General features: G+C 50.5%; 2 protein-coding genes across 2 annotated transcripts; one reads left to right on the forward strand and one right to left on the reverse strand.

Moving 5' to 3' along the window:
* The first annotated feature begins 15,496 nt into the window (after positions 1-15,496).
* On the forward strand, positions 15,497-21,705 carry LOC119091901 (myotrophin-like). Its single transcript, XM_037214815.1, is given in 6 exon segments — positions 15,497-15,601; positions 16,736-16,816; positions 18,937-18,953; positions 18,955-19,045; positions 20,613-20,696; positions 21,130-21,705. Coding segments are annotated over 5 exon segments (348 nt in total). The 5' UTR covers positions 15,497-15,601; positions 16,736-16,747; the 3' UTR covers positions 21,217-21,705.
* Positions 21,706-22,762: 1,057 nt separating this feature from the next.
* LOC119092609 (uncharacterized) lies at positions 22,763-26,741 on the reverse strand. The gene is made up of 4 exons (XM_037215565.1): positions 26,521-26,741; positions 25,649-25,828; positions 24,149-24,259; positions 22,763-22,985 (listed from the first exon to the last, which is right to left on the reverse strand). Exons 1-4 carry the CDS (start codon positions 26,714-26,716, stop codon positions 22,771-22,773), a joined length of 702 nt encoding a protein of 233 aa, XP_037071460.1. The 5' UTR covers positions 26,717-26,741; the 3' UTR covers positions 22,763-22,770.
* Between the last annotated feature and the right edge of the window lie 30,900 nt (positions 26,742-57,641).

Raw genomic sequence — 57,641 nt, forward strand, 5'->3', positions numbered from 1 at the left:
TATCTGGCTCACGAACTCCTGATATGAACGACCCGACACCTGCATTTTTTCTTGACTTGATGGTCACGCCACTGATGAATGGTAGTATTTAAGTGACGTGGTTATGGCGTTATGGATACCCGGGTGACTGTGGCCGCTGTTGTGGGGCGACATCTGTTCAGTAGTAGATAACACACAACATAGTGGGCGCTGTTCGTAGCGCGAGATGGTGGTGAGAGATGGCGCTTGTGATGGCGCCCGTGGTGACGCGGGGCGCGTGACGAAGGGCGGCATTTGTGACGCCGCGCAGAGTATGATAAGACCGGCAGGTGTCAGGGATGCGTCTGCAAAGAGCAACTGTATGGATTTAAAAATTATGATTTTTTTTCCTTTCAGGTTCTATATATATATATATATATATATATATATATATATATATATACGCGTACATATATATTGGCCACTCGAGAAGACGGAAAAAGAGAAAAGCTGCGAGGGAAGCTGTCAGAAATTTTGCGGAAGTGAACTAATTGAAAGGGAAGATGGAAGCCCACTTGTTTTCTGCCGGCATGCTTGAACCCACTCGTGCTAGATATGAAGCCAGTGGCTCACATTCAAGCCGGATGTCACGTTGTAGCAGCGAAATCAAGTGACAGGTTGTGCTGATCAGACTCAAGATGCAGCAAGAAAGAACTGAGCTGGAGATGGGAGCTGCAATGAACAAGAAAAGGCTGCTTTTGAAGCGAAGGTAAGAGCAACTGGTGCTGAAACAAGAAAATAGAGATTGGACCTGAAAGAAAGATCAATGAGGTAAAACTGAAGACGGTTACCAGTTAGATCCAGATGGACAAGAAGAACCAAGCTTTAAGCCAGGCGTGCAAAATGCTGAAACTGATACAGGTGCTGTAACAAATAGAGCAAACGATCGCAGACTTGCCCATGCCGATCCCACATTTGTTGAAGCTGTCCATGTTGAGACAGCCAATCCTCAAGCTGAAGATGAAAGATACAACACTGGAAACATGCTGCACAGGCTCACAGAACGGCTCACCGAGCGACACAATGGCCGTAAACTCTCAACCTTGGAACCAGACATTTTCAGGGGCAACGTGGAAAAGTTTCGAATTTGGCTCAGGTCATTTGAGACTCGCATTGAACATCAAGCGAGCTCTCCCATTTGAAGACTTTACTTCGTGTTGGGGTATACTGAGGCTGAGACTGCCATCCTGGGTCTGCTACACTTGAGAACAGATGACACGTACTTTTAGGCCAAAGACTGACAGGTTCGGAAATGACTTTGTTGTGTCAAATGTCTATCATGAAGATAGGAGAGTGACCCGTGATCAGAAGTGGAGATGAGCGTGCTCTCAGGGAATTCGCTGATTTCTTGCAGCACTGCCGAGCTGCAGCAGCAAGTTCTCTTCAGCATCTGGGAATTCTGGATTATTATCTGGAGATCCAGATCGTGGTGAAGAAGTTGTCAAAGTACATGGCGGACAGATAGAAGTGAGAAGTGGACAAGTGGTTCTACAATTAAAAAAAGAAATGCAGGGAGGCATCCACCTTTCTCAGAGCCTTTTCGCTCTGTCAGTGTCGAAGCAGGGATAGCCTGAGGACTAGTGGATGCACCTACACATGAAAACAAGCGAACTGCTCCACAGATGCTGACACAAGGCAAGGTCAGAACTTCCATGTCCTCAACTGAATTAAGAACACAAGGAGAGACCTGACTTGTGTATTGTGTCAAAACAACATGGAATCAAGGACTGTGACACATTCAAGAGGATGACTTCAGTGAACGCAGCGACGTACTGAACCAGTTGGGCCTGCGTAAAGGTTGCCTGAGGAGAGGACACAGGTGAAAAGAATGCCATTCAAAGAGCAAGCGTGATCAATGTGTCAGATGACATCTCACAGCGCTGCATGATGAATCATTTCTGAGAAAGCTGGGACGCACACAGATGGCAGACAGAAGAGGATCGACGGTGTGCTGCGGGCTACATCCTTCCGCTCGGGTTCCGTGGCGGGCACTGAAGGAGAGAGTTGCGCTCACTCCCTGGTTCTGCCTGTACTGTACTGCTGAGTCCCGCCAACAACCCTGATCATCAACCGCTGGTGTATGCTCTACTTGATGCTCAGCCAGATGCATGCTTTTCATCCGAGTGAGCCTGTGAAACTCTCAATGTGGAGGGTGGAGCAACGAAGCTGGAACTGAGCACGACGGCAGGCAAGTCCGCCATTGACAGTGCAGCAATTGAAGGTGTGGCGATTCAGCTACTGACGACGTCATCCAGCTGCCATCAGCGCACGCTCGTTCTGATACCCTGTGCTCCAAGACAGTATCCCTTAAAGAGAATCAGCCCTGAAGTAGAAGCACTTGGTAAGGGATGGTTGACAAAATCGCCACGTTTCCATGAGCGGACACGACTACTAGTGACGCGCGGCCGACCCTGGTGGCGGGATATTGAACTAGTGTGTTTACCGCAGTGTTGTCTCAGGAATAAAATTTTGCGTTTGCACGTACGCCGTGCGCCATGGAGTCATAAGTCCTCATTTGCTAGTCCAGATTTTAGTGCAAAATTTGATTCTTTACATGACGGTATAAATATAGTTGTTAAATTTTGAGCATGTCGTCGCCAAAGTAATTAATTCAGAGCAATGCCGGGAGGGTTGCCACGTGCAAGCTCAATTGCTGCGGCCCGGTGCCCGCGCGGAACATTCAAATGATGCAGCACCAGGTCGTTAAAATATCATATCACTTCATTGGTAGGGCGCCATAATGATAGGGAATTTAATTCCCCGTTTCGTGGTGCTACGCATTTCCTGGTGTGATTTAGCATGTCGTCGCGAATTTCAGTTAAACTAATGAATGTCCACGGGTGTCACGTGCGCGCGGGACGTCCGTGATACGACATGCGCGTATTCTGGCGGTGTCAGTGACAGGACAATCGCGCGCAGGTCGACACTTGTCCACAAGTTTTAACACTCATGCAAAAATGTAGAAACGTACATGCGTAAATGGTTTTACACATAAACCTAAAAAACGCTCAAGTGCAAATGTGTTGGTGCATAAACGTATCTAAGACTACTTGGAAGACCACTGGCAGTGTCAGTGGTCTTCCAAGATGCCCCAGCGTCCCTGCTCCTGGGCACGAACTGCTCGCGTGCCATTAAACCCGTGGAGGTTGTTTGCGGTGAAGATGACGTACCCTGAGTTGACAGGACACACTTCGTGTGGGGGCATCGTTAGATGTCTTATTGGCAGCTGCGGAGCCAAATGAATGTATCATCTGGTGAACACAGGTGAGGGGCACCAAGGACGTTGCCACTTCGCCTTCAAGTCTCAGGCTCGTGAGTTAGCCCAATAGGAGTGATGCAACTGCTTGAATCATATTTTTAGGAGGCTAGACGCGAGAACAAGACGGGCTTGTCGATCCAGGACCAGCAGTTCGTGGAGAAGATGACGGAGAGTATCTGGCAGCGGGAACATAGGCATTTTGAGTTTCCTCGTTTCCAATGAGGAGCGACAAGATATCCCAACCAAACAACAAGACTGTGGCAATGCAACGATTGATGGGACTGAAGTCAAAGCTCGTGAGACATGAGTTCTGTCGCCGTGACCATGCTTGATTCATGGAAACAGCTGTGTAGAGGGGTACGCAGAGAATGATCTCCAGTGATCAAATAAGCTCAACTCTGGCAGGATGTGGTATATCCCTCACCACGGATTCTATCACCGCAGAAGGCCTACAAGATCTGTGTTGTTTTCGACTGCAGCGCCGAGTTCAAAGGCCACGTGTTGAACAGATACCTTTGCCGGGCCCCAACATGACAAACAGCCGGGATCCTGTGTCGTTTCCGTAACCGCCTGTGGCGCTGTCCTGTCACTACTTGGGGACTGTGTTCAACTAGGTGTTCGTGGGCGCCAGGAATTGTAACCTTCTCCGCTTCCCGTGGTGGAAGGATGGCGACGTGAGGAAGGGCCCAGGTAAGTAAAGGACGAAGACTCGCCTTCTTGCCACATCTTCACCCGCGAGCGCAATGTTTGCCCTGAGATCTGCAGCTGACGGCTATCGTGATGGTAGCGAAAAGGAAGCCGCCGACTTCGTGAAAAACTACTTTTAAATCGACGACGACCTCGCATCTGTTCGAGACGTAGATACAACGGTAAGCTTGATTGGTGTAAGCAGGAGCCTGTGTAAACCTGGATGGTTCAAAGTTCACAAGATTATCTCAAACGACATTGGTGTTGTTAAGTCTGCCGGCAGATAGTCGGTGTGCAGGACTGCAGAGTCTGGACATTGGTTTTCAACAGCCTCCCCGTTCAACGGACGCTGGGATTGGAGTGGAACACATCAGCTGACAGGTGATGTGACAGGTGATCTCCACCCAGCTGAAGCCGATTGCTGTGCATCCATCAGGGCTGCTTTGGGCGGTCGGGTTTGAAAAATGCCGCCAAGCCCGACTAGACGGTGAGCCCCTGCGAATTCTTCTGAGTGAATTTGAGGCGATTGTTAACAGCAGGCCGCTCACCTCCTTCAATATGACTCCTAATGCCCCTCACCCAATCTCGCCCATGAGCCTTCTTGTACAGAAATGCAGTGAAGTTTGTCTCCGCCTAGTGCCTTTCACAGGCGCGACATCTACTGCCGTCGTCTCTGGCGATGATTCCAGCACCTCACAGACTAGTTTTTGCGGCATTGCCGCTCGGACTTTCTCTCGGGCCTCCAGGAGAGGAGGAAATGGACGACGGAGCTCGAGAACATAAAACCGGACAACGTCGCGCCCGCCCCCGAGAGCCCTCTCCCCGCTGCCTGTGGCCTCTGGGGCTCGTCATTTCATCTAGACATTTCCGCCGGCGGACTCGTCCTGAAGGTCACTGTTCGCACCAAGGACGGGACGTATGACCGTCCCATGCAGAAGACGGTACGACTCCTCCCGTAAAAGGACTTGATTCATCGTCAGAGTGCCCAGCATGGGCGGGGCGACCTTGCTGCAGCAAGTGGGCGCCTCGCGGGCGTGCTGGGCGGCTGTGGCGCTTAACGGGCGGCTACCGTCTTTATGGTGCCTGAGTGTGCGTCGTATGGTGCTCGTCGGCCGGCTGTGTGGCGCCTGGCTAAGCGGCAGTGGAGTTACGCGACGTGGTGCTTGCCGGTCGGTTTCTCGTGGCACCGGACACTGCGCGGTGGATATGCTGGCGTTTCAATGCCGCGTGTTGTACATTGAATTGCTTTATACTTTGTGTTATGCAAATATGTACCACTTTAGAGCGGGTGGGGGAGTGTGGCCAGCTGTTGTGGGGCGGCATCTGCTCAGATAGTGGATGGTGTACGGCACAGAGGGCGCTATTTGTGGCGCGAGATGGTGGTGAGAGATGGCACTCGTGATGACGCTCGTGGTGGCGCGGAACGCGTGACGGTGGGCGGTGTTTGAGGCGCCGCTCAGAATATGATCAGACCACCATATGCCAGTGATGCGTTCGCAAAGCGTAAGCGTTGGTTTAGAAATGTTATTAATTGTTTCAGGTTATTACATATTGGTCTTTATATCGGGTGATATATATATATATATATATATATATATATATATATATATACAGATATAGATATAGATTAGATTATATATATATATATATATATATGTATATATACATGTATCTCTCTCTCTCCTCTCCTCTCTCTCTCCTCTCTCTCTCTCATCCCACTCTTTCTCTCTCTCTCCTCTCTCTCGCTCTCCTCTCTCTCTCTCTTCTCGTCTCTCCTCTCCTCTCTCTCTCTATATATATATATATCTATATATATTAGATATATATAATATATAGATATATATATATATATATAATATGTGGTGTGTGTGTGTGTGTGTGTGTGGTGTGTGTGTGTGTGTGTGTGTGTGTGTGTGTGTGTGTGTGTGTTGTGTGTGTGTGTTTGTGTGTGTGTTGTGTGGTGGGGTGTGTGTGTGTGTGTGTGTGTGTGTGTGGTGTGTGTGTGGTGTGTGTGTGTGTGTGTGTGTGTGTGTGTGTGTGTGTGTGTGTGTGTGGTGTGTGTGTGTATAGGCCAAGGCTTTATTGGCGTTGCACATTCTTTTCAGTTTTATGTGCCATAAGCAGCAGCATCGAAAAGGCCGTTTCCAAGCAGCTGGATTTTGATGTATGGTTTAACAGTAACCCTCAAATAGCTTGCATGTAATAGTCTGCGTATCCTCGCGTGCGTGTAGCTCATAAACCAGAGTGGTTTAGGTCTTAAGAATGGCAGTACTGTGAACTGCACCGAGTGATCTTCAAGATGGCTATTTTAATTCAATCCCCATACAAATGTGGAGCATTCTCTTCAAGAATAGCGCAATAACCGAGCATGTGAATGCTAGTTGACATCTTAACACCGTGAATAATGTGCAAGAGCACCACAAAAAAAGGTCAAAATACGAGCACATAACGATGATTAGCTTAGCAGACACACAGACACCAACGGTGCTGCCATCTCTCGAGAGGTTGCAGAAACATGGAAGTTGCCGTTCAAACGTTCCAGGACGCAAAGAAGCAGTGACGCAATTGAGAAGGATAGTTGCTCGATAGACAAATTCGTTGTCTAAAGCGGTATTTTCCGCTTCCCTCTTCTACATATGGCAGTATACCGATAGCTTTAGGAGTACCTTATTCATCATGTCTGATGTTTGCTTCAAGATATTCGAATGTAGAACATTTTCCTTTGAGTTATTCTATTCCCAGTCTTACTTCCGTCATAACTCGTACCACCTTACAACATCCTAGGTATGTGATCACGTTTGAAACTTCCCCTGAATGCATGGCATTGGTTGAGATCCAACTGAAGTCCGTTGTTGCCATAAATCGTCCTGACATACGCCAGACAAGAATAACTTGAATGATTATATTTGTCCGGGCCTTAAGCACCGCATGGCCACTGGGGACGCTCCAGCAACGTACTGCCACCTCTTGGCAGGCTGCAGTACTACGAGTGAGTCAGCCCGTTCGCTACAAGGGCAATTCTGACACGAAGTCTGGCCGCGACTGACGCCATAAAGAACGTCCCAGGGCGCAGTCAAAACGATGACGTATTGAGAAGAATATTTACGAATTGTGAAAATTGTGGTGGCCTAGAGCAGTCCTCTACATTACCCAAGCCAAAACTACAAGTGAGTTTATTTCATTGCATCCGATGTTTGCGTCATTATCTTTAATATGGATCATTCCCTTTATATTGCATACAGGTATGGGCTTAGACCATCATTTTTCTAAACTTCTAAATCTAGCATTTATGCTCTAAGTGTACTTACCGTGGTGCTTGTTCTCGGTTTATTTGTGGGTGTCTTTAGTGATAAAAAGTTACTTAGCATCCAGCAGAAAAATACGCAGAGTTTGCACCAGTTTTTTCGCTGAGCTTTCTCCTGTTAATAACTAGTGAAAATAAAAAGCATCCTATATATACAGACCAATGTAGCCTTCATTTTCATTGGAAGCGGTAAGGATTTGGGAACACGTCTTCGGTTTTTTGGGAAATGACTTCCAAATGACTTCTTTCCAAATGAGACAGCTTGCCTCACCATGGGCAACCTGCATCACATGGTGGGGGAAGTTGTGCTTATGTCCCTTGTTTGACATCAGGTAGATTGCATCGCGAACAACTGAATGCGTCAAAAGATGTAAAATGCGTAAAATGCGTAAAATAAAAAAGAATGCGCTCGTCTGTGCTCTTTTCTGCTATTCGTCATGAGTGCCACATTACAAACTTTTGCCCTGTTTGTCAATCAGTGTTTGTCTTACGATAACTGTCTCCTTGGTTTCGGTCCTCAGGCAGAAAACCATGAGTTCTAAATAGGCGATGTAAATATCGGCTTTTCTGGATGGTAATAAGTAGTGATAATGGTGTCATTCAGTCACTGAGAGTAAGCCTGTCAAGGAAGTATTGTCGATATATTGTACCTACTTCATATAACACGGCCCATGCACAGCTGATACGACACGCACCTCCCGACATCTTGGAAGAAAGTTCGCGCCACCTCGAAATTCTTGGCCAGCAGTCACCGAATGTTTGCAATATACGCGACACATGTACTTCTCCATCATTTAGCATAACAGATTGGTCTATTTATGCGATAACCCCTTAAACACGCATGTACACGGATCGTTTCAGCTTTCAACGATATGCAAAAAACAACATGTTCGTTTCTCTCATTCAAGGACGCGTGAACGCGTACGGACGGGGGTACACCGAAAGGTAGGTAAAGGAGGTGTTTTGTCATGCTGCGTATAACTTTCCGGGTTCTTCTACGGCTTAGATAGATATTTTGGATTTTTCTGGATGCGTGTCTGATTTTGATGTTCATACTATTGCATGATCGAGACTAAGGAAAGGGTAGGTGTTATCTGGACCGATTGTGGGCCCTACCTGACCGGTCGCTCGCTCCGCCCTCAAAACCGTAATTACCGTGCCGGATGCTCTGTTGTATTCGTTCGGTTTCTTCAAACAAAGCTCACTCCAATCACAGCATTGCTTGTTAACACACCGTCTTTGTGGCCCATGCGTTTTGGACATGAAATACCTGAAGATACATATTATGTGAATGCAGCCGCGCAACACATTGTCAGGACAAAAGATTATCCATTCTCCTTTCAGCCATTTGCCATCTCGAACAAATATTGACAGGCTCTTTGATTACTTCACGTTTCCAAAACATTGTTGAGGCTCTGGCCCATGTTGAAGAAAGGTAGAAAATGCACTGGGTACCGGAGCACTGCATTCTCCATGTTTGTAATCACTGCCCATTTTTCGTAACTTTACATCAATTTTGCGTACAGAAACTTTATTTATTGATTTTTTGGACTTAACCACACATATGGTAAGAATAAACTCTTCATGTGCCTCTACAGCGTGTCACACACGTCATCGTCAAACTAAGAACATTCCTCAGTGCATGCATTTCATACGCTGTGGTCAGCTGTTGGAATCATGGAAGCCTGGTGCAATCAAAACCATCATGAGGAGATCTCTAAAGGTGGCACAAACTCCGGGAACAGCTCCATCACCTGCGCCAGCCCCATCACCAGTCCCAGCCTGACGGCACCAGTCGACCTGCACCAGCCGGCCAGCACGGCAGGGAGGAAGCAGCGGCAGTGCTTCCATCTCTGAAGTGCCTGGCTGCCTCGTCACGACTCGACAACGAAATATCAACAAATTTGTCAAGCATGTCGTCTTCGTCTGTGCCAGCCCCTTCTGTGTTGTGGCATCATATAATGGCCCTGAAACCATCTTCACATGATCTGCGTCGTTAGCTGCGGCCTTGGTTGCCGTCCACGCCACGCGTGTGACTCATGCCGTACAACCAAGTGGATTTCACGGGCTGCTTCACGTGCTGGGTGATGCCGGTAAGGCGTCTGGCCCCACTTGGATTTCATGTGGGGCGAGTCATTTTCATCTGAGACAGCAGCCGCGCAGAGACTGGTAGCAGCCTCGACCATCTCGTTTGACAGGACAGGATCGCGTTTGGTTGTGCCGCACACAGCGCCCTGCCAGCGGGACTCCTCCTGCGTACTGCACGTGTGCTGGCACGCGGGAGGCGGTGGCGGTCGGCTTCACTCGACACTTCCATCGCAACCTGCAGTGCCGCGCCATGCCCTGCTGTGCCGTGCCGTGCTGCCGTGCCGCGCTGAAGTGTACCACTGCATCTGGAGTGCACGATATTCTTTTCTCGGAAAGGTTGTTTTTACTATATTGGTATTTATGTGCATGTTTGGCAAATTTACAGAAAGGTGCACGCTGTCAACGGTCTGACTGCGCCACTTCTTTTGTTCGCACCTGACAAGAGGTAATGCGATTAATTGCTAATCAAGCTGACCGATATTGTTTGTCACTTTCACCTGAAAATTTTTCCCACAATGTCTTCAAAGTCCCTTAGTTAATCATAAGTGACTGATACTAGTTGTAAACGTTACGTTGATGAAGGTTTAATTTTGTTTGTTCATAAAATATCCAGCTAACCTTTTTTACTGATACTGGTTCTCACCAACCTCACCAAACAGACGCCTTTGCGTTTTGGGGGCATTTAAAGGCGTTTAAGTGATGAACATCTGCTTCCAGTCGTTTTGCTGGACATTGGATAGCAGCTCAACAGCATCGCCACCTCTCGCTGAGCCACCAGCACTCCCAAAAGTCGATGATGCCGGGAGGACGTCACAGTGCTTTTTGAAGCTCATGCACGAACGGCATGACTAGCTTGTAAGTACTGTGCCCTGGACATTGCTTCTGTTTTCATTTTTAGCTAGAATATAATTGATAGCAAACGTCGGGATTGATTCATGCACGGCGCTGAGAACGGCAGCGCCGCGCGTTTGTTTCCGACTGGTGTTGACGCTCTTGAAATGAGAAGCTTGCCATTTTCCATGTAAAAATGTTGCCATGAGCCACCGAAGAATACCCTGATGTAGCTGTGTACTAGTTGACCTAGCATCCTGACCTCATATAAAGATTAAATGAAATCCATTTTAAAGAATTAATCCGAGCCCTTTTCCAAGGATAATTTCTGGAATCAGAGCTCACGCTAAGCAGTGTTTGTTGGGCGAGTCCTGACGCCTGCCATCCGATCGCGCAATTCCAGGGCAACGGCAGAAGTTGGTGGCAAAAGTTGACTGTGCCGCAATGCTCAGCATGGTTTCATATGCCTATATATAATATATAAAGAGAGAGAGAGATATAGATATATGCATATATATATATATATATATCTATCTATCTATCTATCTATCTATCTATATCTATATCTAAATATATCTATATATATATATATAATATATATATAATATTATATATATATATGTATGTATATCTATCTATCATCTATCTATCCATATCTATATCTAAATATATATATATATTTATCACACCATATATATGTACATATATCACATGTATACATATACATATATTTTATTATATATATATATTATATATATATATATATATATATATATATATCTATATATATAGAAAACGCATAATTTGAGGCGGCGTGCTGTAGACGATGCGAAAGTGACTTATTTTGATCTCAGCTGATGGACGCCCAAATTAACTTCGGCTGTCGGTGCGCGCTTATGCCGTAATCATCATCGTCGGGCTCAGGCTGCCTCAAAATCGCCATCGTCGTCGAGCTGCCTCAAAATATGCGTTTGGGGACTGCGTTTTCACTGCATCGACTGCCTTCGGTCTGTGTGCTTTCACTGCATCTGACTCTTGATCCCCGGTTGGTTCTGCCTTTCGCGGCGGGCCACTCGGGCTCGGTGGCGCAGCCGGTGACGCGTTGGAGCTATTGTTCGGAAGAAGCGCGTCTAAGTCCAGACTGCATTGGACCTGTCTGCCGGCTCCCCTATGGAATATGATGAATTCGTTGCAAGCGGCAGATACATCCTGTCTGCACAACGCAGCACTTATTTCCACGACATCCGCTTCGTGACAATGCTGGTTATAACGCCTAGCTGAGCTCGACGGTGGTGATTGCGGTATAAGCGCGCACCGAAGGCCGGGGTCATTTTGCGTCCATCACCAGAGTTAAAAATCAGTCACTTTCGCATCGTCTACAGCGCACTGCCTCAAATTATTGGCCGCAAATGTGCAGTGCTAACGGAAAGTACGGCGCGTGATTGCATATTTAGTACGCTTATGGTTCTGTGCTAAGATCTGAGTGGTCCGACTCTGTCGCGCCCGTCTTCTTTTAACTTTATGCTGGCAAGTCTGTTATCCGTCCCCTGTCTGTTATCTGTTTACCTGTATCTGTTATGTGTTGTTCTCTGTTATATGTGAAGTCTGTTATCTGCTACCCCGTCCTCTCTCCATTTCTCTCTGCAACTCCGGAACATCACTGAACAGCTGTATGCGGGTTGGGGTAGGTTATTTCTGCTTACGTTCGCTTGGTACATCTGAATCTGTTAAGGGTCAGCTCTTTTTGTTCTGACCCATGTGTCCATGCATTTCTCTTGATTGAAAGTGGCCCGTGGACTATTTCCCGTCAAGTAATTGCCTCTTCTATTCCCAGGACAAGTGGCACTGCGCTCACAACGGATCTGGGGTGCAGAAGAACGGGTGAAGACACCGACCCATATTAAGCCTTAATACCCAGTTATATACACCAAAGGTGTTAACAGCTGACTGGATAAGAGTGAACCTGGTTGTGAGAAGGTTTTAGTCCATTTACCTGCGTTGACCTGTCTCAGGCGGGATAAAAACACCTGATCCTGTTGACTTCTTATCAGTCCCGGCCCTCGTGATATATACTCAGGTGAACTAGGCCATCGTTTTGTATTACGGTTTATATATATGTCCATCCGTACAAATATATACAAATTGAAATGCCTGCCCTGGTTTAGAGAAATATCGTTCGGTGAACATGTGTGATCCGTCTCAGATGTCACGGAGAGACACCATCGCGTTCACTTCTGTAGCAGTGCAGTCAGTCCCGGTCACGGCCCTGGTCCGTGACACATGTACACGTTCTCAGTATAGCATGGCATGGTTATGTAGTGTAATGCAATATAACGCAACTATGATCTATGTTCTTATGCATAAGTCGGGTTCTGCTGGTTGTAAGAAGCGTATGGTCGATGGAAATGCGTTAATTTACTTCGCTTGGCATAGCAATATGTGATCTGGTTTTTTCTCGTCACAGTGCATCTAAGTCCTCGCCACCGTCATTCCCCGCTACGTATGCGTGCCTAGATCAAGTGTTGCATATGCATGTGATAGCGTCTTTATGCGTGCCCCTATCTGAAACTTTTGTAACCGTCGCTGTGAGAAGCCGGTGTGCTTTTGTTCATCTATCCCAGTTGGCACAGCAAGACAAGATGTCGCCTACTTTTGTGGCTGTGGAACGTAAATCGCAGTTGTGGTATTTCTCCATGCCTTACCTATGGTCAGATAAAGGAGGACATCCTGATGCATCGTGATGAAATGTAGTCCTTCTGTATGTGCTTTTGTACATAAATGGTGAGCCTACACATCAGAAAGGCGTGGATTACACACGCCAATGAATCTCGGACGTCGCAGCAATCTTAAGACCCTATGTACCAGGCACGGTCACCCGACGATTTGACCGCTAAGTCCCGAGGTCCCGTGACGTCATTGGTTGTCCGTCATGGTGGTTTGAAAGCTGCACCACGAGGTGTGCAGAAGCCGTCTGATTGGACGACGGTTGATGACGTCAGTGGACAAGCGACCCTATGACCGCTGGAACGATGGCAAGGGCCAGGGCAAGATACGATTTCGTTTCGTCGGAACGATGTATTCAAGGCACTGTTTTTGCCTTTCGTAATGATGTGATCATGCTTAGGAAAGGTGGTGCCTTTGCTTGTAATAAATACAGAACTACGGTTTTGTGCATTTTGCCTGCCAATTTCTCCAGATTTTTCAGTGTAACGGTCTCGCACAGTGCATTCGGGCGGACGTTGTTGCGCGTCGTTCACTCAGTTTAGCCCTCAGAGTCGTCACACGTCTTGAGATGTTTACAGCGTATGTAAAGAGAAGGTATGAGCGGGACAAGGAGGCCCATGCGCTGTAGGCTTGGACCACTTTAAAACAAACGGGACTGGTGGTCTTTGGTACTAACTGTAACTGCTCAAGGCAAAAACAATAATGTTAAGTGAGCAAATGTGAAAGAGGATGACAAAACTTGGCCATAACTCCACTGACCAGGAATTTACTAAAAACTGTCAATAGATCCAACATTTTCATTTTAATAGATCAAAAACTATAAGTATCACACTCAAGCAGAATGTACCATACACTTTTAGATTGTCGAAAGTTTCCGCGTGATATGCACGGGGACTTGATCCTGGCTGACCTGGTCCTTAATAAGGTGTAACAAATACTTAAAGAAATCAAGTGGGTGACACCAATGAATCCAATTTGTAACTTCCCCATAGATCAAAGCTATGAATCTCACACTTGATCTCAAAGTACTGTTGCGGTCCCGACAACATAGACTGCAGATCGAAATGGGTTCTCACAGTTGTATTAAGTAGCCGATCCATGCTAGTTTGGAAAGTCATCCTTCAGTCAGAATCCATTTGTGAGGCAAATTATATGACTCCGTTTTGAACACACAATCCTCGCAAGTCTTAGAAACGAAAATCCGCACTCCCGGCGTTACTGTCACCATAGGGCACGTGACGTTGGCCTTGTGGCTAACACTAGGCGGCAGCCAGTTGGCGGACAAGGAACGGTGGCACATCTGAAATGATGCTATTCGATTTAGTGCTTTCAGTTTAATACTAACTATGTAATATATTTTTCAGACCGCTCCTGCAGAAAATTAGCCTTTCTCAGGCAAACACGGGTTGGACTCTTTCATTTTGACTTAATTTCGATCCACTCTTTTGAACACCTATGCGACACGTTACATTTTTCCAAGCGAGGTCCCCTTGGCGGGGAGTGGAACAAAAGCGGGCGCATTATCGTTTCCCGCGAAAGGTCTAAGGGCCATTCCGTCCCAGGGCGGGGTGCCTACTGGCTGCATCCTGGCGACACAGGGGGCCATGATCTGGGGAGGGGGGGGGGGGGATATCCCATACAGTGGTTCCTTCCCCAACGCGGAAATAACCTACGCAGGCCCTCGTAATATTCCGATCTTTGCCACCGCAGGTGGTCAAATAATTCCAATAATTGGCACAGAGGCTTCAGTTCGTGTTAACTGACTCTTGGCTGAACGGGGGTGGCAAGCGTCCCCCCCCCCCCGTTCGGTACTGGGGCCCTTCGGGCCCTTCTTCAGACCCCTCGAACGCCGCCCATGGCCGACTCGGGGCCTCCTGTCAACACAAAACTTCTTTTCGTCACTGTTGACCCCTGGCTGACACAGAGGGCCTTCATCGACTCAGGGATCCTGACGAATGTAAATCGCGGGCCCCGGCCATGTCCCTGCTTAGAAATGGACCCTCAGGCTAAAGCCGTTACGGCGCTGACTGTTCGGTACTAGCAATACCTGACCGACGTAGACACTCTCATTGACTCAGGGTGCCCTAATCGGCGCCAAGGGCCTTCTGACTACCATTTGTGGGTCCGGCCGTGCGGGACAGAACCAGACCTCCGGCCAGCCCTCCGGGCCCCCAGTCATCAGTCCAGAGAAGTCCAGAGTGCCTCTCGGGACATAAGCTTGACACATCGTCCCTGCGCCCTCTACCTGTGCCACTGGAAACGTGTCACATGAGATTCCCGCTAGCCAAATTGCCATTTTTAGCTCAGCCCTACTTGCACTATCACTGCACCATTTTTGATGGGAATCTAAGGGGCCGTCTATCCCTGTTTAAGATTTACTACATCCCTGCTGAACGCATGTTAAGCTATGGGACTGTTGCATGAAAACATTATATGAATATGACCATGGATAAAATACTATATGAAAATGACGATATGATTCTATGACAGCATGCCTCAAAATCGCGCATCAGGATACAAATATGGTGAATCCTGTGTGCTACAAGCTTTGCGCATGAGTGACGATTTGCGCTGGGCGTAGCCGCTGTCCTGAGGCTGCTGGTGGCCGGGCCGGGCGGCTGGTTCTATTATCGCAGTCTTTTGTGTATTCTCTGCATAGCAAATTTGCACTGACATTCGTGCTTATAAGGGTGAGAAATCGCGTATAATATGGCATCTGAAAAGGTGCCGAACTGGTCGTGATAAGACGGCGGAGTTGCACTGGGGGTAATAAACAGGGTGGCCTTTCTCTAAGTCAGGCGTTAGTAAACCCTGTCGTGTTGGATGGAAACAAATAAGATGCAGAGGACTCCCAAACAGTACTGTAACGTTGGTTCTGTAGGAAGTGGTAACTTTATCGTTTTTTTTTGCACATGGGTGTGATCTGTGTAATTTCTTTGTTGTATGAAAACCAGGTTGAAGGCCAGACTACTAAAGTTACTTGTTACCCTGAACATGTCCTGCATAGTAGTAAACATTGCTGCAAACATTTCAGTGTACACATATTACACATTGAGTGTTTGGAGCTATCATTATATCATGCTTGGACTGGTTTTGTAGTTAATGCAATTTTATGTGCTTGTGTTGTTAGCCTTTACGTAATGTTTCCAATATGTTTATTTATCGACACTGGGAGGATAGCTTTTTCATGACATGTTGTATGTTGTGTCTGTCATGTTTGATTCATATCCCATGCTTCATAACACCTTGTTCATAGAGTACAATAATTTTGTTAAAAATACATGTTTTATAGCAGTGTTCTACATTGTAGTAAAACATAGAGAATTGTGTTTTGTATCTCATGTCTATTATAACAATCATGGTGCAGTTTTTATGTTCTCCAGGGTTCAAGAAAAGGAGCATAATATTTCATGTTAAAGCCAACATGCCTGTATAGCAAATTAAACATTTTATCAACTTTCCTTATTGGTTGGAGATAGAGTGAGACAGTTTTTGAGCAGATATTCAGATTGGTCATCTTTTCAGGATATTCAGAATGATATTTTGACTTAAAATTGTATGTCAAACTGTGTTTGATTGGTAATAATTTGTCTAGAATTTGTTTTTCACATTGATGGTTTGCTGATTTTATAAGCACATTGAATATATGTCATGTTCTGTGTGCTGGAACCACTACTGCATATCAGCTTTTGCATGCACCTTTTTATTTGTGTAGTGTTGTTTTTGTTTGATTTCAAGTTGTGGAAATGTCATTTGCAAGACAGCAATCCATGGGAAAAGGTGTTGTTTTCTACTTTGTTAATCTGTGGATTTTTATCTTTCAGCCTAAAGACAAAATGAGTGCACTTGTATGGGGCATCAAAAATGGAGACCTGGAGCAGGTCAAGGAATTGGTAGAATCAAAGGTGAGGCATATTTTTGTTACTGCTACTGTTCAGGTACTATTACTATTACTGTTCTGTAGCTGTTCAGGTCTTTGTGGCTACAGCACACACTGTCATAGCAGATCATTCCTCTTTTTGGTAAAAGCTGCAGCATGTTTTGATGCAGGAAGACTAGAGGCACAAGCATGTCAAGAGGAGCTGCCACCCAGGTCTTGGCCTCTCCCATGATTGCCAAAGTTGATTGAAAATGGCACATTTGTGTCCTTAAGAGAAAACATATGGCAATGTTACTGTTGGAAGCAGCTTTAAGAACACTTCATAATTTAAGAAAATTGCAGATCAAATGAGTTTCAAAAATAAAGGCCCCTTTTAGGGCATGGATCTCCAAGCTAATGTTCTTCAGATCAAATCTGTAAAACCAGCTTGCAAACTTGCAATTTTTCTTGATTAAATTTTATAGCAAGAAAATGTAATGAAAATTGGCATTGATCATTCAAAGTCAAAGCCTTATCAGACCAGATTTTCAAAGCTGCTCAAAGTTGTGTTGAGAAGAATTGTGATACCATTGTACCAATGTCATCAACCATCAAATGTGGAAGTCTGAAGTTGTGTAAGGTTGAGTTTGTGTGCTATCATGGAGTGACACCCAGTGAGGTGATCTGGCATTACCTCACTGAATTAAATGGCTCTCCATATTGACACATATGAGTGTACTATGTGACAAATCAGGCTACATGAAGACAACCTTGATGGGTTTATTATTTCATAATTTGATGTCCCTAGATGCAATTTACCAGGCCATCGCTTTTGTAAAAGTACCAGAGGAAGGCTGTAAAGCCACTTACAGATGTACTGCCTCACCTTTGACCTACCAGCATGGCACAAATCTGCTGGGAATCGGCAGGGAGTTGTACCGACTCCTTCTCCACCATTGCGCGGAATGGATGAAGCCGGTGAAGCTCGCTAGGGTTTGGGCCTGCCACAAATGTGTATGAGTTTGGTTGCGTAAAGTTGTACCGGTTTCACCAGGACATTCTCTCTGTACATTGTAAACAATTTGCAGGACTTTGGCTGTGGCAGCAAACCTAATTAGAGGTGGATACCACTTGCTGAGACTTTCGCTGGCAGTGCTATGGTCAAAGACAGAATGAAAAATTGACCATAATTGATATTCTCTTTTCATTTGGGCTGACAGATGTTCCTTAGAGTCAGAACTTCCCATTTGTTTTCTATGAAAAAGGAGATGAAGAAGATCAGAAAGCTTCCCATGACAAAAGAGATAAAGGAGAAAAGAAGACTTTTCATGAAAAGAGAAGTAGACCGATTTTGGCAGGTTTTTTAGAGGATTAGTAAAAACCACAGCATGACCATTCTGCCCCGACCCTTCACGGTTGGGATTTTCCTAGCAGTGTCAGTTTGACTGATCTCCATGAGATGTCTGCTGTGCGAGCATCGGTGTCATTGACAGACTGTTTGATACGATTCGCTTCAGGTCAGCATAACTTCCGAATGTGCGAGCTTGACCTGAGGAGGCTGTCTGCTGCTGAGTGGCTGTCGGTGCTTGCGCGGGAACGGTCCGTGCCAGCCCATCCCCGTGACAGTCATCCGCCCGTGACAGCTATTCCCGTGACAGCCATTCATCCGTGACAGCCATCCTTGTGACAGCCATCCATCCGTGACAGCCATGCCATCCGTGACAGCCATTCCTATGACAGCCATCCATCCGTGAAGCCATTCCCGTGACAGACAGCCATCCGGGACAGCCATCACCGTGGCAGCCATCCCGTGACAGCCAATCCATCCGTGACAGCCATCCCGTGACAGACATCCATCCGTGACAGCCATCCCGTGACACCATCCCGTACAGCCATCCATCCGTGACAGCCATTCCTATGACAGCCATCCATCCGTGAAGCCATTCCGTGACAGCCATCCGTGACAGCCATCCCTGACAGCCATCCCGTGACAGCCATCCATCCGTGACAGCCATCCCCGTGGCAGCCATCCCGTGACAGCCATCCCCGTGACAGCCATCCATCCGTGACAGCCATCCATCGTGACACCTCCGTGAGCCATCCCTGGATAGTCGTGTTGGCTCGCCCGGCGTCGTCGCGATCCCTGACCGCGTGTGGCGTCCCCAGAACGTGGACGTGAACCAGGATCGACGGCCGTAGTCCGATCCATTACGCCGCGGACTACGGGCAGCTGGAGGTCCTCGAGTACCTGCTCAACAGGGGCGCCGACCTGAACGTGAGTGCGGCCGGTGGGAGCGGCGCGCATGTAGTGGTGGACTGCGCGTGTCTCGAGCACCAGACACTAGTGGCGCTTGGCAACTTGTGTGGGAACATAAGTTGTTTCAAGGTAGCTAGTTCAGCTACGATGCGTAAATAAATGCAGTTGTATGTGGCATGCTCATGCTACTCTTAGCATAGCACTTGTCAAAAGTAATTCTGCAGCTCGGATTTGAACGAACGGGTGGCTGCCGGGCACATGAGCTCCGAGCATTGTCTCCAACGCCGCGCGCAGGCTCTTCAATGCGTCATGGTCCGTGGCCATGGCTCTCCGGGCGCTCTTGATAAGGCTGCAGCGCCAGATCTGTAAACAAAGGTGTGCGAGATCGCGCTCGGCGTTTTTTTTTTTTGGTCGGCTGCCTGCGGCGTCCGTACGGGTCTGTATGGTAACCAAGGCGGCACACGTTTGAACCATTACTGCTAGTTACACCGTGCTCTTGAGCCATTTGGCTCACTAACTCTGGCGAAGTGCCGTAAGCAGCGGTACGGTTGGGAGTGGCTTGAACGGTCTGAGTGACGTTGAAACAGACAGGGTTTTGTTAAAATGAGGGCGTCTTCTGGTCGGAATGTAGCTGTCCTGTACGTATCCACATTACGTGTGCTCGAAGGGGATGTTTCTCATTTGAAGACATTGAAGCAAGCATGAGTTATGATGATGCAAGCTCACTTATAACTATTGGTATGCTTTTCAAACTGAAAAGACGACTCTTGACAGCAGAATTCTCTGCCTAATAAATACGCTCCTCGATGCGTCATTGACCGTATCCCGCACAACATTGATTGAAAGCTAATTTATGGCCGTTATATCTGGAAATCGCGGTCAAATCGCTCTCATAGGAACTCCTCGACAATTGCATTTTATCGGCCTTGATCGTCTCATGGTTTATGGAATGTCGGGATTTGAATGACGTTATGATGACGTCATAAATGCCAAGGTGGCTTCGAAATACTCTCCCCGTTATACCTTTCCCCATTTTCGCGGGTGTGTAGTTCAGAAACTAGAGGGGCAGGATTGTGAGCATCGCCGAAAGGTCTTCGAGATGGCTCTTTTAGTTCAAAACATCATAAAAATGTTGAACACCTCTCTAATGCGGGCTGTAAGAGTTCAAAGTTTACAGTTTAAGGATGGATTCGCACGGAATGTGTCTCTGAGTCGCTACTCACTACTAGCGAATTGTTCTTGTGCAACGGAGATGGCGTAGGCCTACTTGTGTTCAGCTAGAGTAAATCTATTTCTTGAAGGCCGTGTGACCAAAATATTGCGTAATGTATAGTATTATATTTCATGATGCTGCATTTCGGTAAAAATGTATATTTCGTCAAATTAGCGCTAAAGCGATTTGTTCATGCTGTGCTCGCATGGCTGGTGCACTTTTCGGTGTCATGTGTGCGCAGTGATAACTGGTGTTTAACATTGACCACAGTTGGTTTCCACGACAGCATACAAAGCTGGCTTCACCTCCTCAATACCCTCATTTCTCGCGTTGTCTCCGAATGCCGTGACTTTCCACGATCCTTGTCTCCAGGTCACGGATAAGCACGGCATATCGGTCATATTGGCCGCCATCTGGGAGGGCCACACCGATTGCGTGAAGCTGATGCTTAAAAAGGTGGGTGACGCCCTGCCGGCGCTCTCATTTAGGGCCGCATTGTCGCGTTCCACTTTAGACGTGCATTGTCCATTCTTTTATGGGTCACATGCTTTGGAATGAACGTCTGGATTTCTTTGTCATTTACACAATGGTGCGTAATTACCGTGTGTGTCGATGCCGGACAAACACTCATTGTTGTGGCGTGCATAATGCCCCACCACGGTAACTGTCAGCGCTCCCCGCTGGCCGGGTACAGTCTGCAACTTGCGGTGCAGGGCACTAGACGTTGCTAGATTCTGTTGGGCCTGCAGTATCTACACCAACTGCATTCCATGTTCTCTACTGACCGGTGGACTACCGCCTGAATCGGCCTGTACCCCGGGTGTGTCTCCACGTCTGGCCTTGTGCGACCCGCCGTCGTGCGACGGTGACCTTACGCTCGGTCCGCCAGGGTGCTTCCAAGACGGGCTCCACCCCGGACGGCACGAGCTACCTGGACGCCGCCGAGAAGGCCGAGATCAAGGAGCTTCTACGATAGACGTCGCTCCGTCTTCCATCGCGCTGTGATTTGAAATGCCGTTGTGATGCCGCAGCCGGAGCCGCGTAAAGCTATTCTTTGTACTAATCCACTATACATGTGCGGTCCTCTCTATTTATTCCCCGCTGTACGGCCGGGCGTGCGGCGCGGCGTTTCTCCTCCGGACGCGTGCGTTCTGTTGCGGCGTGCGCGGCTCGCGCTGTCCGGCCGGGCGGTGCCGCCGCTCCCGACAGGCCGCCGGCGCCGGATGTTTGTCGACTCCCGCCAGCGGGACGTGACGCGCGCAGGCCGGACGGCCGTGCGCACCGCGCCGCAATCGCCGCGCGGTGGCGCGTGCCGTGTGTCACAGCTCTCGCGTGCGCCCGCCAGCCCACTCGGGACGGACGGGGAGGGACCGGACCCGGTTCGTGCCGCGCAGACCGGGCCCTGTTGATTGTCAGGTACGGATGGACGTGGTGGCTATGGAAATATACTGACCAGGTACTCGTGGGTGAGGGTTTGCGGGATGGAGGACTCGCGAGCGTCTTGCGTTTGCGAAGTGTTAGGATGGAGCTTATCAATATCGCATCATTATCTCATTATCCAGATTAATTCACTAAATATACACGGATTGTCGCCTAGATGCGCATTGGAGTTGTGCTCAGTATCAGTCCTACGGGAAATTCATACCTGTGGGTAGTCTTGATCACTAATAGCAACTCATAGTTGTTTGAGTTTACTGGAATCAAGAACTTCGTTGGCGCTACTTCAGTGAGCCACTATATTGAACGCGCCGGCCGTGGCGCAACGGCATGACGGTGTGACGTGTGCGACCATCGCGCATCATGACAGACACCACCTTATGAACTTCTACGATGGGCTTGGCCGCAGGCGTCGCCGGCGTCGCAGCTCGCTCTAATGACTGAGGAGGCCAGAGAACGCGCGGGATGCGTCTCGAGTTAGCGACGTGCCGGTCACAACGCAAACGCCCCATCACCGAGCTGTGATGCTCTCGGCAGGCATCTCAGAGTGATGGCAAAGTATGGCATCATTGGGATCACTTCGGCGAGATAACGGCGGTCCGCGGCGTGATGTGTCTGAACGCCGCCAGGCTACATCTGGGGGCTGCGGGACACTGCGGAGCTCCAGTGGTTGCTCTGGCTCGCCGGGTCGGCCGCCGATCGGAGAACCAGGTCATCTTCAGACGTCAGACGGACTGGATGCACTATCACTGAACTCCTTTACGTTTTTATATGTGCGTGATGCTACACCAGAATGCATGTACCACTGGTATGAAAGCATCAGGGCCCAGTAACATTGGATTGTAGATTTTTAGCACTCCCGCACGTGCTTCAGTAGGGAAGTAGTCCTTTCTTGAGACACCGCCACGACCGTTGGAGCACCTCGGCACGGTATGGACTGGGTTAAGTCGCAACGTTTCAGGACATGGCCTGGCCGCTCCTGCTGCACCCTGCCAACACGGTCATCCTTGTCTCGCTGCCTCATCGGTCCCAGACACGCAGTCGACATTTGCCAGTCCACCACGGCGCACTGTTTGGCTCCGGTCGTGCCGTCTCAGGACACGGCCATGGGCTTGTAGACGCCGGTGTAGCCGATGAGGCGGGCGCGCAACGCTGGCAGCGACTGCACCGTGGCCACCACGTCGTCCAGCAGACGGCTGCACTCGCAGCACAGCACGTAGTAGATGTCGCCACCGTCGCACGACTTGTGCAGCACCATGCGCCGCAGGCCGGCTCGTTTCGGAATGCTCCGGTACAGAGTCCGGGCGCCTGGGGGAGCAGAGGGCTCTGTAGGGGCTCCACGCGCGGGCTGCTGATGCACAGCAGCCGGGCTCCTGGTAGGAGAAGTAGCGTTCTGGGGAGAGGCATGCAGCACAGCGAGAGGCCCCCTCTGTGAAGACTGGCGACTCTAGTGAGTAGGTCCTGCTGCAAGTTTGACTATATCGGGGCACCCAGCCTGCTAGAGAGTCTGCAGGTAACTCTGCAGCCAGGGACGTGTGCAATGGGTGGCTCAACTCAAATTATCCATGGAAAAGACATTTTAGCGTGCCGCCGGCGCGTAAAAGGTTTCACGGGGCGTAGGACATCATGGCATTGCGTCAGCCTCCTATTTTTACGTCTCTTCTTCGAGTTTTGGGGTGACGACGTCTATTTTCGTCTAGTCTGTACGCGTACACATTTAACACACCAAAATGCGCAGTGATTGTACGTCTCCCCAGCAACCCTCCACATCATTCCTCTGGAATGCGTTTTTGGCTCCTTGTCTATAGATGTAACCACTGGGAGTTTACCGCGGTATGGAGCCGGACTAATTGAAGGCTCAGATACCCAACAGCGGTAATGGCAGGGGAGTACCGGGGCGTAGAAGCTGGCTATCGCTGCTTTGTCGATGTACCGGCAAAGCAGCGATAACCAGCTTATTGTCCCACTGCGGTGCGACGACTCTGACAGGTATGTACATACATTATTGCGGGCATAGGAGGGATGAAAACAATATAGATAGGGAAAATGCAAAAGAGAGAGAGAGAGGGGGGGGGAGAGAGAGAGAGAGAGAGAGAGAGAGAGAGAGAGAGAGAGAGAGAGAGAGAGAGAGAGAGAGAGAGAGAGAGAGAGAGAGAGAGAGAGGGAGAGAGAGAGAAATAAGGTGGAACTGTATGTTGCAACTGGTGCAGGAAGATGCAAGGGAACTCATGGACTTACACATAAATCCGGAAACGCAGAGGCAGTGCGATACCACAGTCTGTGTCAACCGCGGCATACGGGGAGCAAGGTTCGCAAAAACTAGATTCATCGTCTCTTCGCCACCGGCCAGGAGGCGGCGCGAGCCTGTCAGAGGCTGGTTCGGCGTTCCGTCGGGCGGTGGACCTTCGCCGGCTGAACCACGGCCCTCTTCCCCCCCCCCCCCCCCCCGCCGGCAGTCCTACACTCCTCACCGGTCCAGCTGGGCCAGTCTCGCTCGAAGTTCTGCCGGTCGTCTCCCTCCATCACGCGGAACACGGAGATGATGTAACCCGTCCGGTCGCTGGTCGGACGCCGCTGGTCGTCTGGGGGCAGTGGCCAGGTCGCCACGCTTCAGGCGAGAGGGCCAGAGAGGTTGCTGAGGAGAACCAGAGAGGCTGGCGAGGAGAACCAGAGAGGCTGGCGAGGAGAGCCAGGGAAGCTGGTCAGGAGAGCCAGAGAGGCTGGCGAGGAGAACCAGAGAGGTTGGTCAGGAGAGCCAGAGAGGCTGGCGAGGAGAACCAGAGAGGTTGGTCAGGAGAGCCAGAGAGGCTGTGAGGGGAGCCAGAGAGGCTGGCGAGGAGAGCCAGGGAAGCTGGTCAGGAGAGCCAGAGAGGCTGGCGAGGAGAGCTAGGGAGGCTGGTCAGGAAAGCCAGAGAGGCTGTGAGGAGAGCCAGAGAGGCTGGTCAGAGGAGCCAGAGAGGCTGGTCAGGAGGGCCAGAGAGGCTGGTCAGGAGATCCAGAGAGGCTGGTCAGGAGAGCCAGAGAGGCTGGTCAGGAGAGCCAGAGAGGCTGGTCAGGAGAGCCAGAGAGGCTGGCGAGGAGAGCCAGGGAAGCTGGTCAGGAGAGCCAGAGAGGCTGGTCAGGAGAGCCAGAGAGGCTGGTCAGGAGAGCCAGAGAGGCTGGTCAGGAGAGCCAGAGAGGCTGGCGAGGAGAGCCAGGGGAGCTGGTCAGGAGAGCCAGAGAGGCTGGCGAGAAGAGCTAGGGAGGCTGGTCAGGAAAGCCAGAGAGGCTGGCGAGGAGAGCCAGAGAGGCTGGTCAGGAGAGCCAGAGAGGCTGGTCAGGAGGGCCAGAGAGGCTGGTCAGGAGATCCAGAGAGGCTGGTCAGGAGAGCCAGAGAGGCTGGTCAGGAGAGCCAGAAAGGCTGGTCAGGAGAGCCAGAGAGGTCGGTTGGCGTGATGTGGTGTGAGACTGTCATGTAGAAATCTACTTGAGAATTTACATACAGGAGGCTCGACGATGAACAAACCTATATACGGCGGAGTGTGCCTTAACACATGACGTGATTTTACTACCCATCTTTAAATCCAGTCCCAAAGGTATTGACGAAAGGATAAATCTTTAGCGGGCGGCAATGCTCCCCACAGATATACGATAAAGGCCCACGGTACTCAATGTCGCACTGTATATCACTGATATGCGCCCATGCCACTCAGCGTTATGCTGCTTTTCACTGGCATACGCCCACACAGCTCAATGTCATGCTGTATATCACTAAGATACGCCCACGCAACTCAAATTGATGCTGTATATCACTGACATACGTCCACGCAACTCAAATTCATACTGTATATCACTGATATGCGTCCATGCAATTCGATGTTTTTGAAACAATCAGCATTCATAGTGGTCTAAAAACCCACTGATACTGCGTGCACAGAGCACCTGACACTGGCAGCACACACACAAGCAAACCCAAAGCCGGTTGTGCTCACTGAGTGGCGGCCGCGCAATGGTGGCCACCTCCTCGTACAGCTTGACCGTGTGCTGGGCCACGTGTGTGGTCTGCAGGGGTGAGAAGGTGGTGCGCACGCCGTGGCGGATCTCTGAGAGCGCCTCCTGCGCCGCCCGGCCCGCCTTCCGCACCGTGTAGTACAGCAGGAACGGGAACGGCTCTGCGGCCGCCGGCACCGACAGCATGCATATGTGAGATGTGGTTGGGGACAGAAGCGGCCATTGGTGGTGCAAATAGGTGCCGGCTACAGGCGTTGGACATCGATGTCTACTGCCTTTAGAATGCCCACAACAATTTACGACAAATTTGAGAATAGCGTATAAACTGTACACAGTTTCTGTCATAACATAAAGACGAAATGAAAACGATTTCAGAAAGGAAGACCCTTAGGTCTTGGGTTTTCGGCATTATGAACTGAAAGCTTTGATGCTGAGCTATCGATCTTGCGTATACCAGAAAAGCCGGCTAGACGACGTTATAGGGCAAACAATGGTAATTTTAACAGTACTCCACGTTTTCAGTTAGGACTATGCTCGCGAGTAACCATTAGCGCAGCTTAAAACGTCAAGTACTGTCAATGCAACCAATGTATGTCATGTATCGTCGTTACCAGTAGTTCCTGGTATATGGAAGATCAATAGCTCTAAGAACTCCCAACTCGTTACGCCGAGTCAAACCGTACAATCCGGAACGAACCGGTGGTCGTGATTGAATACAAATAGTTGCGCAACTTGTTCTCGTCAGAAAGACGCAATGATTTCAAGTTCTAGCGGTTTAGTTTTCTGCTTCCAACATCCAATTACCGGTGGCGACTGCCGAGAATCAATAGTGGGCCACAGCTGCACAGCTCACCTGTTTTCTCGAGGTTGCTCAGCAACATCGCGTCCCTCGTTTTTCCCGCGGCCGCCACGTGCCGCAGCAGGGCCTTGCACGCGCCCAGCTGCACGTGCAGCGGCGGCACGGGGTCGAGCGGGCTGGGTGCCACGGGCAGCAGGTGGCTTTGCACGTGGATCACCACGCCCAGGTCCGGATCGCTGGCCTCGTGCATGCGCAGCCGCTGGCCGCGGGCAGGCGGCGACGCCGGGAGCTGCGGCACGTGCCGGCAGGTAGTCAGCTGGCCGTCCGTCTGGTGCTACGGGCCTGGTGTTACGTGTTACTGGCTGAGGAGAATGGGAGCTGTCCATGGGTGGTTTGAACGCTTCGATCTGCATTTGCCGTGCATTAGTGGCCAATATTAGGGGCCGGCAGTCACGTAACATGAAACAACGCACGGACATTGGCACATTGGACGCATCCCGAATATCATGGGTGAACAAATACACTGATCTGACGGCTCAGATCTTTCCGCACGTGACATTTTTCTTAACTGAAACCAATCGTCGTTAACCTGTTAGCTCGATACTGCTTTTTGTAATACTATTAAGGGTCTGCCAGTCCCCTCCCCCGTCCTCCACCCGGTATCACACGAGCCACCTAGCATTTTTTAGCAGTTGTAGCACCGTTCGATAAGCCTCGACCAATTTTGCTAAGCTTATGGGCGCTAATAGCCGTAACGACTATGCATCTCTCAGCAGGAGTGCTTAACGAAGTCTTTTAAGTTGGAATAATTTCCGTAGAGCTGTACGATAGGTTGTGGTGAAAAATTGAAGGGTGCCTTTTGTTGGAATCAAGCAATTTTGTCTTTATGTGTTTTGATGAATGCATAAGTAGCCATAAAGCTTTCTCCCTTTGCAAAACGGCTTTTGGCTACGCACTTTCAATCGGAAAATTTGGCGATTTTCGCCGTTTCTTAGTATTTCGGCAAGAAACTCACGTTTTGCGTCGGTTGTAAAAATAGTCAAGGATTTTCATTTTGGGAAAGGACCAGTTCGGAAAGTTCAGAGTGTGTTCTCTTCAGTTATAGGTCAACGTCCTGGAAAACTTGCTTCCATCTGTGGCAATGGCAAGAACGTCCAGGCGATTTCGCGTCCTCCAGGGGCTGTTCACCTGGCGCGACCCACTTGGCCAGTTCGGGACACATTTCTCAGTGATCGAAATCTCTAGCACTTGAGTAAAGCACCTCGTAATAATTCAGCCAAGTGTATGAAGAAACCACGTCATCAAAATAGGGTTCAGGCCTATGAGACCATGAGACTTTGTTTCACCGTAGTCGTAGACATGAAAGGAATGCGGAACAGATGTTTCGGGTATGTTTGTGACATGCCTGGGCGAATTACCATATCTTTCGTGTGTACAACCCTTTTGCAAAGTGTTTGGGAACGGTTATGGCGTCAATAAAACACAGGTCTGCACCCTTCGAGGTTCACAAAACGAAGGAGACACTTGAGGATCACAAATGAGCACGTATTCAACCGCTCACTGCATCCCAAACGGAGCTCGTAAGTTTCAGTGCTTATGCAGATTGTCCCACACTACTGTCACCCAGTTTTCTTTGCGTGTTGGTTGACTGCAGTACATGCCGTTCAGAAATCCATCCACAAATATGGTGGGTACAAGTTCCCTTGTGAGTAACGCAAAACTGGCTTTAAAGCACAAAAGTGGGAATTTTTAGGAATGGCTGTCGGCACGAGAGCCAGAACAAGCTTCACCCTGACCAAGCTTACCAAGCTGGAGGGGTTGCCCATCGCCCACCTCCCATCCAGAGAAGCACCCTCCAGCATGTCCTTATGTTCAAGCTGCTGGATCTCTGGGACGGCAGGAGCCTCCGCCATGGAGCTGGCGAGGAGGATGGGGAGCAGGGGTGTCATTTTATGAGATGATTGGGTGGGGACTGAGCCGATGAATTTAATGTAGCCTGACCCTAAGAACCTGATTTCTTCCCGGATTTCCGCCACTTTAATGTGCAACCTCGATGTCGAGACTGAGCACAAAACTCGGAAAATGGTTGACTTCAAAATTACTTTGCCGCTGCTTTTGTCGTTTCAAGCCAATGTGAAAATGCATTTTTGTTTAAAGAAAACTTCGAATAGGGTGTAACTCACAACAAAACATCTGAGCGAATCAATCGGTTATGATAAGGCAAAAAAAGTGTTGTTTGCTCTCAACTGAGCTGGCCCGGGGCGCAAAAACACAGAGTTATTCAGAATGACGGTGGCTGACACGTGCAGAAAAGAGACCAAGGAAGATTATTCGCGTGGATTAGCAGGGTGTACCAATCTAAGAGTGAAATTGAGCTTGCACGACCTTCTCACCAGACATGTTGATTATTGGAGGGACAGATGAGCTAAAGCCTGATGACCGGACCGGTCGCCAACGAAAAAATTGCGCCACCAACGCTTTGGCACACATTGGAAGCTTAACTAAGCAATCAATGCATTGAGCTTTCATATTGAAAATAACCAACATTTAGTATATAAGAAGGTTGCCTCAGCCAATGACATCATCAAGAAAGTGTTGGTTACATTGAGAAAACTCGGCGTTTGGAGGCTGTGGCCACGGTCAGGTTCGTTCGCAAAATCGATCAACACCACCCCAGCATTTCTTTCACTCTGGAGCGCACCACGCAAAATGTGTTGATCGCATTCCTAGACACCTTTGGTGCGGTGAATCCAGACGGGACACCGCTCACTGTTACCGCCGAACTGTTCTTCCAACCGTCCCGTCCTGACACGTACCGCAGCCCGTCTTGATAACTCAGCGAGTTAGAACACCTGCCCTCCAATTCGCCCAGCTGTGGCGGAGTGTGTTCGAGCGCTTTAGACGTCCGCTTTTTGTCCCTGATTGGGATCGCCTGCGGCCGGTGGCAGCGGCCGTGATGACGGCCAGGTGACGTCAGAGGGCAGGACGGACCACGCAGAGCATTGCAACAGCTATCGCGGCAAAGTTCCGCCGTTGGCCCGAAATTTTGCAATCGGATGGCGGGGTCAGAGCTTACGTAGCAAGCACTGCTTAGCGTTGGCGTGCATTCCAGAAATGCATCCAATCAGTAAGCGCAGACTGAATCCCAAAAGAACTCATGGCCGCCTCCGTCGTAACGGATTCACTTCCGCACGCACCATGACTACACTGGGAAAGCAGCCCAATTTTATCACGAACGCGGATGACCGAGTATATATGTTCTGCTTTCCAGTCGTGTCAAAGTAGTCGTGCTAAAAGTAGCTCTCCTTTCCCGTAAGAACGGACACCCGGAACTCTGAATGAGATCTCCCGATTGTGCTGTACGTTTTAGATAGGAATTCAATAAGTGGTTTGCCAAGAAGGCGTAGAAAGATGAAATAAATAGACTGTAAAGCAAACAGATCTATGCCAAAATACCATTTATGAGGTGTACGTCTTGAACTCTCCCCAGATAAAAATAAGTCATGATTTATGTACCGATGACAAGTTTATTTCTTGCACAAACAAGATCGCGGCTGTATTCCAGTGACCCTCCGTTGGCGAAACATGATACAAAAACAATGGCAGTCATCGGTGATACAACATTCGTCAAGTCGTGACTCTACAAAAGACGATTCTTTTAGGACAAGAACGAGAACTCTGTTAAGACCACCTCACTGATATCCTGGTAGGCCGTGAGGCGGGTTCACGGGACCGGTCCAGACCAGGGGTGGGGGGGGGGGGGGGGCAGGGGGCTCCAGCAGGACGGGGCCGGGACGAGGAGTGGCTCCGGCAGGACGGGATCGGGACGAGGAGTGACTCCGGCAGGATGGGGTCGGGACGAGGAGTGGCTCCGGCAGGACGGGGTCAGGACGAGGAGTGGCTCCGGCAGGGCGGGTGACATCGCATACGAAACAGGCCTCACTGGATTGTTGGGGAAATAATTTTCCTCGAATGCACATCAGCTTAAGACTAATGTGCTGTGATGGTGAAAAGGGTGAAAGCGACCATTTTTCTTCCTGAAAAGCAGTTAGCCAGATAGACTTAATTTGAGCAAAAACTCTGCGGTTGTATTCATCGAAAACAAAAGAAACATACCAAGCTTCCTCAAAAATTATGTTTTGGCTTTCTCACCTCATCCTAGAGTCCAAGGAGGAACGCCGTGCGAAATTTTCGATGTTTGGAGCCTAGATCCAGTTACAATCGTCGCCTGCAGGATGATGAGATGTGTGGTGCTAGGCCTAATATTGACTATATATATATATATATATATATATATATATATATATATATATATATATATGCCCAGTTTTAATGGTTGAGGGTATTTGAACTTCAGCCTAGGTTAGGTACTACAGCGTTACAGAAAAAAACTGAGGCATGGCGCGTACAAAAGGGTCACGCCAATAAGTTTGTGCTTCATCTAGCATTGCAGGGATATACTAGACATAGCGCAGAACCAACACGTTTCTCTGGACTGGATAGTGGATGCTCCTCGACGCGAGCTGGCGACCAGCTGGGCGGCCCATTGGCTGGCCAGCTGGTCGCCTGTCCGACCTCGCTGTATACCTTGGAGGAGAAGCGCACGTGCCGACTGATGCCGTTGGCACCTGGGTGTTTGTCTGCGTCGCGTCCAACAGAAGCGCGCGACGCTGGCGATCGGCAGATATTGGCCTGTCGCCGTCCCGGGCTGGCCAGAGGCCCGGCGTGGCGGGTCTTGTGCGAAGGCCGGGGGCCTGTACAGCCCGGTAATGACGCTCTCCCGGCCTGGCCAGAGGCCCGGTGTGACGAGTCTCGTGCGACGGTCGGGGGCCTGTACACCCCGGCAATGATGCTCTCCCGGGCTGGCCAGAGGCCCGGCGTGGCGGGTCTCGTGCGACGGTCGGGGGCTTGTACACCCCGGCAATGATGCTCTCCCGGGCTGGCCAGAGGCCCGGTGTGGCGGGTCTTGTGCAACGGCCGGGGGCCTGTACAGCCCGGTAATGACGCACTCCCGGCCTGGCCAGAGGCCCGGTGTGGCGGGTCGCGTGCAACGTCTGAGGGCCTGTGCAGCCCGGTTATGACGCTAGAGGCTCGGTGTGGCGGGCCCTTCCCGTGCGCCGGCCGACGGCCTGCGCAGCCCGGTAATGACGCAATGGAGGGCGGCCGGAGCGTCGTGCTGTGTCCCGATATCGAATCGCACGGTTAAAAACAACAGCTATGCCACGGGAGTCGGTAACATTTTGCAAGGCGCAACCCGTGCTTTTGTGTGCAGTCATTCATTTTAGTCATGTTGTTCAGTAAAATCTGTCACACCTTTGCATTATAACAGTCAACAAATCAAATACCAACGCCAAGGAGCTGTTGACGAAGTCGAGGGCTATGCGACTCAACTAACGTACTCAGTAGAGGGGTGTGCGAGGCTAGATGAGCTAACGTGCCAGGGTAGTGTGAATGCCGTAAAACTACTCCAATGATTCTAACATTAGCCTTATGCTAAGAGGCACGGAGGTAAGCTGAGTTAAAGCAGCGTTTCTACCTACTAGACATGGATCTGAACCAGAACGGACTCGAACTTAAATCTGGTCTCATTACATGCTGCAACTCGAAATCAGCGGACTCCATTTATTCCGCAGATGAATCAGACTCGATTCCACTGATCTGAGAATCAGTGGATTTCCACTAGATCCCTTTGATAATATAGGCGTGGAATCGAGCGCACACTTAATATTGGATGCATAAACATTACCTCAGCATAACAAACTTAGCTCCAAATATTCACCACCACATTTTCACGTAAATACCTTAACTTCAGTCAAGGCTTACACATGAGTCCGATGAGAGCGACTTTGATCCTCTGTCAATCTCAACCATTGGGAAATATTGGACACATACACGTATGTTTGTTTGAATCAAACAACTGTTCTGAAAAGTGCATTTTTATTAACGACAAAGGCTATGAAGCAGGGGCAAGGTTCTACAAATGATCATGATGCAACGATGACTGAGTAAGACGTCAAGTATGTTCGTGACGGGCTACGTTTCAGTGAGCTGGGCTGCTGGATGTACAAAATGCCACGTATGACAAAGCATCCCTGAAAAGCTATGTCCCTGACAATAAATTACAGGAAGGGATTCGCCATCCTAACTGATGAGCTGTGAGCCTTTGCTTAACAAATGCTTTGGTGGTTCGGACAATTCGGCCTACATCCCCCACCCCCGAAGGTTTTTCCGGAATAATTTCCCAAAGGCGCGGTTGTGGCGCGTCAAACTTTGCATAGCTATGGTCGATTGAATATCCGATCTACTGGCACAAAAATTACATGGACCTTGTAAGGCCGCTGATCCATGCAAGGTCAAATTCAGGTAGTGGCTGTCAGCGAAGGCAATTTCTAGGAAATCGCTTAATATGATGCAAAGCACTTCAGTGTTAGACGGGACCATAATCTCTGCGATAGTTCCGTAGGCATCAAGACATTTGAATTCAGGATTACGGAAAACTCCATTGACCTCAGGTCAGATATGAAGGTCAGATCGAAGTCTAAACCACCTCGTATGTTTTCTGGTGGGCTTGCTTTACGGGGTAGCTTCCGATGCTCACTTCAAATTTCTGAATTGCATGGACCGCAACAGACATATTTCATGAACTCTTTAAACGTTAAGGTACGCCACTTAAATAAGCCGACCCTGATCAGCCTGTTGGCTTTAGGAGCATACTACCTAGCTTACTGATGGACGCTTATTCAAATTCAAAAATCAAAGCAATCTCGCAGCTTTTTGGTGACAAGGACTTTCTAAAGGTCAAACAAGGTAACCGAACTGAAATGAACACCAGGGATGTTTTGCTTAGAACCGGTGTCGAGGAACAAGGCGGTTGCATGGGGAGATATGGGGACACTTTGGACACCAATCTAAAGCTTGGCCTTGTTTGAATTTATTTGACCAATATGTTATGACTTATTAGGAATCTCAAAGTTTGGCACAAGTGAGTTCACATGCAGACCAACAGACCCTGCGAATTTTGTGTCTAATGCTTCCTTAGACTTGGGGTCTCAGGGGGTCAACTTGATTCCCTCCACCCGAGCGTGTGATATTTAACCGCCGCCCCCTCCCTCCCCCCCCCCCGGACGCGTGTTAAAGGAAATGTTCCGCATTTCGATACTTTGAAGCAAGCATCAGATAAGATGAAACAAATCCACTGATAAGTATTGGTACTGTTTTTAAGTCAAAAAGACTATTCTAGACAACACAGTTTCTGTATTTAGTAAACATGCTTCTCAACATGCCATTGTTTGATTGCATCATGGAACGCTTATGTGGTGTTGGGTGCCGCCAAACTAACTGTGCAAAATTGTCTCAGCGCTCACTTGTAGCACTTCGCAAACTAGCCGGGGGATAGCAATGGAAGTGCTGGTAGTGTTCCCTGAGCCAAGTATCGTAATGTGCTCGTGTTTGATGCCTTTCTCGTTGTGTTCTCGCGTATTTGTCCGTGAGATGGTTGAGAATACTGATAGAGCTAATTGACACTGCCTTTATTTGTTAGTCGTGCTTACGGATGCTACATCTGAACGCCTTGATGATTTTATTCCGCTTGGCCTTGAACGCCTTGAACGCCGCATGGTCTATGAGATGGGAGAAATTAAATGACGTTGCTTTGGCTTCCTGCATGCTGGAATGGTCTTGAAATAGTTTGCACACCTTTGCGGCCGAGTGGCTCAGAAATAAAAAGACTTTGGGTCTTAAAGAGAGTGCTCCGCATTTGTATGGGCTCCGCATTTGCATTTTGACCTGCAATATCCATATTGAGTATCATTTGGTGCAGCTCACGGTCCTGACCTTCTTAAGACCTAAAATCCTCTAGTTTCGGAGCTACACATCCACAAAGATGTGCACACCATTTAGTGTAGGCCATTTCAAGGTTGCCCAGGCATCCATGACGCCATAATAACGTAATTCAAGTCCTGTCATTCCACTGATCATGCAGCGTTCAATGTCAAGAAAAATACGATTATTGAGTCGTTCATATCTGGCGTTCGTGGGCACGATTTCCAGATCTAACTGCCGTCAACTGGCTCTGAGCCAATGTTGTGTAAGCTATGCAAGATACTGACACCTTTTTCGGTGCTGCATAATACAAAAAGTTATATACTCCTTCCATTTATTACAGAAATAAGAATGTAATCCAATGATTTGTAAATAATGTTGCAACCAAGCATGTGAATACATCTAAGCACCTCAAACTCACGGACAAATGTCCAAGAACACCACGAGAGAAGGCCAGATTGCGAGGTCCTAACGGTATTTGGTTCAGCACTCATCCGGCACCATTGCAGGCCACCTCTCGGGAGATTGAATAACTGGAAGTGAGTGCGGTCGTATAAACCTCCCATGACCCAATCAAACAATGACGTGTTGAGGAGGACATTTACTATGTGGAGAAATTCTGTCGTCTAGAGTAGTCTTCTCCGCTGACGAGCAAGCCAACAGTTATAAGTGAGATTCTTTTATCATACCAGATGTTTGCCTCAACATCTTTAATTCGGAACATTCGCTTTAAGGAGAACACGGGTGTGGACTGCACCGGATCATCTCCAAAATGAATATTTCAGTTAAAAAGCACACAAATGTGGAGCACTCCCTTTGAAGCCCTGTAGTCGGACCCAGGCTCCAGGGATTTGAGCTCCGACTCGAACTCACGCACCGCGGAAACGAACGGCAATTCGGGTTCGGTATCATGTGGTCTACAGGGAGGTTTGGCCTCAGGACGTGGAACCAGACTAAAAACGGCGGGTATTGGGCCCGAACTCCAGAAAGTCTCATGTAGAGAATAATATCAAAAGATGTCAGGATATCACAGGAAAAGCTTTGGTTACAACTTTTATACGGCACGTGGCTTCTTATGTTTCTCTTCTCGAACGTATGAATTTAGATACGAATGACAAGCAGTAGACAGCTGGTGATGGATTTTACACGCCAGCCCTTAGGATTGCGAGCCCGCGTCAGGTTTATATGTTTCGCATATACAGTGAAATGTTATACGTAATCACTGACTCATGTTTGCCCAAGTCTGTTGGAAAACTGGCCAACGCATTTTATCGCAGCCGAGTGAGGGACGGGTTGCTAGCTGTCTGTCTGGCGCATTACCTGTTGAGCCAGTGGCTCATGGTTCACGGTCAGCTGTTTGCTCGGGGATTATCTGTCGGCCGTGCACGGCCACTTGAGTGGTAATCGCACCGTTATCTGGCCCCGCGTTCCCTCCGTCCGGCGTGTCAGTGGTGGCTCGAGTCCTCTGGTCGGGACTCCACCTACTGTGTCACGAGATTGATGGGTTCACCCAGTATTCTGCCCGTCGCCCTGTTCACCTCGTCCGGCTCCAGACGTGATGGATTCATAGCTGTTCGGTCGACGCCCCCCCCCCCCCCTCCTCCCTCGCCCCTTCCGTCCATGATGTGGATAGGGCGCTCAACTTGTATCAGACACATCCCGTACCGGTGGTGAACCGGTACCGGTACCGGTACCGGCACTATCTGTCGGTCGCGTGAGTGAGTGGCAGGATGTGAATGACAGGATGTGAGTGGCAGGATGTGAGTGGCAGGATGTGAGTGGCAGGATGGCATTCCTCTGTTCGGCGCCGGTGTATGCCGTCTACAGCTCATAGCCATCTGATGGTCGCCGCATCTGTCGGTGGTGCGAGTGATGGACTGTGTTCGGCGCCTCAGCTGACGCCCTGCGCACCGGGCACCCTGCCGTCCGCCGTCACTGTCCGCCGGCCGCTGGGTCTTGGCACGCGTGCTCGTCACCATTTGGCAGCCGACTGACCTGTCCGTCAGTCGTCCGTGACCCGACACTCGCCAGAGGGCCGGCCCCGAGCGACGGAACGCCCGGCGCGACGCGGCGGCGAGCTGCGAACTGTCACCACGAGACCGCCCAGCCAACAGCCCAGCCACGCCCCAGACACGGGCAGATGACGGAGGTCTCGAGGATGACGTGCTGGTATTTGAGGTATGCAGTTTGAGCAAATATTGAAAGGTGTGTTATGGCGTACGGGACATGTTCTGACGCTCTTGTTGTTCAAGCGTACGGAAGCGTTGTATCAAATCCATTAATTAGGGCTGTTAGTGTTTTGTAAACAGCCTGCGCCGGTCCCCAAATTTACCATTTTCGAGAGAACCTTTCATTGTCTCGTCTATTTCAGCTCGGGTTTTCAATCAATGATTACAGTTTGCCACCTATTCCGATTGAACCAGTTACGTAACTGTGACTCGCAGGACGGCTTAACATTTACGTGCGTACAGTGTTAGAATCTCAGAAAGGTTGCGCCTGTGTCTCCTCGCCGAACCATGAGTTCCTACCGGATGGGCTTTCATTACGCACATTCTGAATGTGCTACAAATCCAATGAGGTGCGTTCCCCTACACGAATCAACCGTACTGCCTCCCGTTGACACAATGTCAGCTATTTGGCAAGGCATAGTCACTGTCGTGACCATTGCGGGCGGGCGGTATTGCGGCGCATTAGACCCAATTGTAGCCATGTCCCGGAAACAGGACATCGAGGACTGCGCCAGTCTTTGACTGGGAGTGCCATAGAACTGCGAACCAGCTCGAAGCTAGAAGCTTCAGCGATATCAGTGACACCAAAAAGCCCACGCCCATGCCCGGCGCGTCCTGCTCGGCGCACCTTCCCCGGCGCGTCCTGCCCGGCGCGCCTTGCCCGGCGCGTCCTGCCCGGCGCACCTTGCCCGGCGCGCCCTGCCGGCGCGCCCTGCCTAGCACGCCCTGCCCGGGGCGCCCTGCCCCGCGCGGCGTCCCACCTTGTGTCCGGCGGGCAGGAAGCGGTGTACCAGGTCGTGAGGCACCAGGAAGCAGTCCTGGCTGAGCTGGTCCAGTGTCTGCAGCGGCTGCTGCTGCGGCTCGGGGCTGGGCGGCCGGGGCGTCGGCGGCGTCGGCTCGGCCACCGCCTCCTCGGCCCGCTGCCGCCGCGGTCGGGCCGGCCGTCAGCCAGCCGACGAGGCCCGAGCGGCGGCCGGGAGGCTCCGTCTCGGCCGAGCCGCCGCCGCCCAGCAGCCCCAGGAAAATGTGCGTGCGCGTGGGCCGTTCGGCCGGCTCTGGCTCAGCCGCGGCGGCCGTGCGGAGCCGCCGCGGCTGCAGCTTGACCCGGCCGCGGCCCAGCTGCAGCGGCTGGTGGCTGTCCGAGCCGCCCGGCCGGCCGCCCCGGTTGTACAGGAAGTTCATCTGGCCGGAGTGGGAGGTCCGCCGGCCTGCGACGCTCGGCTCGGACTGCGCTCCGGCGGCGGCTTCGGCGGCCGAGGCCTCGCGGTCGCTCTTGAGGCGGGGAGCGGCGCAGTGTCACCGCTGGGACGAGCTGGTGCGCTAACGCTGACAGAACAGCTCCGGATGCCGACGGTCAGACTCGGCCGCGCCTACTGCAGTGACTGTCGCCGGTGACCTGACCCTCGTTCATCACACTGTCATGGTCGGGTCACACGCCGCTGCTGCATAATCTCAGGCCAACTCCTCACCAAGGGCCGGCCTGCTGCTCCCTCCCGCGCACCGATCCGCACCCAGGGCGAGCCGGCTGCTTCCTCCCGCAGCTCGATCCGCACCCAGGGCGAGCTGACTGCTTCCTCCCGCGGCTCGATCCGCACCAAGGGCGAGCCGGCTGCTTCCTCCCGCGGTCTGATCCGTACCAAGGACCGGCCGGCTGCTTCCTCCCGCGGCTCGATCCTCACCAAGCCGACCGGCTGCGTCCTCCCGCAGCTTGATCCGTCGATTCCTGCCGTCGGTCACTGGAAGTCCGAACGGCGGCTTTATGACTGCAATGAACGCGGCACCGCAGCCGGAAGCTTCGGCTCACCTCTCATGCCCATTCGGCGGGAAGGCACGCCGGCCGGTTTCGCACCGCGGGGACCCTGCGCCTGTCAGGGTTGCTGTCACTCCCGTACGCACGCGGGCCGCGCCGTCACTGGCAGTGGTCGACGGGGGCTCCAGCCCACGCCTCCGCTCGGGGGCAGTCGCCAGCGACTCTCGAGTGTCGCCTCACCACCGTCTTTTCGCGGCCGACACCGGGAGCTCACGCGGGCCTCGCCACGGGACGGCACCGCCGGTGCGTGTGGCGCCTCCCGCTCGCCGGCAGACTCGCAGGCTCTCCGACGAGCGTCACCCCCGTCGGCAGCCGGCGTCACGGCCGACGACCGGCGCCCGTGACGGCCGGTGGGGGGGGGGGGGGGCGGGGCGGTCACATGGTTGGACGGCCGAGCCGGGCAGCCGCCGGCTCGTGTTGACTCAGACCGCGGTCGAGCGCCGCGCCAGCCGCGCTCTTGCGAGACGGCAGCAATGTAAGCTGAGGCCTTGGGTCAGAGCCCGGCCGGTGTCGGGCTGCCAGCGTTATTTTCGTGCGCGGACTTTCCTCCGTTTTTCAGCTTGTCGGTGCGCCTGGTGCGAATTAGTCAAGTTGTTATCGGCAATCGGGTAACACAAGGCTAGAAAACCAAATGTCAAGCAAGTTCGCAAGATAAGTGGAATTTCACCTTGTTGAGATATTTATCAAATTTTAAATTAAAGATGCATAGCAGTCGGATGCGTTTTGCGGGTGGGATAAAGGAAGGCTACAAAAACTGAGGTTTACAAATACAGACTGGAGTATTCTGACGGTAAATATAGCACCAATATATATATATATATATATATATATATATATACCATACGCTCAACACAGCTTAGTCAGTGGGGTTTCACATAAAGCAACCAGTGCATAATCAAGGGAGTTGAAAATGGCCAAAAATCCGTGACGCACTTCTTGGGCGGCCCCTGATGTGTATGTAACGTGCTGTGCTGCATGTAACGGGCTCGCAAATTTATAAATGGCCGCCTGAGGATTAACCGGCTCCGAGGCTACGAGGATGGTGAGATCGCTTTAGTCAACAAAGCCGATCAAGCTGGCGCGACTTACGTTTACGTTGATCGTGACGTGTGTCAAAAAACGCATAATTCTTGGGAAGCCTTTGCTCACAATGTGCTGAGTTCACATCTGCAGCTGCACCACCTGTACTGGTTTGTAACTTCTATGTACGCTATGAAATTATGGCAGCTGTCAACTTACCATCCAGCTGAATGTCAGGCGGGGTCACAGGTGGGTCGAATTTTTATCAGAATAAACTGAAATGTAGGCTCTCTTTATCACACGATCACCCAATGTCGTAATCTCAGACACAGCTAAATTGTTGGGCATTATAAATATTCACCGGGACAAACCTGAGGCCGAAAATATGAAAGACAATCTACCTGTACATTTCTGCAAGCAGTGAATGATAGCGAACTACGGCAAAACAAATTTATGTCGTAAATAAAGTAAGGACCGGTTCTCAAAATAACGACGCCGAGTCACCCCACGTGAATGTTATGTTCTTCCAAACCGCGCCACCCCTCGTAGTATATGATGACCTGATTATTAGTCAATGGTTCGTAAATTTGGTTAGTGCCATGGACCGACAACTGGGTAGTATAAGTCGTTTGAGTTTGGCGTAGACTATCGCATAATGTTTAGAATGGGATTAGACTCACGATTTCCGCTGTGGACCTGTTGAACTTGCGCCGTATTGTTGACCTTGGTTGGCACATAGTCAAACTATCTGATGCATTGCATCAACCCAATCAGTCAAACAGAAAAAAACACTCCGCGCTGATGTCCTATTGCGCGGGGAGGTAGTGAAGCCTTTACATCATGACCTGGCCGAGAATCGGAGCACTGCGTCGCTGGAATGTGCCAAACCAATCGTTTACAGTCTACAGGAACTGAAAACCCGGTGTGCCTGGCCAAGCCGGCCCAACACTTGTATTCGAATGGCATAATGAATAATTCAAAACTTCCAGGCGGAAGCCGATTAGATGTTGTTAACGGAAAACAAAACCTAAAATCAATTCGCTATTGATCGCCGTTCGCCTTCGCGAAGTGTCGTTATTCATGTCGCCATACTAACTACTTGGTCATTGTGGCCTTCATAGTATGCACCAGACAAGCCAAGTCGCACAGTTTTGGTCGTACCTGTAGCCCTCTGTGGATGCGGCACTCCCTGCAGCTGAAAGCTGCGCACCGCAGCAAGGGGTTTGAAGAAACAACAACACTATGCATTCGCCTGTCAGTAGTGAGCCTCGCGTCCCATGCTGAGCCCGGTGCGACTCCATGCGACACCCCAAAGCATGGTCTGTTTAATATGCGGTCCAGTCTGTACGTTGTCACTGAGAGTTGTGACACACAATGGATGTTATCTGGATTGGCTCGTGCTCGTCCCGGCTGCCCAATCCTCTTCGCGTTTCTGATCAAAGGCTACAGCGGCGTGGCCACACCTGCGTTGCAGCTGACTACACTGTACGGTGCAGGGACACAAGTGTGCCACTCCCTGTTCGTCTCACCCTTCGCAGCTGTGCAAGCTTTCTCACGCGCTTTGGATTACATTGAAACTACGCTCAACGCCGTGCGCCGGTACGTCAGGGACCCCGGATAGTGTGGGGAGTTTATATGCTGGCAGGTTATGTGAAATTAATGCTAATGCTAATAAAGATACGTCCCCAAGTTTCGGAGCGATTTCCGGTGCATTTTGTTTCTCATTTTGGTGGCTTGGAAAACAGAAAAACAGGGGGCGTAAATATGACCCATGAAAATAATGCTGATGCACACATGACCAGGCTCCTAAATAAACGACCCAAATCCATAACACCAAATAATACCACAGACTTCCGGCTCCAGAACGGCAGCTTTGCGGTGCTGGCGAGTAACGGAGGCCGCACAGAAAATATCATGCGATCTCGAGGGGAAGAGAATGAATGACGGGCACCACGATGGCGATTTTCGGTACCGTGCATTGTTGCACGTGCACAGGGTCGCAGCCAGGATTTTCTTAGGGAGGGGAGAGGCTCGGTGAGACAATTTTCATTTTAACACAATTTCATTTCAAACACTACAACAATTGTTGGCTTCCTGTCTGGAGCCATCTATAGAAAAATCGGCTTACGGGGGCCCGGTCACCGCACCTCCCCACTCAGCCGCCTATGCACGGTCGAGCCCTTAACGCATTCGGCTGTTGGGAGGTGGAAGCCCGGCTGATTTATTATTTTTAGTGACATTTGGGATGTGGAAGCCCGGCCGACACTTTTAGTGATAGCATCAGCTGCACCGATTTGAAGCATTTTCTGGAGTCACGTGTCTTGGTTTTTATACCTATCTTTTTTAACCTTGTTTACTCGGGACCATGAGAATGATCTTGGAAACGTCTAGTTTTATCGATTTAGCCAATGCTTCCTGGATAACATCACTTAACCAGTATCTCTTGGTGTTTTGAAGGTAATTATTTTCAGAACAAGATCTCTCAAATCACAATGCGTAAATTCCAGGAGTTCAAAGCCTCTCTTGTTTAACTTTATCTAGCTTATCACTGTGGAAAGGAAATTCGCCATCAGCATTTCCAAGATTCCAACACCGGCGTCACCATTCGAGAATCGAGATACCTCCTGTCCCGACTCAACAGCTGCGTAGGCCGCGATGGCAGGGCGTCTCCGTTCGTACAGATGCACGATGAGCCCCGTAGACGGGGGGAGGGGAGGCCACAGGTGGGGCGGCTCAGCCGTCCGACGGGCGTGGTCGAACCGCGCGGTCTGCCAGGCGGACAAATAGCGCAGGACTGCCGCCGCCGCCGCCGCCGCCGCCGCCGCCGCCGACCGGTGAGCTGGTCGCTGAAGGTGGCTTCATGAGAGCTGATGCCACTGACGTCACTGGACCAGAACTGATGTTACTGGTGTCACTGACGGCACTAGCAAAGCCAATGCCAAGACGTAACGGACGACGGTGGGGAGTTTGACTGACTTGGCTGTTTATGGCACCGAATGTTACTGACGCGCTACATTTCGGTATTGTATTTCGGATGCATGATATCTGTTTTTAAAGTGAATATTTCGCAAGTATAACTACAGCGGGAAGTTATTTCGGCTTACAATTTTGTGCACGTAAGTAATGAATACCACACATAAAAGCCTGTAAGAGAATGCATGTAAACACCTGTATTCAGCAGACACGTAGATAAGCATTAATCCCCGCATTAACAATAGGGAAGTCACATTGATAAAAACAAATTGAGGAAACACGCTTACATTTGGGGCCAACAGCCTAAAAAAGACATTGGAAATCTCGATCAGTGGATTTTTATGAGGTGTGTGCTTTATGAAAACGCTTATCGCCGAGATTCTGCTTGCCGCAGACGAGCAGCGCGAGGGTGTCTTGTCTCTTCCTTCTAATTTGTTCTACGAGAAATAAAGTTATTACTGCTGTCTTACCTGTGTGCATGTTCCTAATGTGTTACCTAATGTTTCCTAATATGTTACCTAATGTTCCTCGCGAATGCATTTAACAACTCACGGAATGTTCCACATTTGAAGATATTCAAATAAACATCAAATATGATGAGATGAGTTCATTTATAGGTATTGGTACTTTTAAGCGCAAAAAGCTGCTCAATTTGCAACAAAAGATAGCATAATTTCTCTATTTAATAAATATGTTCATCAATACGCGATTGTTTGATTGTGTTATGGAACGTTTTCATTACGCTAGGTGCTGTCAAACAAGCCTTGCGAAATCGCCGCTCAAACACTCACTTGGAGTGTTTTAAATTCCCGAGAGGTGGCCGTGGCGTTGCTGAACTGAATATCGTTATGTACCGGTAAGTTTGGGTCATTCTGTCGTGTTCTTGCTTATCTCTTTTGCTTGTTATTTTGTAAGTATAGGGTGCTTACTTGCATTCGCATGTAACTCGGTTATGGCGCTTTTCTTAAGTTAGTCGATTACAAGTCTTATTTCGTAATAACTACGTCCAAATTTGGATGTCCAACTTACGGTATTAAGTAGCACAAAACGTGATTTGTGATTGAAACTGGCTCAGCCTGTTCAACATCTACTGAGAGCCAATTAACGTCCACTTTACATAGAAGTCGTGCTCACGAACACCAGATATGAACGGGTCAACAATTATATTCGTGTTCGCCTTGAACGCTGCATGGCCAATGGGGTGGCAGAATATGAATGCCGTTCTTATGGCATCATGCATGCTCGAAGGAACTTGAATAGTCTGCACGCAATTGTCTGCGCATCTTCGCTGACGCGTAGCTCAGACACTAGAAAGTTTTAGGCCTGAAGAAGGGCAGGGCTGTGAGCTGCACTGAATGATCCTAAAAATAGCTATTTCAGTTTAAAATCTCACATAGATGTGGGGCACTCCCTTCAAGATATGCGTTTTCTGTTTAAGATGGACGCTGGAAATATGCTGATACGCCATTTGGGCTCATAGCCAAGTGGAACTCAAGCGTAAAAGCTAGAGTTGCAGGTAGGCTTTGCGAGCTCATTTTTTGCATCAAGCAAGGTCATCGGTGTTACGTTAATGTTCCACTGCATCCCCAATATTTTAAGGCTTCACCAATGGTCTCAGAGTTCTAAGCTACGCGAGTTTTGACTTATAACGCCCCTGTCTATCCGTAGATCTAACGACTCGATAGGCTCCAAACTTCGCACGCTTGCGTATGTCGCTAACACTACAGCCACCAGTAAGGAGCCTTGTACGCACTGGGACAAACAAGGTAACAGCTGTAACAGCCATCAGCATGATCGTAATGTAGGATCAAAACCACCATCCGATACAAATAGGCACCATCCGCTTTGAAATTTCGTTTTCCGTGAGAGGTTAGCAGGCAGGTGGAGTGAGTTAACTGTTAAAAGTGAGTTAAGTTAAAATCGCCCCAGCAAAAGAGTGCGGCGGTTTTAGCAATCCCTCCGCCAGATTCGTGGACGAAAACGTAATCAGCAAAACAAAACAAAAATTATTTTCAAGAATAGGAGGCCAAAATGACCAGCAGAGGTTAACACTGAAAGGTCGTGGGTGTCTGAAATTAGATGTCTTTGTCCAACCACAACCTTAATTCTGACGCATTGGGCAGAGATCCCCTGATGTGAACTCTTGTAAAAATGCACCAGACGCGTTGCTTGAAGGTTGGGTGGCCACGGGCTCGGCCAGATCCATCGAGGCGTACCCTATCAACGACGAAAACTACAAACTGAAAATGGGCATTTTGCCAGATCGTCACCGACGGAATCCCAAAAAGGGAGTTGTCGACTGCCTTCTCCCCATTCAGTATCTACGCAGTCACGGACTGGACAGTGTTCAGATCGCTAAGTGATTTGTGGACGGTACGCTCGCCTGCTCCAGGTAGCCAGCTTGTCATGCTGTGGTCTGCTATGGCACCCAAGACCTGACCTGTATTTTTCAAAACGCTCAAAAGCGGGCAGGTCTGCCCGCGAGGGCGCGTGATCGGCTGCGCACACCCTCGCGCAGTTTGTTCGGGGCTCATCGGATGTGGAAAGCCATAATTCACTCATGCTCCAACATTGACTGAAAGTGATGCCTGGACATACGGCTGGTGTGCAAAGGGTTCAAGCTGTATTGTATGACTTTTGCATAGCTGCACATCATGTCCATGGAAACCCATGGTCGTCTCATCAAGTAACACACACCCTGCATGCAGTATTGCTGGTGATGGGCGCTTGCCTTAATTGTCAGTTGCTACATAGAGTTTGCAGAATGACTAAGCATAAAAATATGAGCATGCTGGCATTTGCAAGTGCATTTAAAAGGTCCCGACGGCTGACATGTATTATCGAATTAAAACCAGATTAAGGTCCTCTAGCTGCGGCGTTGCCCTAGCCCGCTGTCAACCGCTTCCACTGACACTCTGACGACTCCCGCTCTCATGTCCACATGTTCACACGCCCCGCTGGGCCGGACTAGTCTCCGCACCGCCAGCTCCGCCCGTCTTCAGTCGCCCTTGGGGCTCATGATGCCGCGGCAGGCCCGCAGCCACCTCTCCTCGAAGCGCTCCTGGGCGAAGCGGTAGGCTCGCTCCCTGCCAACGGCGAGCTCAGTCAGCGCCTGCTGGAGTCCGAACAGCATTCTCCGCTCCATCACCATCAGCGACTGGTAGCTGTTGCTGTGATGCGTTCCGTGCTCTGCACGCACGACTGAGGTGTTCACAGTACTGTCGACGTTTGCACGTACTTATGAGACACGACATTACACGCAGCGCAAGAGGTCGCTGCGCCGTGGTTACGGAGCATTGTTCTTTCAAAACGTTTCTTTCCATCCAACGCCACAGTAGTAATTTTAAACCCTGCAAAAGTTTAGTGACGGTTGGGCTCTCGTTCCCCACACTCTCGTATCTCGTAAGGCCGTGAACACCACGCAGAGTAATAATAGCGCAGAATCAAAGGTACTGCTAGCGTCATCGATGTTCAAATCGCCGTCCCAACAAATGTCGTTCATATAACAATGATTTCTCCGACGCCGTTAGTTGAGATGTTGTTTGTATCCATCGATAAACACATCAATATTGATTCATTATTATTTAAATGACGCTATCCCGAGCTTGCAAATTCAGTGCTAATATCCCGAGCTTGAACTTGAATGTGACATTGTGACTATTAAGGCGTTTACGATTGCACCCGAAAATTAGAGATTGCTCATTTCGGCGACGCGTGTTGTCACTTTGGTCTTGAACTGCGCTGCGTATTGGCGCTATAGTATTGAACCGCGCTGCGTATTGTCACTCTGGTCCTGAACCGCGTCGCGTATTGTCACTCTGGTCCTGAACTGCGTCGTGCATTGTCGCTCTGGTCCTGAACTGCAAGCCTGTCCGGAAATGAGTCCATCGGTGGATTGCGCCATGCAGTGTTGTAAGGGTAAGATGGGCCTCAAATGTAAGAACTTGAAATGAAACGAAGGCCAATTGTTAAAAGATGAGGCTAACTTTCATTCGAAATAACATTTTTTTACAACTATGTTATAAAGCTGAAGGCCTGCTAAAAGCGTTGAGCTGTGCCTTGATCAGGTACCCACTCAAATATCTTAAGCATCGCAAAAGTCCCTAAATTTTGTAAAGACTTTGCTCGGTTTGCTCGCATCTTAACACTTGTGATATTTACATGCAGTAAAATAACGCAAGATGTAACACAGCACCTACGTCCACCCGGCTGCAACATAAGCACCCTCAACGCAGTTTGATGGGGCGCTGCCGTAATCAGCGGTCGGGTAGCGTGCAGCCGCACCTGGCCGCTGTCGGCAGCCTCATCCTCGTCGCCTCGCTGACGGCCAGCTGGCGGCCCTCACCTGGCCACTATGCGCAGTCTCATCCGCGCCGCCTCGCTGGCGGCCAGCACGCGTCGCAGGCACTCGGCGTACTGAACTGGCTCGTCGGCCAGCAGGCCGGCCGGCTCAGCGTCGTCGTCGTTGTTGATGAGGTCGGTGGCCGGAGCGCCCGAGGAGCGCGCGATCACTATCAGCCCGGCGGCCATCATCTCCGCCACGGCTGCCGGCGGCCGGCGACATCAGACCGGGGCCCGGCGCGAGCGGACGCTGCGCTCGGCGCCCTCCGAAGACCGGTGCCGCTTGTGCCGCGTGTGGACAGCGGCGTGCGGAGGAGGTAGCGGTGATCCGAGAGCATGAGACGGGAACTTACGCAAATTGTAGGTGCACTAGAATTTAGTGCCTTTACAGGGTTATTTGCGGACGCTTTTGATTCATTCGCTCGAGTATTTTATCATGTGCAATGGCTGGGATACGTTCTCGAGACAAGCCCATCCGACATAAACCGTAAGAACTGTGGCTCGCTGTTGCAGAAAACGAAAAACAGGAAAATAGAGTAGGCTTATCGGCCAGCGATTATGAATTTACTTCTGTTATTCGTTTCGAAAAAAGCATGTTGCCGAAATATCGACGCACCTATATATTAATTCTCTTGGTTTCTTCTACGAGGAATAACGCCATTACCACTGTACGTGCTTAATGTTCCTCGCAATTACACTTAACAACAAGCAGGCTGAAGTCCAATATCAGGGCATCAGTGCCCTTCCCCCGAACGATCAACCCCTCGCGCTCAAATGTCGGGCTGCCTGAGTGCGTGTGGCTCCTCCATTCTGTTCCCACCCCTCGGTCAATCCCCGCCCCGTGCTCACCGATGCCGAAGCCCTCGCGGCCCGCCGTGTGGATGCCGACGCTGGCCCGCGCCAGCACCTGCGACAGCTGCTCGAAGCTGAGGTTGAGACGGAACTGGAGCCGGTCCTGAATCTCGAGCTGCTCGCCGAGCCGGCGCAGCTGCTGCACCAGCTCCAGGTCGGCCGAGCCGCGGCAGCCGCCGATCAGCACCAGCCGCGCCCCCTCCGCCAGGGCGCCGAACTTGAGCACGAACAGCGCGAAGCTGCGCAGCTGCCGCACGCCCGTTAGAGGCGTTCGATCGAGGTCGTGTGCAACATAACTGCTGCACCGCCGCCCCATCCCCAGTGCGTGGACGCATTGTGACATCTCTCGCGTGCATATCACTGCCGTTGCATTCACTCATGTGCGGCCAGCTTCTTTTCCTCCCCCTCACTGACGTGCAGCCCCAGCACGTCCTTCCGTTCAATAGCCTGCAGCTCCAGCCCTCCCTCCCATTCACTAGCCTGCAGCTCCAGCCCTCTCTCCATTTCACTAGCCCTCAGCTCCAGCCCTCCCTCCCGTTCACTAGCCTGCAGCCCCAGCCCTCCCTCCCGCTCACTGACCTGCAGCTTGTGCTCCTTCTCGGGCCTGAAGTGCGCTATCGACACGATTGTCTTGTCGCGACGGCCGTCCAGAGGCATCTCACCCAGCCGCCACGTGTCACACGGCGGGTACACTACGCGCACGGCGTCAGGTCGGCGCCAGGCTCGCGCCACTTGCCGCTGCGTCCACGTGCTGTTAGCGATGACTAGGTGCGCGGATGGCGCCGGCCCGCCGGTGCAGCTCGTCAAAGAGCCGGTGGAAGACGAGGCCGGCGTAGAAGACCAGCCGGCGACAGAGGCGGCAGAGGCAGGAGCCGCGTGTCAGGCGGCTGGTTTCCCACAGATGCAGCTGGCCGGCTGTCGGAAACGGCTGGTGCACGTAGCAGGTCACGCCGCAGCCCAGCAGACGGAACACGGGCAGCACCAGCACCAGCTCAGACGAGTTGACCAGCACGTCTGCGGGATGAGTGGACGGGGAAGGCGAGGTGAGACGAACAGCGGGACAAACGGCGTCCACGTGTCAGCGCCACCGAGGCAGGTTTTCAGTGCTGAGGCGCCTCCTGCTCCAGCCACAACTTAGTTGTTCTCGTAAATCGGAACTTATTAGCTCATTACTGGCCCAGCAACTGAGGTTTTGACAGAGTAAGGTGTCATATCATTATCTATCAACCAGCTGTTTAGCAAGGTATTAAGTGATCACCGGCGGCCACCCAGTCAGATATATAATTTTCATATGAGGGTGCGCTGTTGCATCGTCATGTTGACTGGCTGACTTGTCCAAGGTTTGTTTTATTCTGCTTGCAACGATTGATTCTTTATGATACTCCTTATGACGCAAATAGTTGTGTTGATTTTTTACAAAGCATATCCTTTTCTTCTTCAATGTATGGAGTGGGCTAATTATCCGCTTCGTTTGAGGAAGTGGCTCATGTGGGCTGCTCATTAAACATAAGTATTCATAGCAACGTATCCATCTTATGGTTCCGTTATCATTAAACCTTGTCCAGTAGGACAATCCAGTCAACTACCGGCTGTTGTACCGCAGCAGTCCGTCCGGTCCCGCGGTGCCCCTCCCCCCCCCCCCCCCCGCCTGACCTGGCAGCAGCCGGCAGATTGCCTCCAAGCTGACCAGCACGGCGGCCAGCTGGCGGCCCAGCTGCGGCAGCAGCAGCTGCTGGCGATCGGCCAGCAGCCAGGCCAGCCGCAGACGCACCAGCTTCAGCTGGGCCGGTACGCACAGGCCGAACGTGCGCCAGACGCGCGGCGCCACCTCACGCAGCGGCTCCTCCTCGCCCGTGAACACGTACAGACGGTGCTGTGGGTACCTGCCGGAGCCGCTCGCGGCAGCGACATTTATGTACTTTTAGCACAGGCAAAATCAATATTACAACACGCCGAAGATGAGGAATTTGAACACTTCCGCTCTTATATTAACTTTGCCCCCGCAGATGGCCTTTTGTCGGTAGACGCATCTTCAATGTCGCCGGCTGACAAAGCCAGTCGGAGGCGAGCCGGGAGTCAGAAGCCTCCGCAGCCGCGCCTGGCTCGCGCTGTGCTGTCTCACCTGCGCTCGAGCGCGCGGAGCGCCGACCAGAGCACCCGCTCTCGTCCGTCCCCGACGTTCAACCACGGGTGGAAGAAGGCCACATGACGGCCGTTCTCCGGCAACCAGGCGCGTTTCCGGCCAAGGAGCTGCCGGCACCGGCGGGTCACGGGGGTCACACCGAGTTCACCGGGGCCACACTGAGGCTGCCGAGGTCACATGGTCAAGCGCCGGCACAGGGACAGGTCAGGTAGGCGTCACGTGGTCGTATGGATGGTTCAGCTCGGGATTACGTGACGGCAAGGAACTGTTCGCTTCTTTCCTCTCAGGTCAGGGTTGCCCGGTGACAAGGAACTGCTCACTTCAGAGTCAAGCTCTGAATGAAACGCTGCCAAATGTGGCAGGTTAGGTAGGCTGGGCAATGTCAACTGGAAACGGCTACCGGTGGTTCCTCTGGTTCACTACCTTCCAAAGCCAGCTTGCGGCGAAGATATGAAACGGATCACGGGCGAAAGTGACTACTAAATTGCATTATGTCACATGTTGACATAGAAAAGCCACCCAAAAACTTGTCGATTAATAACAGCCCATCAAGTGTGTATCTGACTCAGAGTGATTGTCTTTGGAGGCATGAATGTGTTTTGCTCCTATACAGACCGTTTCCTGTTCAAACGACTAAAACACGGCGCTCCTTGGGACCTTTCACACGACACCACAAACACGACATCACAGTGTGCGGTTTGCTTGATCATTACAATAAGCACTAGCCTGCATAGCTACAGAACTTGCTTGCAGATAAACGCACACTTGGGTATTCCAGGGCGCGCTAACTGTCATGGTCATTTGCGAACGCATGCTTGTTGTCATCGTCCCGCTAGAACATGGGCTCCAGCTTCAAATAGGCGATTGCCACATCGAGATACTTACCGTACTGAGGAGCGATAGGTAGATGACAACAGGGATGATCCCCATGCAGAGTATACAGAATGTTACCCAGGACAGCAAGGTGGCGATGATTCGCGCAGTCACTTCTCGTCGCATCTGAAAATGTCAGCGCGACATAAATCGGATTTGGCCGGAGCGATGAGCACCTGAGAATCGGATTTACCCGGAGCGGTAAGCACGTGCGAATCGGATTTGGCCCGAGCGATAAACCCGTGAGAATGGCTTTTGCTTGGGCCGTACCTTTGGGGGATGGAAAATATTTTGTTAATAGGCCGGTTCAGCATAGTGCGTACCTGCGTAGGCATTGCACACGTGTGCGTCGTTTGAACCATTATAAAGATCTCCAACTTTTTTAACACCGCATGAGACATGACGAAAACAAGTTATTGTTTTTAAAAAAAAAACAATCTGTTTAAGTTCTTCGGACCCGAAAACTGTCGCTGAACAAACATAACCATCACTCCGGTGCACGAATACTGAGCACGCAGCCCGTCGTTATGTAATAAATAACGGAAGGCACCCGGGGACGTCCACCGGAAAGGGCTCCGGCCAAAGGACTTCGCCCTTCAATCTAAGACGAAACACAATACACTTATGAGAATATTTACGATTAATAGGGGTAGTTAGTTGCAGACCAGGCGGGCCCGCTCCTCTCCGCCCGACGGCCGTCTCCAGCCTGCCGGCCAGCCTCTCAGCACGAGTCACTGTCCTGGGTCAGCGCCCGTCCTCGCCGCTGCGGGCTGACCGACCGTTTCCACCGAGATCCCGCTTCAGACGCCGTGGGTCAGACGCCGTGTCAAGGCCACACGTCAAAGCCACGTGGTCACGGTGCGATTCCAAAGCCAGAGCCGCGGTCGCCCGTGGCGGGCGGACCGTTGCGGGTCAGTTGGTCAGCGGCGGCTTCTGTGATGCAGTTTGAAGGCTTGCATGTTGTCATTTTGTTCACAGGCACGGAATCTAAGTTCATTTCATTATAGGTAAGTCAAGCCTTTTATAGCAGAGTTGCAGTGATGAGTCGGCTATTTGTACATTGTCGAGCTAAAAAACATGGTTAAGACCGTATTTTTTCAATTTTGTCGGGTAATAGAATGCTTCCATTGCAATGCTCTAATGGATAAACGTTTGAAGATCACTACGTAAAGCTGTCGGCCTGATATCGCAAAGCTTAAGCGATTCATTGTCCGTGCTTTGTGATTGGTACCAAAACGAAAGGTGAAGCCGAACCGGCGACGATTACATGCGACGATCATGCAATTATATGTTTATTATGTGCAATTAAATGACGGGGAACAACGTTGTGCCGTCGTTTGCTTAGCTCTTCACTGGACCCGTCGATTTATATGTGACTGTGTTGACACCCAGTGGCGTAACCAGGCAAGGATTTCACCCAGAAAAGGGTCAAATCGGGACATGGGAACCTTCCACCAAGTAGCCCCACTTTGTCGCCATATACGCCTGTTCTGTTTTGTTCTGTTTTTTGTCGAGGATTCTTTTAAAGCTCGGAATCCCACTATGAGGCCTTGAGGGACCGTTTTGAATGTTGTGAAAGCCCAAGAGGGCTGAGATGTCTAGTACCTTTCAACAACCTCAACCAACGGAGGCCTATTCACCAGTTGCAATGCCTGTTGATAATGTCATCTACAGAGTGTGAGGCAAATACTTACCGGTACGCTATACAGCTATGTACCTCATTCATGGCAATAAGTAACGAACAGACACGTTGAATTGCTTCGAAACGTTATTGTGTATCCTGTAGTTTGCCCATAGGTGCACTCTTTTCAAGTTTTTAGCATGACGCTCCCCTAACCAGATGTTTCCACTCCAATAGCAGATACTGGACGCGTGGTTACACTTATGATCTCAGAACCTCGACGTTATTTCATACTTTTGACCTTCCCCACTTTGAAACAAACGCCTAGTTTGTTAACACGCGCCCGAGTGGTCGATTGAATACTATTTGCTGGGGTGGGTCAATTTAAACCCCACCGAGATCGCGAAAACAAAGAGAGCTGGAGACATTGAACTCACAGGGTGAGTTGTTCTGTTTGTGAACTCACTTGTGTCAAACCTGAGGTTCCTAGGTCATGGCCTTATGGTCAAACCAGATCAAACCAGGCCAAGCACCTGATTGGTTTTCAAAGTACTCCCAGACGTTCTCGTGTAAGCGTCTTGAACCTAGATGCCTGTTCCAAGCAAAGGTGTACTGGTTTTCATTGAAGGCCAGTTGCCTTTTCCCTTTTAGAAGGTTAAGGTGACCAATACACTACGACTTTGCTTTTTTGTCGTTTCAATGATAATTTCGTTTTTGTCAATAAGGGCCGGGGATTACGCAAGGCGGTATTTTCCTGAAGACAAAATGTTTACCCGGGGCACTCTAGCTCAGTGACCTTCTCTGACCTTTGAGAAGCCCATGGCACAAGTCTGTTGCGGTTCCTGCTAATAATGAATTCGAAAGGAGCACCAGAATCCATCCCATAAACAAGCTCGAGGGTAAAAGCGGGATTATTTTGATCACCGTCTGATCTTAATGCCCGATTATTATTTTTTAATTAGAGCCCTTTCGACCAGAGATGATCATTTCAGGGCTATGAGATGAAGGAATATGGTTAACGGTGGGGCAGACTTGCATGCGTCTGGGGACCAACCGCCGAGCTTTAACCCGCGCATGCGCGCTGGGCACCCAGTCGGGGTCCCCTTCCCACGGGGCTTTCGACCCACTCGTGACTGACGCACGCGGCGTGCCCCGGATAAGCGGGATGCCGCTAGGATGCAGGATAAAGCAAGACAGAGGATAAGAAGGGCGGATGTCTTGATATTTGATCTTAGATCAATGCAATGGATCGTCACTGCAAGTCCAATTGATATATTGCTCTAAAGCGGTCACCGAGATGTATGGCCTCCTCCAACATTTCATTGTCACATCAGATCGAGGGATTCCCTGGTCATGGCTATGGCTGACATCCATGGTCTGACCTTTTCAAATCATAGGTCATCGACCTTACAAGACGCATCTAATACTGGTTAACAATATGTCTGCTATGTAATTATTTGCAGCCATGTTAGCACTGGCGCGGCTACACCACGCCATTCCCTCACGCTCCCCGTCGTCTGTAACGCTCGTTCGTAACGCCGTTCGGAAATAATTCTGGTAAACCTTCGGGGAAGCCCAAATTGATCCCCACCCGAGCGCGTGTTAAAAGTGTTCACCTCTCATTGACGAAGAGCAGAGGCCGGATGCGTGTTATTCAGTTCGGCCAATAGATTTAAGTGTGCTATTGAGCGCAAGTTGCTGGTGTGCAGCGTTGCTTGGGGCAACTCCATGTGATTTAACATGTAACCATCACGGTCGCTTCCCCTATTACCAGAAATGCAAGGTATAGTGTAGTTTAAGGTTACGAGATGGCAGCACAATTCATGTGCAGGATCAGCTGTCCGTCAGCTGGCTCCGCGTTCTGTGGTACGGAGCGATCGCGACGATAGCCGCGTCGCGTGGGCTGTTTGAGTCAGGGTAGTCAGTGCGAAGTGGTGGCGCGGAGAGGGAGTATGCGGCGAGTGCGGCATTAGTTTTAGCTTCATTAGAAAAGTTGGTTTAATTATGGACATAGCGCGTGCTTTAAGTGATCTGTGCGTGTTCTGGACATTCTTCGGAGCGGTTTTCTTCGCAGGTGTATGGACGAGCGATATCGTAGATAGGGGTTTTGGAATGCAGGCCCCTGTTTACTAAATTTGGGTCGGTGTTGAGGAACCGACACCCTTGTTTTTGGCGTAAAGTTGTAAAGATAGACTTGTCAATTACCATTTGGAGGCGTTTGAGCTCAGGTGCTATTGAAATAGTTTGCTTAATTTGCTTGCACATTTTGCCATTTTTCGTCGTTCGAAATCCCCAACGTGTCTTAGTTTCCGATTCTGAACGAATTGAAGGCGAGCATAAGCATAAGCGAGCATCATTGGTTGTTTGGTTGCTCTATCCGCGCTGGGCCTCCTCATTTTGAGCAGTTCAAGCATAGACGAAATGTCGACAAACATATACGTCCGATAGTTCATCCGACAGATAGTCCGATCATTTTGCGAAACTGCATCTGACTGTTGTCAGATGCAGTTTTGCAAATAATTAGGGGCATGGTAAATAGCTAAACCAGCCCTCAAAATGCGAAGGCATGATTTCTTCCGGGATCTCACACAATTTTTTCTCAAAGTTGGGGGGGGGGGGTAACCTCCCCTAACTGAACAGAAAGTTACACCCCTCACATCGGATAAGACATGCCTGCAATTATGTTCCAAAATGCAGAGATCATGCCGGCTTGTTATGTGCCCTCACCAGGAGGCGCACCACTACCTCACCAGGGACGTCACCACGACCTTTCTAGGGGCGTCACCACTACCTCTCGAGGCTGTGAGGACCAACTCATTGTATCGGTGGGGGGAAACTTAAAGGAGTGTTCCATATTTGTAGGGGTTTTGAATTGAAATAGCCATCTGGAAGATCTGTGGGTGCAGTCCACAGCCTTGTCCTAGAAGACCCCGACCCGTCTAGTTTCTGAGCTACACGCCCGCGAAGATGGACAGGCTTTTCGGGGGGGGGCGGGACTATTTCAAGGTCACCCAGTCACCCATGACGCCATAAGAATGTCATTTACATCCTGTCAGTCTATTTGCCATGCGGCGATCAAGGCCAAGAAAAATATAATTGTCGAGTCGAGTCATATCTGGCGTTCGTGAGAGCGATTTCCAGATATAGCGGCCGTTAATTGGCTTTTAACGAATGTTTTTCAGTATACAATGACGTAAGCAAACAATGGACGTATCGAGGAGCATATTTTAAAACGGACAAATTTTTGTCGTCTAGAGAAGTCTTTTCCCACGTAAAAGTATACCTGTAGTTATAAGTGAGCGTATTTCGTCATATCTGACGCCAGCTTCATTATCTTGAAATGTGGAACATTCCCATGAACTGGTTCTCAACGGACAAAACCGATAACCCAATCCTCTGGCGGATGAGCGAGATGAGACTAGCATGGCTCTAGTCCCTCCGAGACAGTTGTCAGGACAGTTTTCCCTCTTCGGTCTGATTTGGCGTAATCGGCGCTACATTCGGTGCCTGGCTCGCGCCGAGATCTGATGTGTTGGTCCGCCCTAACCCAGACCGCTATTGCAGCCTTTCGTTAAAGCACAGTATCGTTTCCGTTGGAGGGAGGGGGGGGGGGGGCACGCAGGGGTACGCATGATGTGTCATTGTGATACGACCAGCTAAGAATGTCACAAAAAGGGGAACGGAAATAAAAGGTTAGGTATAATTTTTCCTTGCATCACCATAGGGCGAATCAGAGGTGTTTTCACGAATAACAGCACCAATGTTTTATGCCTGGGATCACGCCAACTGACAACGAGGGGCGGCTGCCGTGTGGTTTGGCGGGACTGAAGCTTCGGGACTGTCGGATCGTCGCTGCTACCAGGGGTTACATCAACCGAGGGCTGATGTCGCGTGGTCCAGAGATGCAGTTTCCTGTTCAGTTGGGGAGGAGGGCCCCCTCCACAACCTGGGCTCCAGCCCCCCCCCCCCCCCTACTGTGAGACGAAAAGTGTGCCAGAATCTGGGGAAGAACCTGTTAGTCGATGTGTTTTGGGGTGGGGTTGCGTCACCTCTCGTTGCTCAGCCCCCCCCCCCCCCCCCCCCACACACACCTCAATTTAAGAGACTTTGCCCCTGACCTGACCTGCCAGTTCCTCCCGTTGGTGACGTCGAGGAGGGTGATCTCAAACCTTCGGAAACGTGGAGGACTTCCCCTGAGCCTGCACGCCCCCGTTAATCTCCGCTGTTTCACCCATGCATTTATGACCACCTTCAGAACTGGGGCTGTCAGGATCCATTATCAGACCCTCCTTGTACTTTTAATGCGATACATCTTTGACTTCGGCGTTCACAGTATGGCTGAACCAGTTTTGGCACAAGAAAGAAGCGTTTGATCGTGAGGCACTATTGCCTTAGGAATTCTTTCATGGCGAATGCCCCATTGCCGATTGAAAACTCGCGTGCATTTGTGCCGCTGCTGTGGTTCACGGCTGTCATGTAGTGCAGAGAGGCGTGAGCACTGCTGGTCTCGATCGCACGCTCTCTCGGTACGAGGCAAGCCATCATCATCTGTACCTGCGCGTCCCTGCGTCGTACGCCATCACCATCTGTACCATTGCACTCCGGAGATCCTGGCCTCGGCCTCTTCACCCGTTTTGATTTCAGAGATCATCTCGAAAAGAGCAAACGATAGGTATCAATAGTTAGCCAAGTTATCCCAGAAAACGCGTGTAACCAATTGGCAAACTACTGAGGCAAGACAGCTTGGGCGACCGCCTTGAGTGAGGGACAGGCCAGAACCCCATTCAGTTTATTAGCTTTGTCCGCTGGTTTGACTATGAAACCCGGACTTTGATGTCTGCAGATACACGTGCGACGCCGCGGCAGTTCCCGCAGTCTGTAGACTGCTGCCTTCACGTGCTTCACCTTGGGGTGTGGGGAAGTGGTTTGCACGCAGATAGCCGCAGGGGCGTACGAACTTCAGCAGTGACTGGGAGGACCGGCCGTCTTTTTGAAGTCGGTTCCTTCCCATGCGTTATGATCAAGATCCTTATCTCTCACAAAGAGCGGGAGGGTCATTCCCCCCCCCCCCCCCCCTCTGCACATTCCCTGTTTCCACACCCGCTGGATGGCGACCCTATTACGACGCACCTCCCCGTCCATAAAACAGTATCGTTGCCTTCCGCAAGATACGAGATACGACAGATTCCCGGGATTCTGTAGAGCCTATCTCCGGTGTTGATGTCTTGTAGAATCTGCGTAACTGAACACGTGCAGCATGCATGCCTAGTGCACACTAGTCGCTGTTTCTGTAAATATGCCGCTGTAGCTTTGGCGATGAATTCCACAAACGGTAGGGTGTGAAACTTCACGACCGTTCGCTGCACGTCCACCCCGAGTTTACCGACGCTTATCGGCATCGGGCCGTCGCTGATCCCTCATCGCTCTGCGGTGTCCCCGCAAACCCGTGTGTAAACAGTGCGGCGAGCGGCCGAAGCCGGAGGAGAGCCGGCG

This window comes from Pollicipes pollicipes, unplaced genomic scaffold (assembly GCF_011947565.3).
Source record: "Pollicipes pollicipes isolate AB1234 unplaced genomic scaffold, Ppol_2.1 Scaffold_3447;HRSCAF=4054_pilon_pilon_pilon, whole genome shotgun sequence".
Lineage (NCBI taxonomy): Eukaryota > Metazoa > Arthropoda > Thecostraca > Pollicipedomorpha > Pollicipedidae > Pollicipes > Pollicipes pollicipes.

Excerpts from the sequence above, each read along its gene's own strand:
- LOC119092609 (XM_037215565.1), bottom strand. The coding sequence starts at position 26,716 with ATGCACGAGGCCAGCGATCCGGACCTGGGCGTGGTGATCCACGTGCAA. Across the intron at positions 24,260-25,648 it reads CATTGCGCGGCCGCCACTCA|ACGACCAGCGGCGTCCGACC; the intron begins GTGAGCACAACC and ends CACTGCCCCCAG. Across the intron at positions 22,986-24,148 it reads AGACTGGCCCAGCTGGACCG|GCGCCCGGACTCTGTACCGG; the intron begins GTGAGGAGTGTA and ends CTGCTCCCCCAG.